This window comes from Rosa chinensis, chromosome 5, assembly GCF_002994745.2.
Source record: "Rosa chinensis cultivar Old Blush chromosome 5, RchiOBHm-V2, whole genome shotgun sequence".
Lineage (NCBI taxonomy): Eukaryota > Viridiplantae > Streptophyta > Magnoliopsida > Rosales > Rosaceae > Rosa > Rosa chinensis.
Window position 1 is genome coordinate 83,259,318 of NC_037092.1, and position 64,330 is coordinate 83,323,647.

Consider the following 64,330-nt stretch of genomic DNA (forward strand, 5'->3'; position numbering starts at 1 on the left):
ACTGACATTTTGCCGAGAATGGCGTCGATCAAGAAAGGATTGTCATCGGGCAGATGTACTATGCGTTCCTCCTCCTTTGAGAAGGTAATAGGCTCCCAACCAGACTTTGGGAGTTTTACGGATCTTTCGTAGTGGATGTTACAGACTTCCTTTGGGTGGTTAGCCCGTGCATAACGCTTTCTTACTCTGTGAGACATGTTGGTGATTGGAGCACCTCCGTCGATGGTGTTGATGCGGCCCATGGGCTCAATGTCTGCGATCACAGGTGGCGGTTGGCGCACCTTGAATTGCGCCAGCTTGCCATCACGGTACAAGGTCTCAATGGCCGTTTTGAGAGCATTGCAGCTGTTGGTATTGTGACCGCTGTCCTCGTGGTATTTGCACTACTTGCCGATGTTTCTTGGCTTTCCTGTTTTTGGGTATCTTCCCGGGGGCGGCGGTGGAATCTGATCTTTGCACTGATTGTATATTTCCTCATATGAGGCTGTGAGGACCGTAAATACTGCATACCACTGAGAGGACTCCGTATGTTTGTTGCGGTTGTCCCCGTGGGATGGGTGGTTTCCCTTGTAGTGTTGGTCCTTCTGTCGTTTGTTTTGGTACTGGCCTTGTTGCCACTCCCTCTTTTTATCAGTTGGCGGTGAATTGGATGTTTTGTTAGTGGTCGCCTGCTGACTGGAGGAGGGTTGTGCTGACTTTGCTAGTGCTGCTGGTGGCGGTGGGGTTTCTCTATATGTGATGAATTCTGCTTGGGCATGAATGACCGCCTCACTCATGAGGTGGTCGTATACCGCATTTGGATGATTGTAGTTGAGGTGATAGAGGAATGGCCCTTTGAGGAGTCCCTGCTTAAAAGTCGCCGAAGCCATTGTTTTATCAAGATCACCGCACTGAGATGCTGCCGCCCGCCACCTTGTGACGAATGCCTTCAGTGTTTCCTCCGTACCCTGCTTGACGTTGAACAGTTGGCTTGTATTGTGGTGCCCGGCTGATAGTAGGATGAACCGAGAAAGGAAAGCGTGTGACAATGCCTGGAATGAGTCAATGGATCCCGGCGGGCATTCGAAGAACCAATTCATTGCCTCATTGTCCAGCGTTTCGCTGAACAAGTGGCACAGGGTGGCGTCATCGAATCCCTTGTTGTTGGTGACCTTCCTGAAGGTATCCATATGTACGAAGGGGTCAGTCTTACCGCTGTAATGTGACATTTTTGGAGTCTTTGCGTACGCCGGTCTGACAGCCAGCAAAATTGCAGCCGTAAATGGTCCTGGCCTGGACGCGAAAAGTGGATTTAAAATTGGCGCTGGAGTGCCTGATTCTGCCCGGCTTAACCTTTGTTCCAACTGCTGCATCCTTTCCAGTATTTGAGCGGTTGCATCGCCAGCGGGGCCTAGCCGGGTACCCCGCTGCACCGATCCTCGCCTGGAAGCGGGTGGGTTTCCCTCGGTTCTTGCCCTAGGTCTCGAGCGGTGGGTGTGCAGTGATGACTCTGCCTCCTGTTCCAACATTAGCTGGGGCACAGGGGGCTGCCCCATTCCTGCTAGCTCTGGGGGGCGCAGCGGGACCTGCATATGCACGATTGGTGCTGGTATCAATGCTCCGGTACCAGGTCGACTGTGCCTGGTGCTCCGTGACTGCTCACTTCTTGCCGGGTTGGCGGTTGCCTCCAGCGCTCTCTTTAGTTCGTCAAAGCGTGACACAAGTGTGGCCACTTGCTTTTGGGCCTCGGCCTTTTCTTTGCGTTATTGTTCACGCTCTCTGTTTGCTTTGTGAAGATCCGCCAGTGCCAGCTACTTGGGTTTGTCTCACCGCCGGGGTTTACCAGGGTGGTGAATAACGCGTGGTTGACGCCTACAGTCGGGTTGGTGGGCTGGGGTATAGCGGATTGATCTGCCTGCTCTTCAGCGTTTCCCCCACTACCGTTAGTCATGGTGATTGTGGCGGGATGATCCTTTGTTCAAGAGTTCCCACAGACGGCGCCAATGTTAATGCTCAAAGTCTGGCGGTAGCCGGTCTTTCGTTTAATGCGGGTCCGATGGGCGGACCGCTACTCTGAGGATTTGATGGCCTCCGCTAACTGTCACACGAAAGACAGGGCATCAGAGGGAGACCGTGTTAGGCGGTCTTCACTTCTCCGATGCCTAAGTCAGTCAATGCATGTAGGCAGCATAACAATAAATGAGTAGTAAATGCGTAATTAATGAGGAGAGAGGAGAGAACCTTTTATAGGTGAGGAGAAGGTTGATCCTCTTCTTGTTTTCGATGTGGGACTGATGTGCTTCTATTCCCAGCGTCTGGAGCTTCTGCTGCTATCTTGGCGCGGCGCTTCAGCAGCGATCTGGGGGCGATCCAGGGCGCGGGCGGTAGCCCGCCTGGCCGTGTCTCCGCAGGTCACCCCTTTGGTGAGAGTTGGTACCTCTGGCGGTACAATGAGCGTGGCTCATTATACCTAATTATGCTTGTGAACGTACATGTAGGTACACTTATTAGTTTAGTAGTTTCTGAATAACTGAATCTACAGCTTACAAATGTTGTCACTACTTATCTTTATGGGGATCTAGATACAGAATATACATGAAGGTTCTTGGTGAACTGTATTCACCTCAGTCAAGTGGCTCTAGACCACAGAGTGGGTCTGCAAAGAGGTTGAAATGCTCACAAAAGTGATACTTGATTGGAAAAGGATATGCCCGCGCTTTTTCATGATAAGTTTCAGATTCTATCGCAGTTCATATTGGTGACATGATCTTCTTTGGAAGCCCTTAAAGAGTTAAGAGAAACTGCTTAACACTTGAAATCTGAGTTTGAAATGAAGGATCTTGGAAGAACACGATCATGTTACTAGCTGTACTCACCAGACAGCAACTAGAATCATGTCACCAGTAGAGCTCATCAGATTGCTACTAGGATCATGACACTAGTAGCACTCGTCAGACGATCACTAGGATCATATCACCAGTAGAACTCATCAGATTGCTACTAGGATCATGTCACCAGTAACACTCATCAGGTGATCGTTAGGATCATGTTACCGGTAGCACTCATCAAACGATAACTAGGATCATGTCACCAGTAGCACTCACTCGGCAGCTACTAAGATCAGTTCATCAGTAGTATTCACTAGCGACCACTAAAAGGAAGGTGTCGAAAGAACTAATTACATTATACAACTACTCGCATTAACTGGAATATCTATACTCTTCTCACTTTATCTTAAGTATTTGAATAATACATAAATAATCATCTCATACCATCTGGAGGGTACTACCGACTATATGACGTATCAAAGCATATTGCTGTTCGGAATATGAGAATGAGATGGCTAGAGGGTACTGCCGACTAACCATCTCATACCATTTGGAGAGTATTGTCGACCAGATGACGCATCGGAGGGTAATACCGAATAGATTACTAGGAAGCGATGGCTAGGGGATACTGCTGACTAACCATCTCATGTCATCGGAGGGTACTGCTGTCCAGAATACTCCTCTCACTCTATTTGAAGTATCTGAATAACACATGACTAATCATCTTGGGTGGACACCTTAACACATACTTTAGTTAACAGATTGCTTTGACTAATCATCGCTTACCTATGACAAATGCGTGGACACCTTAACAGATCGCTTATTCCTTGGCTTTTTAGGACCAGCTTGGGTGGACAGCTTTCGAGGCTTCAGACCCTCCACCTCAGGGTTATTCTTCCTACCAGGAGGACGACCAAGAGAAACCTCCAACACGCCATTCTTGTTCTTTATAACCAAATCAGGTTTAAAATCAAGGCACACAATGTTTGGTACTGTGGCTTTCTCCATCTTTATACGCTCACCATAGGTGATCAAGGCTACATATACCTTTCGCTTGAAGCCGGAAAGGGCCTAACGAAAGCAGCATCAGTGGATTGGACTGAACGAACCAGTGCGGTTGGAGTTACCAGCTTGGCCCAGAAGCGATGCACATGTGTAGCCAGCTTCGCCGCCGAGACTCCTTTAATGGAAAAGGTAAACGTGCTTGGCACCACCGTGAATTTTGGAGGTCGCCTAAACCTACGCCAGTAGCCCTGAAGATGTGGGACTAATTTCGACCGTCTCAACACCTAGCAGCTTACTAAAAAAGAATTAGGGTTAGGGTTAGGGTTTGGATAAGAGATTCTTCAAAAACATATACTTTTAAATAACTATGCTAATCAAATTCGTTTGAATAGACATCTGTGGAGAGGGTTCGTTCAAATGCATCAATCATCATGAGCTCCACTTTTTAATAAAACAAAAGGGGAAAAAATGTGTGGATGTTGTGAATTTCCATATAAACATGCAAAAAAAAAATGTGTGGATGTGGTGAATTTCCGTGTAAACATGCATGCTTACTCTTGACAAATTAATGTGCGAACACCATGCCGTGGACTCCCAAGTGTGCATGACTAATCTACTGATTAGAAAGTTGAAAACTAGATTGAATAACTTTCTTTTTCTTTTTCTTGATCGATTAAAGTTGGTTTTGCTTGTATACGATTATGCATCAATATAAATGAAAACAAAACTTTATGTAGCATTACACTCGTAAGAATCAGTACTCTTGTAATTATCTCTTGTAAAAAAAAAAAAAAAAATCTCTTGTTGATTTATACTTGTATGAAGTTAATCTATGATGAATGTGTAATGTCATAAGTTATTTAATATCGATTGAGAATATATAATTGCTATGCATGAATATATAGCTCAATGCGTAGATGACTGCGCGAGGAGTAGAATAAATAGTACTCAAAGTGCACTAGTGGTTCGGCACAAGTAGTTCAATGCATGAATAGTTAAACACGTGAGTAATTTACTACATGAATAGTTATAGACACAATCAATTTAATGCACACATAGTTAAAAACGCAAGTAATTTAATACACAGATAGTTGAATGCGCGATTTTCTCTATATAATAATATTCTCAAAATGCTTCATCAAAAAAAAAATCCCAAAATACATCTAAGACGTTTAAAACATACATCAATCATAATTTTCCTTCTTTCAATTTTTTTTTTTTTTTTTTTGAGAATTTCCTTCTTTCAATTAATCCGAGCTAGTAGTTGGATATGCATATCTTCCAGAAAAACTCTATCTTAAGTGATTGTGGTAACTTTTCTTAACAAAAGGGTGACAGATCCTGAGAAACATTCATACTAATGAAAATGAAATAATTGGACTATACTGATGAACTCTATTAATATTCTTACAGGACCACCCCTTGTGTGCATCACTTGCCATGCTATGCTTACGACACGTACCAATTCATATGTAGAAAAGTTCACATCATTCCAGATTATTCTGGGTTGTCCATTGAACTATATACAACATTATCTATTAATCTAATGCACGACTCCTTACACTCCACTCAACCATCTATTATATTATATATATATATATATATATATATATATATATGTTATTGTTACTTTCCGATTTCATTAATCGAACAAGATCTCAAACCTAGTTTAATTGACGGCTAGGCTCCAGTCACATTTTGAGATTCGATAGGTCACCAAGTAAAACTAAATTAAATTAATCACCGATCGATAAGCTGGCAAATGGCAATGGGATTAGCATTATTTTACGGTCTAATGACTCTAATCAAATGATAATCTAATGTGATTACACGTGCATAAAGCACTTAAGTAAAAGTTAATAGTGTATGATTTGAGATAAGGTTAAAACAAATAGTAATCCATTGTGATTCGATTGAGTAACGTTCAGGCTCAATTACTTTAACAACAAATGTTAACTAGCTAGTAGATTACCTAAACATACCTTGCAAAACACTACAAAAATGTAGGAGAGAAAATCACTTTTTTTTTTCTTTTTTTTTTTGTAATTAAATTATAAGAAATTTTCAGTGTAAAAGAATGCGTCAAATAAAATAGCGCATACTATATAATTCATTTTGCTTTTGCCCTACTTAATTGCCTTGACTTTCAAAAACTGTATTAAATATGATATTTACATCGTCTCTTATCATAACCGAGACCACAGATGGTATGCATCTGTTTGATTTTACAGTTAGGTTATATTTTGATAACAACAAAGTGTTGATGAAATCGTGAAACCCAACTACACCAACCCAACCAAAAGAAATGGTTGGCTAAATAAAGGGTTCTAGTAAGACAAATTCAAGCTTAATTAACATTGACCACATAATTGATATTTGATTTAACGTGATGCATTTGTCTTTTATAAGAAGACCTGCCCTACTCACTAAAAACCAAGGACCCCCAAGAAATAATTGAGCAAAGCTTCGCTGTATAAATGGGAGAACTCCTCGAAGCAGCACAGGTCCCCCACTAATTAGGGAGATAAACCATTTTTTAAGCACCAAAACCTTTTGTTTCGGAAACCCGAATACTTAATCAGGACAAGATAAAAGAAACCCTAATATTAAGTTATCAGCAGATTAGCGTGTCATTAATTTATTCAAGCAAAAAATAATTCGGTCTAGAACAATCCGATCAAAGATGAATTCTTTATCAGTCTCGATCTCCAAAAGTGATGGAGGATTTATTGTTTTATTAAGTTTCTGGTACTCTATGAAAGTGGACTGATATAATATAATCAGAAGTGATCTCATTGAGGGAATTGAAGGTTTGCTTTGGTCGGTAAATTTCATAGTGGCAGATTGTATTGCTCTTCCTGCATTTTGTGAAGAAGATCTTGTTTGTTGCTTAGATATGTGGGCATGTAAATAATATCTCCTTTTTTAGTGAACTAATCTGTATTTTATTTGAAGGACTAAACAGTACTGTTTAGTCCTTGAGCTTTTGATCATAAAACACCTCAGTCCATGGCCTTCTAATTTCACACGTTTAGTCCTTGTACTTCAAAATTTTAGACCAATAGGTCCTTGCCGTTTAAAACCTCAGTTAAGTCACAGCGAAATGTCTATTATGCCTTCGGTTTTTTTTTTTTTAATAAATTTATTCCTTTCTCTTTTCTTTTTTTTTATTCTTTTTTCTTTTTTTTATTCTTTTTTTCCTTTTCTTTCTTTTTATCTCTTCTCCTCCACTCCTTACGAGGAATGATGAAGAAACAAACAGAAAGAAAGAAAGGAAAAAAAAATTAAAAAAAATTCATTTTCCAATAAAATAAAATAATTAATTAATTTTAAAAAAAGAACTGAGGGCATAATAGACATTTTGCCACGACTTAACGGAGGTTTTAGACGGCAAGGACCTATTGATCTGAAATTTTGAAGTACAAGGACTAAACGTGTGAAATTAGAAGACCAAGGACTGAAGTGTTTTATGGTCAAAACCTCAATGACTAAACAGTAGTTGGTCCTTATTTGAATATATATCAATATATCATTAAATGCTCAAGCCAGAGTGAGCTATTACACATTCTCCCTCTATCGATATAGGGTAAATAATCGGTATTTTATTTGAACTATGTCAATCAAAGACATAGTAAATATACTTAAAACTAGAAAAAAAAACCCTAGGAGAGCGACTTCTCTCTCACCCTACTTCGACCGCGCCCATGCCTTTTTGCCTAGTTTCCTCTCACCGCACCCCTTAGTGTCTCCTTCCCCAGCCCTATGGCCTCCATCGACGTTGTCACGGAGCCCACTGCCTTCTCTAGGCTACTTTAAGGGAGGTCCTTATCCCCTCCACATCCTTGCTCGTCTCGACAGACATGCCATTCAGATCGCTTCCATTCTACTTGTGAGGGATGGTTGATTGCGCGTTGCTTGGCAGCCTTGGCTACGTTGGTAGGTTTGCGCAGCTTCTGACCTCGACCACGACGGGGTAGGCTTCGTGGCCAATCCTGTCTTCTGGGATGGAAATTTTGGATCAAGAAGATGGTGAGTAGGACTCCTTTGCGTCTTACTTACCCTACTATTGAAACTGGTCAAGAGCTTAGCCTTGTAGAGCAGGGCAAAGGTAAGCTCTAAGCTTCATTTCTTCGGTACCTAGCAGTTGAAGCTTCAAGTCTGTTGCTATTTAAGTTTAGTTGCTCTAATGGTACACCAATTCAGGTCTTAGGCGATTAGAGTTACTCTAGCAAGGATTTAGGTAGTGTTGGATTTGCCTTCATTGGCTAGGTCAAAAGTTGTGCTTATTTGTCAACAGTGAGGGTTACCTGTCATGTGTTTGGTAGCTTAGACCATCTAGTACTTTTGGTATGAGACAACATATGATGTATGTGCCTTCTGACCATGGATATATTAATGAAATTATCCATTTCTCTAAAAAAAAAAGACATAGTAAATAGGCAAAGTTTACAACATAAAAACTCAATTTTTCTCCTTGTCGTTCAAGCTAGGGCTAGGAGGTTTTGTCAAGTATGCCAAGCATAGCTCTTATGCCTCTACAATCTTCTTTGATTTGGAAGGGAATTTGTTCTTGGAGCCAAGGGGCCTGCCGCTCAAGTTAGGGTTAGGAGGTTTTGTCAAGTATGCCAAGCATAACTCTTGTGCCTCAACAATCTTCTTTGATTTGGAAGGGCTTTTGTTCTTAGAACCAAAGGGTCTGCCTCGTTTCTTCTTTGGTTCACCATTCTCCATGCTAAGGTTCTCCTTTGGTACTAGTATGCTACATGGTGCTTTAGTCATGCCAAGGGATTTTGCAGTGTGAACTTGGAAGGGAATTGCAGCATTTTGAGCTTTTTTTAAGGGGCCTCAGTGCTTAGTGGCTTCTCAAAAAGCTTTGGCAGACTTTAAGTTTATTTGAGGAGGAGAAAGGCGAAGTTGGTAGGGCTGACAATTTAGGCCGATTGGGCCGAACCAATTGGCTTTTGAACCATGCCTAATGAAATGGGCCAAATATTTCAGCTTATCGATTTTCAGCTCAGTTGAGCCATACTGAGTTGGGTTTTCGGTTCTACTACGGTATGAAGACTTGCATATTGTTGGTATACTGTACCTACTGTATGTAGGTATACATACCAAATAATATATAAAGTGGACAAAATTTGGCAAGAGGTAGGGTTCAAACCTCTCACCTCTTACACAAAAGCCCTACTCCCAACTACTAGAGCACGAGTTGCTCTCAGTGTATCATATACAAATTTTATATAGATTTTTTCTTATGCTATAGAATAATAACAAAACAGAATCCTCTTTTACTTTTCTACTTTTCTTTCTCTATTCTCTTCTAGCCTTCTTCTTCTTCTGCAGTTCTGCTTCATCTCTTCTTCTCATCTTTTTTACCTTTTTCTTCCTCTCCAATCCCTGATGTAGTTCTCATCTTCTTCACTTTGATAGATCTGAGGGTTTATGACTCTCAAGATCTATAGATCTCTCTCTTCGTCATCATCAATTGAAATCTCTTATACCCAAATTTCCTCCATTCAAATCTCATTTGACAGCTTCATCACCTCCCTATTATCATCATTCTCATTCAGAGCCTTCGTCCCAAACCAAATTGCCTTGATGACTCACCCAATCATAAAAGTTTTCGCATCTCTCTCGGGGTCTCATTCAATCACCTTCATCTCTGTATCAGAAATCTTCAACTTCTCTCCCTCTTCAAATGTCGGCATCATTTTCTCCATCGTTTCTATCTCTTCCTTCATCGGAGTTCTAACCAACGTCGACTGATATTGAACCTATTTCTCGGTATATACCGATTATCGGTAATAGACAAAGACTGTTCCAGTATTAGCTGAAGATTTTAGATAATGACAGAGTTCGGCTCAGTTTCGATATCAACAAAAAGTGTCGATTTCCTTATCGAATCCAGCCTTCGAAGTTGGTCTCCCTCTCTTTAATGGTCCAACTTCAATAACAGGTACAAGAGCAAGTGAGTCATCGGTACTGGGACCCGAGCATACATCTTATTGGCATAAGAGCAAAGATTTACATACATGTGCTTGTTCTCTTGGGCCAAACATAGCTCTACTTACAGGAGGGAGCACTGGGGTTTGAATGACATAAAATTTGAAAGCTCCATTCTCAAACCTACCATTAAATCCTAACAAAAGGTTGGCTATCGCCAGTCTCTTTTCCAATGTGTGTGAAGCTCTTGCACATTCCTATCAACGAAAGTATAAACTCTCCCTCATGATGGATCAAGTGGTAAGTCCTCCATTTTCCCACAAGGTTTTTGAAGAAAAAAGAGATTTTTGCTTCCATATTCGAATCTAGTTTCAAGGTATTCTTAAGAAAAAAAAAGTTAGAGAACTCATGTGGGACCTGAATAGTAATTCTTCCTATATTCTCAATAACTTTTCATTTAGTTCCAAATATTCTTAAGCAAATAGAGGCAACACTCTCAATGGTTTTTCATACCTCATAATCTAGTGATATTGCAGTGATACTAACCTAGAAGAAGAGCAAATTCATCTCCACCTTGCATGGCAGTGTGATGCCATCATAGTCTTGCAACACCACCGGTGCTTGGTTTAACCTCCAAGGCCTTTCTTTTAGAACCTTATTCTGATCTTGTTTTAGGTCATAAAAATCACTTTGTGATTCTTCGCAATGTTCTTGAATCTTGAAGTCCCTTTCAAGGACCCATACTTGCTTGTAGAAGCGCTAAAAATCATTTAATTATGCTAGTTTTCACACCAGCGACAGTCGAAGCAGGTACGATTATGATCCCTTACGCTGAGCACCTCCATCCATTTTCTAGATGTCGACAACCTCGTTACTGGCAAGAGTCAACGAAGCCACAATGGACGCAGTAACGTCATCAATTGACGCCATTGGGATTTTGTTGTGCAGAGAGATTGGACGTACGGGAAAAAAAAACTGTCAAGTTTGAGGTTTAGGGTTTGGTTTGTGTGTAGCTGCAAAGAGAAAAGTAGTGCTTTAGGGTTTTTTGTCAATATTTCTTTCTTTACATTTTTTGAAATAAAGAGTACATACCAATAGTATGCCCCTGGTTCATAGATCATAATAGTACAAAATGACTACTCTGTGATGACAATCGTAGCTCAGAGTAGTCTATGTTAACAAAAGATTCTTGCCATTGCCGATAATTTATTCTACTTAATCCCACACACCGATCACACAATTGTAGTACGGTGACACTAAGTACTTCCATAAGGGCTGATAGAGACACTCTTCCTAACATAGACCGTTATTCAACACAACTAGAAAGTGATGGAACTAAACAACTACCGGCTCCTTACCCTTATTAGGGTTTGAGCCATCTAAATTGCCAACAACAGTAAACTCTGGTGAACCATTTACTAGCTTTTCCACTTTCTTTCCTCGCTTTGCCAGTGATTTCTTCATAGCTGAAGGTTTCACACCTTTGATCTCTTTCACCTTGTTCTTTGCACCTATAGGTCTTCCCTGTTTCTTTTTCTCCATTTGCACCAACTGGGAGGAGCACATACCCATTGAAATAGCATCCAAGTTGGTACGCCCAATTGCTAAGCTTAACTACAACTTCTTTGGGGACACCCTATCATCATCCATTCTCTTCCTCCGCAGTTTAGGTGATGGAGCTGCCACAATTTCTTTATTTGCATGGCTAGCTCCATCACTAGTGCCAACATGATCAATCACACTCGAGTCCCCCAGCAGAGGCTCTTCAGCAGTCTCATTAGGACCTCATGTTAGGTTCCATCCTCAGTCGGTATAGCCACCACCGGTAAAGCTCGGATGTGTATCTCTCTTCAAGCCTTTGGTTTCGTGACTGGCAAGAAACGCTACAAGCCCCCTGAGCCAATTCCATCATCCTGTGCACCAAAAACCAAACTCTGCCCAGTCATGGGTGTTTCAGCCACCCTATTCAGTACCCGTTCCAGGTTACGTCGCACCCTGAAAAAATTCCGGTAATGGTGGGCCAAAGCAAGGGAGCCCTATATGCATCAGTAACCCACAATCCCTGCATCTACCATAGGGGTTCTCAAAGAAAAATTCCAAGTCAACAACACTGCCATCAACCACCATAAAACTATGCCGAAAAACCACAGGTTGTATCAGATCCATCTCCACCCTAATCTGGACCCCTCCAGCCTCCAACTCCACTGAGTCCTTTGGCAAAAATCTCCCCAATGCACTTACGATCCGCCGGAGACACTTATCAGAATGAAAGTCCACCAGAAGGCCACAAACTTTGATCCAAAAAGCTAGACTAGTCAGAGAAACATCCTTGATGGCTCCTACTCCATCAAACGGAGCCAACACTAGAGGAGCACGATCAAATTCCCACGGTCCACCCAAGAGGATTCGACTTCGTCAGATGGATCAGATAGTGTGAACAAGAAACGATCGTTATGCTCTTGGACCGTGTATTGTCCATTCAATCTCCAAACACATCAGAACATACCCATGAAAGACCTTTTATTGAAAGCCCGAGCGGTCAGAAGTTTTTCGACCCAATACGTCTGCGAACGACGTAGCCCTTCTCCTCTCAGTGGATGGAGATCCAAGGTTTCCGAGCATCCGCCAGTCCCAATGATGCAGCCAAGCGAACTGCCATTTCATCCACAGCCTCCATTACCTCTCTCTACCGTCAATCACCGATTTTCTCAAAGCTAGTGTTTTTTCCTCTCTCACGCTCAATATTTCTTTCATTACATTAATACAAAAAGAATTGTGAAATAATCGGTCTTATTATCACACATCACCCATCTAATGGGGCATGTTAGAAACAATTATTAGCTAAACAAATCACATATTCAACCGAAGATAGTACAAAGACAAATAATATGTACTAATTATGGAATCGATTGTAACAAAGAGTTGATTGTGATGCTTCTTTTCAAACAAATAAGAAAAAAATTCGACAAAATAAACCTGAAAGAATTCATAGGAAAATGCTCAAGAAATTCCAAAATAAGATTTGGCACCATCATGATGAGGTGACTAGGCAAGCCCAACACCAAAAATCAAACCCTAAACCAATCGTTGAGCCGCATACAACCCCCCACCACGAAAACAAACTTTAGTTCATGCCTAAAGCAGCATCTAACTGCTCTTAATAGAACGCTAGTCATCATCGCCTAAACTCTAACCTCACATATCAGCAAACCAATAAGAAGTCCCTTTGAACCATTACTATCCGGCACACCTAAGGATCTGCCACTTTGCAATAACTGAAAGATCACCTATCATCTCCAAGTCACCACCGCTACCAACAAATAGGAGTGCCACCTCCAAAATACAACAACAACACCAACATTATGTCAATAAGACTCGAATCCATAACCTCCCACAAAATATACGTTAGGTATTAGTACTGGATATTATTCTTATAGATAATTTTGTTAGAAAAAAAAAATCTATAATTGTCTTCGTGGGTCATGAACTTCAACAACTTTTTATTTGCATTAAATGTTCCTTTTCTTCTTCATTTTGTAAAGTCTTTATCATTAATTCCACGACAAAAATAGGCCCCAAAAGATTAGCCAAGATACCAAACATTTCCCCCACTTTTTGTTAAGTCTATCTTTAGAAATTCAGCGAGTCTACAAGTGAAAAGGTTGAAAAATCGCACTTGCATACACAAAATTGATTCTACAGTAATCTTCTGTTACATTCTTTACACAAAAGTATCCCCAATTCTCCAAACTCAAATAATAAAAAACACGTTTTTTATTTTATTTTATCGGGGTGAGGTACACACCCACCAAATCAGTATTGGGACTAAGGTCTACAAGAGTATCTCAGCAAAGCCAGACTAATCCCAGTCGCAGGTGCACGAACCTGAAAACCCCTCAAACCTACTGGCCACAAGCTAGTGGGAGTTGAGACTCAAATGCTGGACACAGAGGTTCCATGCTAAGCCGCTCGACCAACCTTAGCACATCATATGGTTATAAATAGGATGTTGGATATAAAAGAAGTTGAATTCTCACCCTAATAATGCTTTATTCTTGCACAACATTGTAAAATGCATGTAATCTTCATTTATACCATTATAAGGAGGAACACATTTGTCAATCACAAAGAAAAAATAAACATATTAGCTTTTAAGAAGCTGAAAAAAAAGTAATTCTCAACGCTGAAAATATTGAAGCACATGAAATGACTTGAGACCGTCCGTTTTTTGTTGACACCTAAGATATGATAATCAATGCTTATTTTAATGTTGAATGAATAAACTATAAGTCTATAGTGTATGTCATTTTTTTGTACATAATTGAGATTACATATTTTTAAAAACAATAAGTGTAATAATGAAAGATGAAGTGTATTTGTAAATTGCACAATGTAACTATCTATTATTGAAAGATAAACGTCATATTCATTTTAAGGAGAGTCTCTAGAACTATAAAATTAACAATTATTTATAACATACAAATCATCACGGTTGATTTAGAAATCTTTATAAAATTTTTATATAAAAAATTCTTGCTAGAGCCTCATCCTTTATTTGGATGATAGAAATAGAACAACGAAAAGTTGCCCAAAGAAAATAGAAAAGAGTTGCCTTTTTTTTTTGGTTAGTTCTAAAAATGGTGGCTGAGTGAGCTACCACTCCGGGGCCGGGAGCAACTTGGGTATGGTCCCTCCCTAATTGATGTTTTTTACAAGCTAGAGTTCGAACCAGAGACTTCCTATTAACCGGAGAAGCTCTGCAGCATCCGTTCTACTTACAGTCTAACATGCTTTCACTAGACCAACCCCACTAAGTTAAAAGAGTTGCCTTTTGATCAGGGGCACAAAGTTGTCTGTGTCAAAACCAGCACCCACAACCACAATGGTAGTGGTCCTAACAAGGGCATGATAGTCAAGCTCTTACCCTTGTGAGTTGTGGTCACCCTCCCCACCAAAAACCTAGCTTTACTCCTGAAAATGGGATTGCATTATGTTCTTTTAGTCCTCTGTTGGCTAACGTGTACACAATCCAGCCATTTCTGTTGCTTTAAAATCATGGTTCTGCTGCAATCAAGAATATGTGCAGCCATTTCTCTCCTTGAACGTATGGTTCTTCTGTAATAGTCCCATTCTTCAAGGGCATTATGGCAACATAAAACTACATACACTGCCAAATCTGAGGGACTAGATTTCTGGTCTCTGTGACTTGTGATTGGCTGAATCAATAGAAAAGAAGGAAATGGTTTTTATTGTTTCCTTCACTTTATTATTATCTCTGTTCACTCACTGGCATCAACGAGAATACCACCACTCCATGTCCAGCAGAAGTAGCAGAACCTGTAGAAGAGAGAAGAAGCAAATCTCTAGAGAGAGAAAGAGAGAGATTTGCTAGAAAGTTGAAGTTCAAACTAAGAGAGAAGAAACAAATAAAAAAAAAAGAGAGGTTTGTTTTCTATATGGTTCTGTTCTGGCTTTGTCTTTATCAGTTTTTTGTTTTCTGAATTTCAGTGGTTTTGGTTTGATTTCTTATGTTATCTCTTGACTTGGGTGATTGATACTCAACAATAGAAAAATGGGTAGTTAGTAGATTGAGTGAATAGTTCTTTGAGTGTGTTCATCTTAGTTTCCTCTGTTTCAGAAGCTACTTTTGTCTCAGAATTCTTGGGTTGATTGTTTTTTCACTTAAGGGTATATCTTTTTTTTTTTCTGGGAATTTTGTGCAGGGATAAAGAGACAGTGTCGTCAGGATTTGTTCACCTCCTTTTGTGGAGGTTTGGATTTGATCTGGCTAGAAATAGTGAAAAGAAGTATCAAGGAATATAGCTAAAGGAAGTTTGGAACTCTTTTCGAAAATTTCTGGTCTTTGTATGAGAATTTGGGAAGAAGGAAGCAATGGAGTCAGATCTTCAGCAGCCACATCATAAAACCCAGCAGCATATGAACTCCAGCTTGTTGCGGTATCGATCAGCACCGAGTTCTTATTTCGCAAATGTTTTGGACACAGAATTCAATGAGCCCTTCTTCAACCGAGCCACAAGCCCCGAAACTGAACGAATTTTAGCTCGATTTATGAGTAGTCAAGGTGGTGATGGTGGAGGAACAGAAGAAATTGTACCACATCAGAAAGTAGTAACAGATCAGCAACCACAATTTTTGGTGCCTAAGGTGGATAATGAAGCAGCAATGATTCAACAACAACAACAACAGCAGCAGCAGCAGCAGCAGGAGCAACAGCAACAACAGCAGCAGCAGCAGCAGCAGAGTCATATAAACAACTATACATCTCAGGGCTTTTACCAAATTCCATCTTCGAAACCGCCTTTGCCGAATCAGAATATGGCTTCATCTAATGAAGGAGCATCTGCTGCTGCTTATCCAATGGGGTCAAATCAGTTGCCTCCAATGAAAACTGGTGGTGTAACTCACTCGAATCTTATTAGGCATAGTAGCTCTCCTGCTGGACTTTTCGCCAATATCAATATTGATGGTATGTTCATTTTGGTCTCCTGTTTCAGATTGCCTTGTTCTCAGTTTGGTACTTTTAAGTATGAGTGAAGCAGATTTCATTTGTTTTTCTATGGAAAACTTATGTGTTATATGATAAATCAATTGGATCTAGAGTGACTTAGATCATAAGGGGTCTTTCTGATGTTTGCACTTCATTTTCAATAGCTGGTACTAAAAAAAAAAAAAAAAAAAAATCTATTTATGCACATTTATATAAAGGAACCATAATCATATTTAGATTGAATAAAAGAGTTCCTATCCATTTTTGAATGATCCTTAACGATTCTTAGCAATTGGCAGTGGCAGGGTATGCTGCATTGAGAGGCATGGGAAATTTCGGAGTGAGTAATAGCACCAATGAAGAAGCATCATTTTCTCCAGCAAGCAGGTTGAAGAACTTCTCATCAGGGCCACCACCATCTACGTCCGGCATAATGAGTCCAATTTCCCAAATTGGGGAGAAAAGAATGCGATCGAATAATCAAGAACCCACCGGATCCGGAGGTCGGTTTAGTGAAGGTCATAGTAACAATTATGTCTCAGGTTTCCCCATTGGTTCATGGGAAGACTCTTCTCTTTTGGGGGATGATATCATTGGTTCAACTGGCTTTAGGGATGATGATGATGATGTGAAAACAATTACTGGTCTAAGTGCTTCAGAAACTCAGGTAGCGTATTTCTGTTCTGAGTGTGCTTGGTTGTGTTTACCTATAATTTTGTTTCTCACATCATTTGTTGTCATTCAGAATATGGAAGCAAGAAGTCGCCCTCTGGCTCATCACTTAAGCTTGCCAAAAACATCAGCAGAAATGGCTGCCATTGAAAATTTCTTGCAGTTTCAAGATTCTGTGCCTTGTAAGATTCGAGCAAAGCGGGGTTGTGCCACACATCCTCGAAGCATTGCTGAGAGGGTAATGCTTATTTTGCTTTTGTAGCATTAATTTCATCTTTTGCCTCAAGTATCCTTAGTGTAGAGCTTGGAAAGGCACATTTATGATAGTAAAAATGCTCAATATGTTCATTTGCTGAAACAGGTGAGAAGAACCCGAATCAGTGAAAGAATGAGGAAACTACAAGAGCTTGTACCTAACATGGACAAGGCAAAATTTTTCACTTAATTGTCTACGTACGAGTGATATGACTCTGAGCTTGCTACAATGAACTCAAACATCTCTCATGTCTTTCTTTGCAGCAAACCAACACTGCAGACATGTTAGATTTGGCTGTTGACTACATCAAAGACCTTCAAACTGAAGTCCAGGTACATTGAGACGAGTAAAACCCTACCCAAAATTTGTACCTCCATCTTTAACTCTCATTGGTCTTTCCTTTTTTCTGATAAATGTTTCCAGACGCTGTCAGAAGCTCGTGCTAAGTGTACGTGTTCAATCAAGCAGCAGTAATAACACAAGAAGACTAGGAGGGACTCTGCCTATTTTTATGTACAGGACCATTAGGACTTGGAAAAGAAGATAGAAAGCAATGCTGACCTCTTCTGTACTAAAAAGAGCGATAGTAGGTTTTTATTTCTTATGTGGGTGGAGGAGAAAAGAAGGGAGATGATAAAAGTTGCTGTAAGATCCAAACCCATTAATGACATTACAGGAAGCAATTGCAAGCTGTACAGTATTTTTCCTGCTAGATGTGACATTTCATGTTTTTAGTTGTGTGGAGCTCAAACAATGTGTTCTCTCCCTGCAAAGAGAGAGAGCTTCAGCTCCACAGCCTCCGCCCCCACATTGAAGTAAATGGGGATATGCCATCAGTAGGCAGCTCCATTAAATCACTTGCGAAGCATGTAAAAGCATGCATGGTTCTTTTTATTTTTGTAGGCATATAATCGGGTAGGAACGAGTGGAGCAGATTAGTACTTACCGTCTTGAAAGCAAAGCTTTTTGTTTTGCTCATATTTAGTACCAAAATCTCTCTGGTTTCCCTGTTTGGATTTGACACTGAATGTCCCAAGTCTGATTTCCTTTCAAAAGACTTTTGACTTTTGTTTACTGCCACAAGAATTGAACGGTTCAGGTAGATCTAGCTAGGTTCTATATGCAATAATATAACACCCCCATTTCAAGTTTCTTAATAGTAGATGGTTTTTGTGTGGGGTTGGTATTCTGATGCAAGTAGTGTATTTACCTTTATATATAGTAAATTCTCCCTTATTGCAGTTTCCAGAAAAAGCTCTCCCATTCCCCTCTTGGGACTTTGCAATACAAAATGCGCTGAAATGTTTGTCAAAAAAAGAAAGAGGAACATGCATTATTTGTTTGCTTTTGCTTATCTCTGTAGTTTTCGACTTTGCTTTCATAAGCATGAAGTGGGAAACTTTTAAAGTTCGAAGCAAAGAGATAAGAAATCACTTCTTTGAATGAGGTGCCTTGGTGATGAAGGGATTGCTGTTGTTGAAGGCTAGCTGGATTAATGGACGAGTCACTATATATCCCTATTTGGCTCCAAAATCCAAGTGATTGCCATGTCATAACTGATGTCATGTCCATGTCCATATCCATATCCATGTCCTCCCAAAATGCCTTTCCTTACCCATGAAACAAGGATTGCTTTTTCTAGTTGTTTTATTCTTCCTTGTGGAAGAGCAGAATGCCTTTGTTGTTCTTGTTCTTGTTGGCATTTGGTGATCTTGGGGACAATGAGAGGAAGAGAGAACAAGACAGCTGTACTGTCCTGTGGGAATCATGAAGTTACCTGACTTTTGAGGTGGGGGACTTTTTTCCTTTTCTTCTAGCAACATGATGAAGCTGCTGCCTGCCTAACCGTAAGTGGTTACGACAGAAAAACAGCACTCTAATTTTTGTTTGATGAAGACCAAACAATGTTCTTAGGGTAGATCGTAGAATATCTGTTAGACTGTGCTCTAGCAGTTAGGCCCCGTTTGAGATTTCTTTGCTTTAAAAAAAAAATCAGCTTTTGTTCAAAATTTTAGATTTTCTTGTGTTTGATAAATAAATAAAAAGCAGCTTTAATTGAAAGTTGGTCACTGACAGCAGAAATTAGAAGCTGCCTAGAAGTTGCTTTTAGAAGCTGTTGTGGATCAAAACACACTCTGCAGTTGTTTTATGTACTGACAACACTTTTAAAAATATTGTTTTACCAAATATGAAATTATTTTAATTCACAGCTGATTATTCTCACAACATAACAGCAGCAGTTTTTTTAAAAAAAAATCATAGCAATCCCAAACTAGCCCTTAGTCACATTTGAAAATAAAATAAGGACAGAGTATTCAGAAACCAGAACATATAATATTAGTTGTATATTTGTCCTACAGTTTTTCCACAAGGGAACAATAAGTAAATTATTGATCTCTTAGTCACAAGATGAATGTCTCCTTGCCACTTTACATCACATGATCACAACCATATAAAAGAAAACATACCCGATGTATTTTTCTTTTAAAGGAAAGAAGAAACTTTTATTAATGGGTTATTATCACAAATGGTACCTGAACTTATCCTCTATTTTATCGATGGTACCTGAACTTCCATTTTGATCACAACCAGTACCTGAACTTTTCGATTTCATTTTAAATGGTACCTAAGGCCACCTTCGATCACTATTCCTGCCAAAAAAGCCAAATCTAAAAAAACAAAAAACAAAAAACAAGTTCAAGGCAAGTCTATTACAAAAAAATCATCATTATATATGATCACAACCCTCGAAATCATCAAAAATCATCACTATGATCGCCTCCCATGCCGTTTTTAGTCGGAATAGTGATCGGAGGTGTCTCTAGGTACCATTTAAAATGAAATCGAAAAGTTTGGGTACTGGTTGTGATCAAAATTGAAGTTCAGGTACTATCGATAAGATTGAGGTATAGTTCAGGTACCATTTGTGATAATAACCCTTTATTAATCAATCATATGAGTGCAATAGTATCGTAGGACATTCATAACAAATTCCAGAGCTCTAGTAAACCATGTCTCATGAATATCAAAATCAAAACCATAACTAGCTAATCTATGAGCAGCATGGTTAGAACTTTTACAGGTTTGTTATATTCCTAGAGAATGCAACTCATTTAGCAAGCCTTTGATGTACTCAACTAAAGTACCAAGTAGAGAAAGATCTTTGTGAAATTATGGTATATTGTTGCGTTTATTCTTCTCCAAATTGGAGGATATATAGAGAAGTACAAACTACCTGCAACTAGGTATGAAAAGTAAATACAATAGTACAGCTATGTATGAAAAGTAAATACAATAGGCCATACAATACGACTGTATTAACTACACAAGAGATTAGATTAGATTAGATTTGCAGTTGTTGGAATAGTAGTTTAGATTTGCTGCTACTCCTTACTATATGTATTTCATACAATACGACTGTATTAACTATACAAGAGACTAGATTAATTTGTGTAGTTTAGATTTGCAGTTGTTGGAATAGTAGTTTAGATTTGCTGCTACTCCTTACTGTATGTATCTCATCCTAACATAACCCACCCCCCCCCCCCCCCCCTAAGTTGGAGCATATATATATATATATATATATATATATATATTAATTAAATAAGGGATGAGGCGATATTAGCTCCTCGGAAGTAGACGATTTAGGGAGCAAATCCCACCCTCAAACCCTAAGGTGAAGGGTCTACCACACTCTGAGAGCCCACCGCCCGTCCCCTTATTATTATTTTTAATTAAAAATACAAAAAAGAGAAGGAATGACAAAAGCCAAACCCCAAAAGTATAGACTAGAGAAAGAAACAAAAGATGGAAAAGAAATAAATTTTCCATCTTTGGAACAGAGAAAAAGAAAGAAATAAACTCCAAGAAGCCCAAATTAACATCAAGAAGAAACACAAGAATAAGGGAACCCCTGGTCATCCATTCTCAAGTATGGAGAGTCTCGGGTGGAGGTGAGGCATGCCAAATCAGAGATGAAGAAGCCAAATTTGTTAACCTATCTGCCACAGAATTGCCTTCGCGAAGAACATGAGAGCAGTGAAATGTCATTGACCGAATGCAAGATAAACAATTCAACCAAGTAATGAGCAGTGGCCAAGGAGGTGCAAATGAGGTAGAGGAAATACATGCTAAAACGCTGGTCGAATCACTCTCCAACCAAATACAATGCCAATCCATTCGAAAAACAATCTCAATACCAATTATAACTCCCATTAACTCTGCAAAGAAAGCTGAGTGTTGACCTAAACCTTGACAATAACCTCCAAAATATTGACCATTCGCAACTCGAAAAACACCACCACAAGCTGCAGGACCAGGAGTACCTTTAGCTAACCCATCAGTGTTAAGCTTAATCCAAGGAAAAATAGGGGCATGCCAAAGAACCAACCGAGGAGCAACTGATTTGCGAGCAACTGGTTGGATTCCCAGGCTCATTAGAAACTGAGAGTCCAACACACCGTGGGAATAACCAGGCAAATGAGGAGCAGCAAACCGCAACCAAGATTTAATAGAGCGAAAAACATGCATAAGAGAAGGCCTCTTATTATTAAAACAAAGCTTATTACGTGTTTTCCAAGTAGCCATGAAAGCAAACAGACAACCTTCAAGCCATAAATTTTTTAGCTGAGGAGAAAACGGTTTACCAACAATTGTACTCCATAAATCACCAATTGAGCCATGAGTTGGTAACGAAGTACCAAAATAGCATGACAACCATTGCCAAACATACTGAGCGAAGGAACAAGAAACAAATAAATGAGTTGAGTTCTCCATAGTGCAAAAAGAACAAAGCTGACATACCGAAACCAATGGGATGTCTCGTCGTTGAAGTTGGTCATTTGTGGGTAACTCTGGAGGGGGCACTAAACAAGTATAGAGAACCGTGGTGGAATAAAATGCCTACAAACTTGAGCTTGAGGACCATTAGAAGCAAAGTGTGGACGTAGAAGATTACATCCCTCAGAAAAGGAGAAAAACCCATTAACCGAATCCTCCCAAATCAAAAGATCATCTTCAAGGACAATAGGGAGGGGCAAACTATGAATCTCATCTACCAGAGCTGGAAATAAAGTAGAGAAACGGTGTGGCAAACTTCATTGCTGACCAGAAATAAAAGAAGCTACAGTAGTTGTTAAAGGCTTGGGGAAACGATTGACCTGCAGCTTATCAAGAAGAGAAGTATCAAGCCACCGATCAGACCAAAAAAGAACAGACGTACCATCTCCTATGAGCCATCTGGAGTGTTGGAAAATTATTGGAAGAGTAGCTTTCAACGCCTGCCATAATGACTAACCAAAATAGCGATAATTCATATGATAGGAGATCGAGAACCTTGTACAAGCAAAAGAACTCCATAGAGATTTCAAAGTGAGAGTACTCCATCCCATGGTCAAGAGAGCAGACCTATTAAGAGTCCGAAGATCCCGCAAACCAAGCCCAGACTCAGTTTTTTTTTTTTTGAAAAGGGTTTGGAACCCAGCCTAGCTTGGCGCCAAGAGACGGTAACCATTTTCCTAACGGCAATTGTAGACACAAGAAAATTAGAAAATTCCATAAATTACACGTGAACTCTATGTCGTCGAACTAGAGTAGTCCACAAAAGTGATGTACGTCAAACAATGTAAACCTTTGGCATAAGTCCAACAAAGTGAGCATTGATCATCGTTAATTGGTTCTAATTTAAATATTAAATTAGACCAATTAAATGTGATTATAGAGCAATTCAAATTGAATTGTCATTAAGTGAATAAATTGGCTTTACTGCATAAATTAGTAAAGATTGAATTACGTGGAAACATTTGTCAATCCACTTAAAGCCAAATTAAGGCTCGAATGAATGCTCAGGAGTTACAAAATATGGTGAGTTGTTCACAAACTCTAGAAATACCCCAGTTCAAGACAAAAGAAGGGACTTTTGAACATTCCAGACAAAACGACAAAGGAAAGCTCAGAAGGCACCAAAATCCATGAAGAATCATCAAGCTATCAGAAGAGCCGATTCATTCACCACCAAAATCAAGGAACACCAATCCACGTGGCAGCCCACGTGAACACCAACCGATTCAAGATCAAGTGGTCGACACCCTTGAATCAAGAACAAGTCCAAAGAAAGAATCAGAGGATCTTCTTACAAAGATTGTAACCTCCATTTTCAATATTAATAAAAAATTATTATTATTTTGTACATGCGTCTGTTTGTCATTGGTTTACATATTTCATGTTTACAGCAATATTTCCAGACCAAATAAAATTTCGTGCACAAGCCGATAGATGTTTCAACAAAGATGGTGGCCACAAGTACACTGAAAAGCTATGAAGAAATAAACTTTGAAAAATATCATGAACCAATTGAACTAGGCCTGCCATAGATAATAATTTTCCATACCACCCAGCAAGATGCGCTTTTGCTTTGTCAGCAATTGACTGAAGATGAACACGTCGTGGCTTACCCTTGAAGATAGGAATAGCTAAATAAGTGAAAGGAGCAACCTCTGACTTGAACCCCAAAATTCTTTGAACATGCTTACGTAGAAAATGTTAACCAATTGTCCAGAAGCAGCACCATAAGAGTCCAAAAATAACTGCAAATGATTAAGGGATGAAACATCACCTCTACAAAAAATGAACAAATCATCAGCATAGAGCACATAAGTAAGCTTGCAGCCTCTTGGCAAAGATATAGACTTTACTCTTCCAGAAGAAAAAAGAGAAGAAAGTCCCCAACTAAGAGCTTCCTCAGCGAGACAAAATAGAAGTGGGGAAAGAGGATCACCTTGTCTAACCCCGCGAGCACAAGAGAAGAAACCATGGGAAGACCCGTTTACTAAAATTGATAATCTTGCTGATTGGAGAATTGTATGAACCATATCCTTGAACCATGAAGAGAAACCAAACTGCTCTAGAACTTGGAGAAGGAATTGCCAATTCAAAGTGTCAAAAGCCTTAGCAATGTCAACCTTGATGCCCACATTACCACCATAATTTTTGTGATCCAATAAATTAAAACCCTCTAACACCAACCCAATGCAATCTGCAATTCTGTGACCCTTCAAAAAAGCTCAACTTGAATTGGAGCATATATATCTTGAATGCCCAACTTGTCAAATGTAGAATGTAAGCGCCTGCTTGATACTGCCTTTGTCAAAATGTTCGCTAGTTGATCCTCCGTCTTTACAAATAGCATACTAGTAATCTCATTTGTAAACTTCTCTTTGATGAAGTGTCTATCCACATCAACATGTTTTGTACGATCATGTTGAACATGATTATTAGCAATAATAATGGCAGCCTTATTGTTTAAGTAAAGATTCATTGGTTTCTCAAGATTGAAACCCAATTTCCCAAGCAACATCTTCAACCACAACAATTCTTGTACACCATGTGCCATGGCCCTGTATTCAGCTTTCGCACTTGACCTAACCACAACAATTTTTTTCTTGCTACGCCAAGTAACAAGATTTCCACCTTCATAAGTGAAGTATCCAAAAGTTGACCTTCGATCACTTATTGATCCAACCCAATCAGAATCCGTATATCCTCCAACTTCCAGAGGACCATGCTTTGAAAACATCAATCCTCTATCAGGTTCAAACTTAAGATGTCTAAGAATTCGATGCATAACATTCATGTGGTCTTCACTTGGTCTGTGCATAAATTAGCTCATGACACTCACAACATATGCTATGTTAGGTCATGTATGAGATAAATAAATCAGCTTTCCAACTAACCTTTGATGTCTTTCTTTGTTGGTTGGAACCTGATTAGGATATTCTGCAAGCTTATGGTTATGCTAAATAGGTATATATGTAGGTTTGCAAGTTAGCAAACATGTTTCAGTTAACAAGTTCAGCACATACTTCTTTTGAGACAAGAAAATGCCATGTTGTGACCTCACAACTTCAATCCCCAAAAACTACTTTAGAGGACCAAGATCTTTCATCTCAAATTCCTTGGACAAGTAACTTTGAAGAGATTTGATTTCTTCTTCATCGTTGCATGTAACTACCGTATCATCCACATAGATGATTAAAGTAGTAATTTTACCTTTCTCATGCTTCAGAAATAGAGTATGATCAGAATTGCTTTGTTTATACCCAAATGACTTCATTGAGTGATTGAATCTTTCGAACCACGCTCAAGGAGACTACTTTAAGCCATATAGAGATTTCTTCATCTTACACACCTTTGTAGAGTTTGAGTGTGCCATAAACTTGAAGAAGATTCATATAAACTTCTTCTTCTAAGTCGTCATGCAAGAAAGCATTCTTCACATCATATTGCCGCAAAGGCCAATTCAAGTTGGTAGGCAGGGACAAGAGAACACAAATAGTATTCATTTTAGCCACCGGTGCAAAAGTCTTATGGTAGTCAACTCTATAAGTTTGAGTATATCCCTTGGCCACTAGTCTTCTTTATATCTCTCGATAGAGCTATCAGCTTTGTGCTTCACAGTAAAGACCATTTACAACCAACGGTCTTTTGACCTCTAGGTAAATTAACGAACTCCCAAGTAAGTTCTTCTGAAATGCATCCATCTCCTCAGCCATAGCATTTTTTCACCTTTTGTTACCAAGAGCATCCTGCAACTTGTTAAGAATAGACACGAAGGACGATAGGTTTGCAAAGATTGTGTAGGAATCAAACAATCTATGAGATGTCACAAATTTAGATATGGGATATTGAATTACTACAGCTGAAGAATAACCATATCGCTCAAGTGGTTGGCCACGATTTCCCCGAATAGGGTATCGTGAACTCTCAGGAGGATCCTCTAACTCATTTGAATCATCTATATTATCATTGGCTAACCTATCACAATTAGATTACGAAATATAAATAGGAGTAGAAGGAGAGTCAAAATTTACCTCAGGATGATCCATAGGAAAGACAGTGGATTGGCCACGTAGAGGATCTGTACCCATCAGCTGGTCATCATTTTATCTCTTCTTCCTTTGATACACTTTCAATATTTTTTTTCTCCTTTGATATCCACATCAACTTCATTATTATGTAATGTCACACCATTCCCAAAATCAGACAACTTCTCTTCTTCTTTGCTAGTCTCAATCTCCCCTTGAAGAGGAGTTTCTGAGACTCCCCCTCAGAAATAAGCCTCTTGTTCACAGAAGGTGACATCTATAGAAACTAGAAACTTTGTTGACTGAAAATAGCAACACTTGTACCCTTTTTTAGGGGCTAAATAACGAACAAACATGCATTTAAGGGCACGAGAGTCCAACTTATCATGATTTTGTTGGTAAATATGAACATAGCTAACACATTCACAAACCTTGGGTGGAACATGAAGAAGGGAAGGAGTAGAATGATGTTGAGATAAAGTTTGGATGTGTTCGATACTAAGAACCTGAGATGACATGCAATGTATAGGATACATAGCCATGGTGATGGCATCACCCCAAAAATGTTGATGAATACAATAGTATAACTATGTATGAAAAGTAAATACAAAGGGTCATACAATAAGACTGTATTAACTATACCAGAGATTATGTTTCTTGTTGGAATAGTAGTCTAGATTTGCTGTTACTCCTTACTGTATGTATCTCATGCTCACAATCTTCTCCATCTTCACACACCACCTTAATAGCCTCCAAGCAATCACTAATGACCACAATGTTTGAGATGCCTAGAGCTTGAATTAACTCAAGTCCATTCTTAATAGCCAACAACTCCGTATGATAAGCAGAATAACATTAGGTTTTCTATAAGAAAAACAACAAAAGTCCCTTTCTTATTACGTAGCACTCCACCAACTCTAGCATAATTCAAAGAGGGAACAAACTCTCTATCCACATTTAACAATAGCATTCCAGCTATTGGAGTCACTGTCTTGGTACCACCATAGTACCTTTGTTAGCTTGCAAGAACCCTTTGTACTATGCCATGGTACTTGCTACAATTGCAGGAGCCTGCCTAGTCATTCTATAGCTTGTGATTACAGTTCTTCCATAGACCCTAGAGCAACATCAACAATTACAAGAGATTGGAAGCTTGTTCAAGTAACCATGCATTCTTTGAAAATGAATGAATGAGTAATATGAACTTGAAGAAAGAAAGGAGAAGTAGCAATAATATCTTGTGCAGTAGAACACTCACAGAAAACATGTTCCTGTGATTCAAATTTGTGTGAGCATAAGAGACATCCCATCTATCCTCTGTATCCTATCTTACTCAAGCTCTCTCTTGAGGGTAAAACACTGTGACATGGATGCCATACACAAATAGAAAGCTTCTGCTTTCCAAAGCGTCTTCCAAAGAAGACTATAAGGGTCTCCAAGTGAATAAGATGATAGGGTATTCCCAAGCATAAGATCCCGCAATACATAATAAGCAGTTTTAGTAGAAAACCTTCCTTTCTTATCAAGCTTCCAAGTAAGTTGATCCTCTAGTTCTGCGCCTACTCAAAGAAACACTCAAAATAGTCAAAGTCATCTTCTGGGAAAATAAAGTCTGCAATAGCTCAAAATTCTAAGTTTTATCAGACTCATTAATAGGAGAAGAAATAGAAGCGAGACTGCAAGTATCCGGCCGTTGCAGACAGTGACTAGGAAAAATCTGTTAGTTACAGCTCATAACATATGTACGAACCATTTTAGCAACAACCTTGATAAAGATTTCCTTGCTTGCTGAACTCAAAATCTTGGTGCGCCAATTAATTAACCTCTTGGTTAGTCTTTCCTTCAAATAAGAAAAAATTGCCAATTTTGACTTACCAACATGAAGAAAAGCCAAGATATCTACCATGATCTTCCAGGCATTGCAACCCTAATATTGCAATCAAAACCAATTTAGTTTCAACGTGCACATTTTTGCTGAAAACAACACTGCTTTTCTCCAGCTTTATTTTTTGACTAGAAGTCTGCTTGCAAACATTTAGAATGGGTTTGTATGTTTGTACATGTGTGTGTGTGTGTGTGTTACACTCCATCACTTGATTTCCAAGTAAACAATATCCTCAATTTGCCAAGATTCTAATACCGTTAGGAGTCAAACACGGATATTTGTCATTAGGTTGTATCAAAAAAAAATTATTTAATGCAAACACTAGCTTCCTCCTGAGGAATAAAAATTATAGATTATATTTTAGACCATAAGTATTGGCCTAAATCCAATCAAAACATCAATTAGTCTTGATAAAATATCAAAGGAATTAATTAATTACCTCTATGAATAACTCAATAACCTCTGAAGGTGCATAGTATACTCACATATTTTCCATCAAGTACAATCTTTTTAAGCAAATAAACCATCTTTAACTATCAAGTCCTTGATTAGGGCTGTCAATTTCGACATGACCCGATAACACGACTCAAAAATCGCACGAAATAAAAAGGGTTGAATTCGCACAATTAAAAAGCAGGTCAGTCGCGGGTCAACTAGCCATGGTACCCATTTAATAAACTGGTCGACCGCGGGTTAAACTGCCAACACGAAGTAAACCCGTATAACCCACTTATACTATATTTCTTCTTGAAATTTTAGACGTTGAAAGTATTTGATCATAGGATTGAACAGTTTAAAATATTTTTCTTCATCATTATTAGATTTAATTATTTATGAATTATATATAATTATTTATATTCTTCATCTTGTGAAGTTTTTGGTGAATTTAATCAATTCATGCATTGTTTTAGTTAAATGAGTTATTTTGTCCAACACGATATGACCTATTTATTAAATAGGTTAAGCGGATTGAAAACGGGTAACCCGTTTAATAAATAGGTTTGAGTTTAAGTTTAAATTTTTGATATGATTATTAAATGGGTTGGGTTTGAGTTTGTTTTCCGCGACACGATAAATATCTTGACCCAACACGACACGATCCATTGACAGCCCTATCCTTGATAACTAATAGTAAATCACTAGATATCAAGATTTGCCTCAAAATTGCTTGATCTTCAAATATACTTTATTTAGTCTCTAAATCATATATTCCAAACTCGTTGATAATATATATTTTGGCCCATAGATATTGGATCAAGAAAATGTCAAATTGGGCTTAAATATCCATATATTTTATTTTTAAACACATGACGTATTTGAGTGGAACAATAGATTATGTATTGTTGACATAGATTTTCTATTATAAAATTCATGTTTGGTTGTGCTTGGCTTTGAATTCAAGCCGTCAAAATGAAAAAAAAAATCTTAAATTGTTTTAGAGAAACTGAATTTGGGAGGAATTTGCTGTGTGTTCTCATTGATAATAGGGGCCTCTTTATATAGAGGATTACAATGTATAGAATCTCAATCATACAAGGAAAGTAATTCTACATTGAATAGGATTCTAGATCCTTCTAATTAAATCCTATTACCACAAGGTCAAGTAACCTAGAGTTTGGGCTAAACACAAATTAGGTTTTCCTTGAACACTCCCCCTTGTGTTGCCCAAACTCGATGCTTCTCTCGTTGCCTCGTTAAAAACCTTGCCGAGTAACAAAAACCCAGTGGGACAAAAATAACCTCGGTCGAAGGGGAAAAAGAGCACAACACACCCTTCACGATTCGAGACGAACATGTAGACATCTCCCCCTGATATTTATTTGATATTTGATATTTTATAGGGAAACAAGTAAATGCTTAAGTTCTGTGAGGTCATCTAAATATGAATGTTTATAAGGGATGTTTATGGGTCATGTTAGGGGTGGGTTCGATTCGGTACCGGACATTCAAGACCAATACCATCTACCGTACCAGACACTCTTGGTACACAAAATAGGCTACCATTACCAGCCACAAAAGTCGGTATACCAACTTCTCGGTATCGGTTGGTTGGGCCTCCAACCGAGTTTAAGATTGGGCCAGCTTTCAGCTATGGCCCAACTGAAATTATAAAGGCTCAAACCTGTCAGCAATTTCCAAACAAAGGCCCAACCATAAGCAAAAAACTGTCATACATAACTTCAGTTCATTAGTTCAGTTCATCTCATCAATCATTCATCACTTCATAGTTCATATAAATTATAATTCAATAATTCACAGTTCATCTCATCAATTCACAGTTCAATAATTCACAGTTCATGAAACCATGAAACCCGGAATAAATTGGTAAAGAAACTAAGAAACTAAGAAAGAGTCCCAACTCACAGGTTTAGAACTCACATATACAAGTAAATAATCAAGATTCCACTTCAAAGAGACTGATTCCACTTGAGATTAAGTGATTAACTGCAGCAAGATGCAAAAAAAGTAAAACCATTACAATTTTAGAGATTACTCAGTCTAGAATCCAAAGATTAACCAAAGAGAAAACTCAAATCTACCAAAAATTGATACGAGAGAGAAAACTCACCGGCCGTAGGCCATGAATCGAACGAATTGATACGAGATTTCTGGGTTTGAAGATTTGAATCGAATCGAACTTCAAAGAAGAGGTCGAGAGGCGAAGAGTTCTGGGTTAGAATCGAATCGAACTTCGGCCGTAGGCCATGAATCTCTGATTAGATACGATATTTTCTGGGTTTGAAGCTTTGAATCGAATCGAACTTCAAGCCGTCGATGCCTCGAATCGAAGAGTTCTGGGTTTGAAGCTTTGAATCGAATCGAACTTCAAGCCTTCGAGGCCTCGAATGAAATCGAAGAGTTCTGGGTTTGAATCGATTCGAGAGGCGGAGAGGGTTTGAGTGATTGAGTCTGAGAGAAAGGGCTCGGTTCGAGCCTCAAGCCTTCGAGGCCTCGAGGGGCTGAGGGAAAGAGTGGCTGAGCAGTCTGGGACTCTGGTCTCTGGGTGGAGTGGTGGGTAGTAGTCGTATTACCCCTTCAGGGTTTGGAGAGTTTGAGTCTAATCAACGGTTATAATTTAATATGAAATAAAACTATTAATAATCAACGGTTTAGATCTATAGATATAAAATATATTTAAATATATAAATAATATATACAATATAAGGTACGGTATACCGTATTTATCTTCAAATCAGTACCAGTACCGTACCAATATGTTCCTCTCGGTTCGGCACTACCGTACCAATACTTCGGTAGCCGACATTTTCGGTAACCAACATTTTTGGTTCGGTTGGTACTCGGTTGGTTGGTTTGTCTCGGGAGGATTTGCCAGCCCTAGGTCATGTTGTGTCGGGTTCATTTCCTGTCAATGTATTAACGTGTCATGTGACAAATCCAAACTCAATCCTATTTAATTCTCGTGTTCAGAATGTAAACTCAAACCCAACCTGTTTATTAAATAAGTGACTCGAGATAACCCACTTACCTCGTTTAATAAATAAGTCATATTAGGTTTAATTTAATGATTCATTTAAACCATATAAACGGGTCACAATTTGTCCAATCTAAGACATCTAATTGAAAAAAGATGTATGAATTTTTAAAATTTGTATACTATTAATCACCATGAGATTCATTTAAAACGTTGTAGTCTTATCTATATTATTATTAAGAGAAGAGACATTTGTTTGCCAAAGTTGGTGTGAAAGACAATAAAATCCTTAGATCTTATTTTAATTTAAGATAATTTTTAATAATTGAGTGGTAGTATGGTAAATAGCAAAATTAAAAATTATATAATAAATAAAATAAATAATTTTCAGATAGTTAAGTACGTACTAGCCTCTTGGCATGCACTCCGTGCTTGCCAATTTGTATTTATAAAACAAATTTAAAAATTAAAAATTTTAAGGAAATTAAACAAAAAGAAAAAAAATTTTGAAGGCAGCAAAATACCACCGACGGTTACAAATGTGCTTGCCAATTTGCTTTTATTAAAAAAATTTAAAAGCTGAAAATTTTAAGGAAATTAAACAAAAAAAAAATTTGAAGGTAACAAATTACCACGGATAGTTACAAACGTGGGTTTTTTTTTCCTTATTTTTTGTTTGAAATTTCTTGAAAAGAAAAAACTGATTTTGTTTATTTACTATTTTGGCCTTGTAATATCATTTTCATTTTTTAAACAATTCAATCAATAAAGGACATAATAGGAGTTTAAAAAATTTAACAATCATTCCCAACAATTTACTTTATATAATAGATGGATGTCTGCAATAACCACCCATAATTTCAGATAACTTCCCACTTTTTTTTTTCAAATAACTTCTATTTTTTTCAATATAATAATTATAAAAAATTTACGGCAGAAATATATATGTAACACAACCCGATCCTTGCAATGACCTTTTGAGATGGGTTTAAGTGTTGACGGGTAGATATACAAATACATGTTTATTAAATGGGTCTTCACAGCCTTATTTATGATAGAAATCCAAGTTCATGTTACCCTTTATATCAGGATATGTCCGAAAAAACAAACATATATAAAATTCAAAATATTCATCTAATAGAGTAATAGCATTGCCAAGCATACCAAATTAAAGTACTAATTGATAGATTCTAAGGATTTGTTTCATTAAGCTAGAAATTTTGATAATCTATATATAGGAGATGGATAGAAATTAAAACATAGTAGCAAATTGATAGATTTTTTTTCCTTTCACATAAAATTTGTAAACTAACAAAAAAACAAATCCATTAACTCATATCTTAACAAAATTTCTATGGCTTGCGATAGAAAATGAAATAGTCCACTTGTACCAAAAACAAAAAAAAATCAAATAATCCATTGAAAAACCCAAGGAAAAGAAAAAAAATTAGAAATATTTGGTCAAATAAAGAAAAATTCAAATGGCTTTGTGGGACGTTGTGCCAACGGTTATTGCGGTTTCCCTCTCATTTCAAAAAAATTTGAATTAGAAAAAAAAAAACAAACAAACAAAAAAATCTCAGCAACAAAAAAAAAAAAAAAAAAAAAACAAATTCACTCGCATTCAAACCTGAAACTCTCTCTTCTCTCTCTTCTCTCTCCGCCCTTCATGCCATGGCAGACTCCCCCTACCAAGAGCTCCGATTCGGCTTCGAATCGGCTCGGCTCCGTCTAGGCTCGGCGTCTCTAAGCCCCCTCCTATCCTCCCCCTCCACGCGGCGCCTCTCCATTGGAAGCGCCGGGCGGCCGAGTCGCCGCGGGCGTGACAATGCGCCTGCGGCGGCTAGACAGCTGTCCTGGATGTCCCTCCAGGGGTGGCTGGCAGACGCGGACGAGGCCACGTCGGCTCGAGCCATTAAGGGGGGCTTGGAGCCGGAGCAAGCCGTGGCTTGGGAGCTCTTTACCCCCATCCAGAGGATTCTCTTCGTCGCCGTTATAAGCGTCGCCGCCGCGGAGTCGAAGAAGAACCGCCTCGTTTCGCAGCTGAAGAAATCTGTGGAGTTTAGGGTTCGTAAAGAATTGAGGTTTTTATAATTGGGTTTTTCTTTAATTGTGGATTTGCTTTAATTGTGAAATTTTTAACGGTTTTTGGTTTAAAGATTGATACTTTATGATTTGATCCTGTGTATATATTTCCATGGCTATGATTTACATTTGTAATTGGGTCTGTTTAGAACTGTTTCTGTGGCTTTTATGAAAGCTTGGTTTGAATTGGTATCATAAATTTCAATAAAGGTCTGCAATTTACAAGCTTGGTTTGCATAGTACGTTTCATTCTTCAGTTAAATGCTTTTGGTTCAATTGGTTGGTTAAATCTCTTTCTGATTTGATTAAATGCCGAGTGAATTCAACTAGTTCTTCTGTTTAGAAATTTGGTTTATGTATGTATGATCTGCGAGATACTTGTTTCTTTGGAACATTATTGTTTTAGTACTATGCAGATGTGTAAATGAAATTGGTACTATAATGTTGTGATTCTGTGATTCTTTGTGTGTGTGAAAGTCTATTGTCTACTTGGTTTTAATGCTTTGTTGGAACTCGATATCAGGATCAGGTGTTATCGAACATGCAGCAGAAGCTTGACAGTCTATGCGCGCAGATAAGTAACATAAAGGACCACTCTGGAACTGTGACTCCGGTCATGTCCCCAATGAAGAACATAGAATTGCAATCCAATGAAGAGTTTGGTTGTGCTAAAATCAAATTTGTTGATTGCGGTTGTTGGCTTTGTGATCAACATCGTGATCTTTCTGATGGTCTGGTGGTAAGAATTATTTCATACAAGCTAAATTGGTTTGTCTGGTTGATAAATGTGTTATCTTCTCCAATGTATCACAGTTTTGCTAGTTCTTTAAAAATCTTGAATGTTCTTGCATCTCTTCATTTTGTAACAGGGTAATAATGATATGAAAGGATCCAATGGGTATGAGATGCTACAATATAAAATGTCTCTCGATCATGTTGTAGCAGAGCAAGAGGAACGCCGCATGTCTGATTTATCAGACATGGCATCAAGTGTCACATCTGCTGCTGACTTCCAGGTATGTAACACTGTAATTTCAAAATATTGGATCTGATAAAGGCATAAAGCATTGTTGATAAACCATTGTCTTGATAATTAGTTTGTGAGTACCAATAATTAGGGAGCCCATAGTACAAGACCAAGACTGCGAAGTCTAAAGACTATATTTTCAGAAGCAGTTTCTATATTGTTCAAGTCTTAACTTCTTTTGTTGTTTAAGGATTTCCTTTCTTTTTTTTTTCAAAAGCAAAAGCTGAAGTGCTAGATAAGTTTTAAAAAACTTCCCCATTGATGCTTGGTAGGGGTTGTTCTTCATAGTTGGTTGTAATTGTAATTAAGCCCTTGAATTTGTCCTAGTTGAAATGGATTACTGATGTTGAATGTGTCCTGTAGTCTAGAAGCGGTGTTTTGGTTGCTGTTTATTTAGTTAAATAGCTCGCAACTGTGTTGCTATGGCAAGTGCAATGCATTGGTTGGAGACCATCAAAATTTTGACACTAGCCACACTAAATAAAGGAAATACAATTTATGAAAAGAATGTGCATGACATTACAGTGAGTAACTTTAGTGAATGAAATTGAAATATAAGCTCTCTCTTCTGAAGGGTTGGAAACCAGTTAGTATCTTGGGAGATCTCGGAATTGTCTGTTCATAATTTTGTATTCAACTCCTTACTTGAACATTCTCACTTTCATTATCTTGAACATGAAAATTGACTACCGATGGTGATGAATTAGGTAAAGAAGTGATAAGAATAGACAAGATTTCCAACATATTCATGTCATTGATGTGATCTGTTGTAATTTACACAGCTGAACAGCTTAGCTATTGAACAAGACATACACAATCTCAGAAGGGATTGTCAAGAGAAAGATGGGACCATAAGGGAGCTAACCTCTTTGCTCCACTCATCTGAAACTGCTGGTTCAAAGGTACCTTTAATCTCATGCTCTATCATTCTTCTTTTATTCCAAATATTTCCTTTGATTGATCAGATTTATCCTCTTTAATTTTGACAGAGGATTGCAGAGTTGGAGGACGTAATACGTAGGAAAAACTCTATAATTACAAGACTAAAGAGGGACATGGCGGTTTTAGAGCAGAAGGTAAGAAATCGCTGGGTGAGAAAAGGAGGTTTCAGAATTTTGGAAAGGAATGCTTTCTGAGTTATTATCTCTTCTGTATAAATACAGGTAGTACACCATGCAAGGCTTCGGAGATCCTCTTACTCTTCTTCCTCAGATGATGCAGACTTCGCAGACCCTCTTCCAAAAGTTCCACACATGGCAGACAATCTTCTTTATGATATGGATAGTACTACTAGCCCTTCGTCTTCCGATTCAGATAGTTCCTCTCCTGTGAACCGAGCATGTGCTCCTGTTTCTAGAACTCCAGAGATTGCTAAAACTCTAGAGACTTCTTCTCAGAGTTTTAAGTCTGCTTCAATAGGCCAGAAATCAGTGCCAGAAAAGGTCTCAATTTCTATGGTGGAACAACCATCTAGCCGGCGCACATCAGTGTCTCCTTTGAAAGAGATAACTATGAATTCAAGGCATTTACGATCAGTGAGCACAAAATCTCGACCAGTGAGTCCAAGATGGCAACCATTGAGTCCAAGGTCCCAACCGGCAAGTCCCTTATCCCCCTTTTCAAAAAGACCTCAACCAGCAAGTCCAAGTTCCCGTCCAGCAAGTCCCTTATCCCCCTTACCAAAAAAATCTCAGCCAGCCAGTTCTATAAAAAATCCAGTACATCACAAACTTCAAGGCCAAGGCAGTTATCAGCTAGTGGGGATTCAAAAATGAGTAAAAGGCGTTATCTGCCTCAACAAAAGGAATCAAAGGATGCTACTCCACATAAGAGATGGGCTTAGTAAGGTAGCATGCTTTTTCTGTGTTCAATACTAAGCTGAATCTAGGTCATTTTGGTATTCCTCTTTTCAATATTTCACAGAATATCATTGTGTTTGAACAATTAAAACTTGAAACCAAGTAAGTCTTTTGAATTTAGTACAAACTCTAGAAACAAATGTATTCAAGAAGAGGGTTCACAATTTTTAACTCTTTCAGGAACTTCAAAACCATACATGAAATGTCCCGTGTGATGCAAAGTATTGGCAAATGTAAAATGTTTGTTGTTACTGAAATCTGTTCTGATCTAGTTTTATTTGCCTTTTGTAGGTTGATGTGAGAATGATACGTGCGCAATTCGGAGATTGTTCATTCTAGTTGAACATGCTTTTTGAGTATATATATACATGGAATCAGGCTAGTATATATTATAGGTGTTGGGACTTTTGCCTTAATGTTAAGATGTTGCTGCTAAACATAGAATTGCAGAGCTGCAGCAGTAGTTAGGTGGACATCTTTTACTTGATTCATTGTGATATGACTTTCTTTGAGTTGAAGATGATCTCATTATTTAAGCCGTTTCATTATGGTTCATACAGCATTATTGTGGAAACTTGTCGTGCAAGTCAAATCTGATGCAATATGGGAACCAAAACAACCCATAGATGTTCCAGATAATACCCTATAGAGGAGAGAGAAGGGAGTAAGAATGATGGATGTAGATGATGATTTGCTTTGTATCTGAGAAAACTCTTCCATAGATGGAATCATTTAAGAGGAACAATAATGGAACAGCAGCCAAGTTTGAATTTTTTGAACACTCGAAGAGCATGTGCCAGTAACTAGAACAAAGACAATGACGCACTTTACAGTTACAAAAAATTCAAATCTCATGCTACTTCTTTCACACCTTTTTTTTTTTTTTGTTGGGTTCCCTTCTTCTAAAGAGGAAAATGCTTAGGCTACACTAAATTACAAAAGTATCAATAATGCAAGCAATATGACATCTCTTGATACTGAAGCAGTAGTGAAGCACTATACTTTAGGCCACTGTGGACTCACAACCTGCATAAGCAATTACTTCATCAGACACCAAGCAAAATGATCTATCATAGTTGATTCTAGGCAAGAGCCTAATTTAGTTTGATACCATCTATATACGGACTCACAACCAAATAAATAAACTCTATATACGGATTATACCAAATAGTTCAGCATCTTAGAGAATCTGGACCACAGCAACAGACCTCATGCTCAACCAATAATTTTCAATTAGTTTACTCGGAAAACGTAGCATGTTTACAAACCTCGAGTGTGCTAAACACTAATCGCATTCGACTTGCAACAACAGATGGTTCCTCAGCTTGTCCAACTACTGCCATTTGCTCTAGTTGAAGAGTCTTTACGGGGAGCCTTCAACAACAATAAAATAATGAGGCAAAATGGTGCACCATCACAAACTATGAATATAGAGAAAGGCTAAATGCAGTTAGGTACTCTATATATTTTAGCATGAAGTAGTTGAGGAATATGGAGAACTGCCTAAGATATATTGATACATCACACGAATGGCCAGTGGTATGCTTGAACAGGAATATCATGAATTCCCCCATAAGCAAACAAGAGCTTGGATAAAGCATTACAGGTGTTCAAAACTAGCATGATAAGCTCAAGGTAGGAAATATTATATGCTGAAAGCGTCTTACCATGCCATTCCCCTCAAGTAATAAGCATTTGCTATGACCGCACAAAAACCTTTCCACTTGAGCCTTTCTTCATCTGACACTGGAGGTGTGGATGACCATCTAACTATTGTTGGTTGTGGTGTACACAAGATGGTGATAAATATAATGCTCAACCACAGGATGCACTCATCAATCTGCACCAGATAATGTGACAATTAATCACAAAGATCTCTTTGTATCAAAAGGAACTGGCTACCAACCTCACATTTACAACCTTAGAAACATATAACTCGTAGGAAAAAGAGCACAATATTTACAAATGGTTCGAGTCCAACATGGAAGAAGAACTTGCCTCCCCTGATGCAATCTTGGATTTCAAACTGGTGCTTCCACTATAGCTCTCCATTGCTTCAATTTCAACCCCAGATTGCTTCATATCAATAAGCTCTTTTCTCAATCCCTCATCTGTGCATCCCAGTGCATACGCATTTACCCCCGCACTGATGAACTCCTGATCAACCAAACATGTTAATTACTAAACAAACTATACAAACAAACCAAACCTCACCAAAAACACCGAGTTCAAGAAAACCGCTCAATATACTTTTAGGTTGTCACCTCCTCCACGGTCAAGCACATTCCTGTACCGCCTGAACAAACTGATTGCTATGTTCCTCGATGATCGATACTCGTCATCTGATGGAATTGAATCATGCATCTGGCACTGTAATTGGCAACAGCAATATACATCACACACTTACATAAATCCAAAAATATATATATATATATATATATATATATATATATTGACTTTGAAAATGAAAAAAAAAAAAAGTAAGGAACTTGCATGAACACTTACTAGCCATTTCTTGATACTGCTCAGCTGATTTCGGCTTTTCCAATAAAACGAAGAAGCAGACAATATAGAACTACAAGGAGCTCGAATTGGGCCAAGACCGATAGAAACATTGTTTAAGGAATTCACATGTGTATTCTTACAGGGTAATAATGTCTCATTCAGTATATGAGAATCTAGACATGTAATAGCTCTTGGAGCATAAACCATCAACATGGTTGTAGTTGTACCATGACAGAGTATCAACCTTCACACCAAAACCCACAAACCCAACATCAAAACTGAGCTAATGAATACAAACCCACATCAAAGAAACAATAATTCATCCAAATAAATGAAACCCAGAAAAGAAATCTTACTTGTTCTAGCTGCTCTGTTCCTCGAGTTTTCTGGGGAATCAAACAGAGCTCGACAGAAATGAAAATCCAAGTGAGGATTAATGGATTATGTTAGTGAATATTGAGAGGATCTGAGGCCACGAAATATATGGATGGCTATGAAGATTCTATTTGATTCCAAAATTTTTGAGATTAATTCTGGCTGCTAATTGATCACTGACGTTTGAGAATCTTCTTCTATTTGGCGGATTTTTCCAGTTTGATATTCTTTGCAAGCAAACGCCGATAACGACGTCGTTGATTACTAGTTTTCAACGCTATTTACAGAAGCTACGCCGTTTTGTTCGTTCTTTTACTTATATTGGCTTTGGGCTCTATGAGGTGAGTCCATTAGTGATTGGGGACCCAACCCATATTTTATCGGTGTATTTCTGGCAATCAGTTGATTCTTACTCAGTTGTGTTTTAACTGTTTTTGGTTCCAAATTGAATGGTCGAGAATAATGAGAGGCAATTTGAATGAGTTTATTTGCATCGTTATTCTCCACCTGAATACAACTAAGTAAGAGTCAATTGACTACGTGAACAAAAATGTAAACATGTTTGTGAATCTTGTCCTTTCACCTGGTTATAACTCATAACAAAACCAAGGTTCGAAAAATCGCTAGGCACTAGGTGACTAGAGCTCAGGCACCTGGGCGGGTGATTAGGCGGATTTATATATATATATATATATATATATATATATATATATATAGAGAGAGAGAGAGAGAGAGAGAGAGAGAGAGAGAGAGAGAGAGAGAGAGAGAGAGAGAGAGAGAGAGAGAGAGAGAGAGAGAGAGAGAGAGAGAGAGAGAGAGAGAGGTTCTGAAGAGGACGTCCACAACCCAGAAAAAGTGCGGACGTCCCTCCTTTCTCTGCGATCAAACTCCGACGGCGGTGCACCTCTTATCGGACAGAGGCCAAGGGCATCTCAGACCAGTTTGCAACGAAGACGAAGGCCAAAGAGAAAGAGGTCGGAGGTCTGGGCAGCGTGGTCGACTGTAAACTGATGGTCTGATCAAGGTCGACTGGAAAGTGGTAGCAGGCGAGTCTACCTGACTGCAAACTGGTCCGGGATGTCCAGAGGGTTCGTCCGGCAACCGCAGCGCAGCCATCGCCGCCTTCTTGATGCCGGAGGAGGGACGTCAGTACTTTTTCTGGGTTGCGGACGTCCTCTTCAGAACCAGATTATATTTATATAGGGAGTGTGTTATTGTCCCCTTCCATCCACAAAAAAAGGAAAAAAAAAAAAGAAAAAAGAAAAAAGAAGAAGTGGGTACATAACTACACATGCCCTGGTATATACGTCCAAAAGCTGAACATTGTTCCCACGTGCCCTTTCTATCCACATTCCCATGAGATAAAGTTTCTTGACTTTTTCCCTTACGATTTATCTCCCTCCACCCACTCAAAGCTTTGCTTTGATTTTTCATTCTTATATGCAACTAGCCAACAACAATGGTGAGTCTGTCCAAAACTCACCCCACAATGACGCCATCCACATATGCAAATTCCTCAAAAGGGCTTCGGCTGCAACATCTCCACCGTCATCAATATACTCCGAGGACCTCACCAAGCACCTCTCATCCGAGCTGAGCAGAAATACTAAGAAAGCCCTTCGGCCTCCTCTGGATCCCGACTCGGCTACTAGCGACGCACCATCTTCTGTCAATCCCTCACCGCCGCCGATCTCCACGGAGCCACCGAAGTCATCTTCTCCCAAACCCCTTCCCAGATCGCCAAATTCAAATGACTCGACCGCCTAGCGCCTAATCGTCTACCCACCCAGGCGCCTAGTCAGCTGCCCAGGCCGCCTAGGAGGCCGCCCAAATTTGTCCTGCCCAATCCCACCAATTTGTCATTAATCGAGTCGGAGAGATGCCGCCCAGTGCCTAAGCGGCCTGGGCGGCCGAGTTTTAGAACATTGAAAAAAACAACACCTAATTCCTTTGGTGTGGTGGCTGCTACTGTATTTTGTAGTATATACCAAAGCATTAACACCAAGGTTGGCAAAGGTACTTCTCAAAACCCATTAGGCAACATTAAATGGCAAGCTCCCACTTGATACAGTCAAAATCAATTTTGATGGTTCTGTTACTCAAAGTAACTCCGCTGCATTTGGCTTCATCATCAGAGACAACAATGGCGTGCCTATTTCAGCGGGATCTGTTAATGTTTTTGTAGTTATGGGTTATGGCTAATGAAGGAAAATGCTTCAAAGGCACGTAAAGATTTACCTTTTTTTTTTAGACTTTGTTTAGCCCACAACAAGTGTGCAAAGGGGTTTGATCAAATAAGCCTTTAGGATACAATGAAGCCTAGCAATCCTACTATTATTGATCGGCGTCTTGCACTTACGAAGATCAACCCAACACTCACTTAAAATTTTTCAAGAGGCTCAAGGTTGCTAGAAACTATATCTTCAGTTTTATAGTTTCTAGATTTTATCTGTGTAAGAGAGAGGAAGATTGATTGAATGGCTTGAAAGAAACAAGTAGAGAAGAGAGAAAACAAGATTGCTTGATATGTAAATCTGCAGAGAACTATCCCCTATATATAGGAGTAGTCATGCCTTTTGAAATGATATCATACCTCTTCATCATGAATTATGTATATTTGCCAACATATATATTTTGAATTGAGTTCAAAATCAGCATATACAATAATTAATCTGAAACACATTTTCAATATATACACACCTCTTGGTTATATATATATTGTTAGGAATTTGACCTAAAATTCCTCTTGCGGAAGCAGACAAGTGCAAAACAATATAGATAAACGATCGAGAAAACAAACACGAACTTGTTAACGAGGTTCAGCAAAGAACTTTGCCTACGTCCCCGGGCTGCTTGGGTTTCACTATAGAAGAAGAAGAAGAATACACGAACAAGAATACAAGAATCTCTCACAAGAAGTTATCACCAACTCTCAAGACCTCACTCGCTCTCTTTGTTTAATGCTTCAAAGACTTGATCTACTACTACAACCTATGCCCTTATTTATAGATATCTAACTAGAGCCTATAAGACATTGGAAACCTATTCCCAATAGACATAGAAACCATTAGCAAGTAGGATTATGTAAGCAGGTAGGAAACAATCAAAACTCCTCTTTGATCAAGGATTAACAAATCCTTATCCTATGTGGAATTGGATCCACACACCTAACAATCTTCCACTTGGAGCCGATTATGCTAGTAGCTAACATTCTTCAATACTCTTCAATCATAGCCAACACAAAACCCATTATCACAGCCAACATCTCCTTCTTCAAACTTGGAGACCAACTGAAGCCAAGCACAACTTCAGTTTACTTATTGACACAGACTTAGTCAACATATCAGCAGGATTCTCACTTCCTTGAATCTTCAACAATTGCAGCACTTCAGTCTCCACGAGTTCTCGTATGTAGTGATTCTTCATAGGAATGTGTTTAGTCCTTGAATGAAAAGCAGGATTCTTTGCCAAGTGAATTGCACTTTGACTATCACTGTGCAATGCACAATTCTCTTGCTTTTTACCCAATTCCTCCAATAGACCCTTTAGCCACACCATCTCCTTACCAGCCTTTGAGACTGCTACATACTCGGACTCCGTTGTAGACAGGGCCACTTGCCCTTGCAAATTTGAGACCCAAGATACAGCAGCACCACCCACAGTATACACATAACCAGTAGTACTCCGACAAGTATCATGATCTCCTGCCAAGTCTGCATCAACATATCCTTGTAGTTCAGCACTACCTCTCTTGAAACAAAGAGACATATCAGTAGTACCCCGAAGATACCTCATGATCCACTTCACAGCCTCCCAATGTTGCTTTCCTGGATTACTCGTGTACCTACTCACAACTCCAACTGCATGAGCAATATCGGGTCTAGTACACACTATAGCATACATTAAGCATCCAACTGCCGATGCATAAGGTACATTCTTCATATATTCTTTCTCTTTTTCTCTCTTGGGTGATTGTTCCTTGGACAATTTAAAGTGAGCCGCCAACGGTGTTCCTACAGCCTTCGATTCATCCATATTGAATCGCTTAAGCACCTTCTCAACATACTCCGCTTGTGAAAGCTTCAGAGTACCAACCACTTTATCACGGATAATCTTTATACCTAAGATTTTCTTCGCCTCACCCAAATCCTTCATCGTGAACTGGTTTGACATCTCTCTCTTCAACTTCTCAATCTCATTGAAGTCTTCCCCAGCTATCAACATATCATCCACATACAGTAAAAGAATGATATAAGATTTGTCAAACCTCTTGAAGTAACAACAGTGATCGAATTGACATCTTGTGTAGCCACTCCCACACATGAAAGCATCAAACTTCTTATACCACTGTCTTGGGGCTTGTTTCAAGCCATAAAGGCTCTTTTGCAGTTTGCATACCAAGTCCTCCTTACCAGGTGCTATAAAACCTTGTGGTTGCTTCATGTATATGACCTCCTTCAAATCACCATGAAGAAAAGCAGTCTTGACGTCTAGCTGCTCCAAATACAGACCTTTAGCTTCCACTAAACCAAGCACCACCCGAATTGTGGTATGTTTCACAACCGGCGAAAAGATCTCATCAAAATCAATTCCCTCCCTTTGCTGAAAACCTTTCACAACCAACCTTGCCTTGTAACGTTTGCTCCCATCAACTTCTTGCTTAATTTTGTAAATCCACTTGTTATGCAATGCTTTCTTACCTGTTGGTAACTTAGCTAACTCCCAAGTATTGTTGGACATGAGAGAGTCCATCTCATCTTGCATGGCACCCTTCCACTTAGCAGAATCTTTATGTTGCATTGCCTCATCATAACTCACGGGTTCACCACAGTCAGTTAACAGCAAATAGTTAGCACAAGGCGAGTATCTATCAGCTGGTATTCCTTTAGTACTTCTTGATGATACTCTTGGCACAAAAGGAGGTGTCACTGGCTCATCACTAGGAACTTGTTCTTCAGGTTGTGCGACCTCAGGAGCTTCTTGTTGTTGTCGTTCCTCCCCATGATTTCCCTTAGACTCATCTTCATTGGACAATTCTTCCAACCTTGCAAACTGCCGATCTTTTCTTACAGGACTTTTAGGCTCTGCTGCTTGCCTATTCTTGTACATCACCTCTTCATTAAAGATGACATTCCTACTCCTTACAACTTTCTTATTCTGGATATCCCAAAACCTATAGCCAAGCTCGTCACCACCATAGCCTATGAATATGCACTTTCGAGACTTGGGATCCAACTTGCTTCTTGCACCGGACTCAATGTGAACATATGCCACGCAACCAAACACTCTTAAATGCGATAGGCCTATCTCTTTTCCACTCTATTTTTCCTTAGGTAGGAGATGATTCAATGGTACTGATGGTCCACGGTTAATTAAATAAGTAGCAGTATTAACCGCATCAACCCAAAACATGTCTAGAAATCCTGCGTGTATCCTCATACTCCTTGCGCGCTCATTCAAAGTCCTATTCATGCGTTCAGCCACTCCATTCTGCTGTGGAGTTCCGGGAATTGTCTTCTCTATCCTAATCTCATTCTCTGCACAATACTCTTTGAAATCATTACCACAGTATTCACCTCCATTATCTGACCTCAGACATTTGATTTTCGACCCGGTCTCATTCTCTACGATCGCCTTCCACTTCCTGAAAGTATCAAATACTTCCCATTTATTTTTCAAGAAATAAACCCATACTTTCCTTGTGGAGTCATCAATATAAGTCACATAGTACTTTGAGCCACCTAACGAAAGCTCTGGTGCAGGTCCCCACACGTCAGTATGAACCAACTCTAGTTTTGTATCTTTTGGTGACTTGCCACCCTTTGAGAAACTAACAACCTTTTGCTTCCCAAATATGCAGTCTTCACAAAGCCCAATCTTCACTGAGTCCACACCATGTAGTTTACCCTTCGACTGAAGTACACCCATATCTTTCTCACTGATGTGCCCAAGTCTACGATGCCATAAGTATGCATCTTCATTTTTCTCAACGATCGTAGTACCTTCATTGTTCTCAACAATAGCAACAATATTCAAGGTCGTATAAAGTGTTCCTGTCTTGATTCCACGAGCTAACACCATAGCTCCTTTACACACCTTCCACGTACCTTTGTCAAAGGTAGTGCGACATCCTTCATCATCCAACTGACCCACAGAGATCAAATTCCTCTTCAACCGCGGTATGTGTCTAACATTAGTCAAGGTCCAGGTTCCACCATTTGTCAGCGAAATCTTCACATCACCCCTTCCCACAATCTCCAAGGCTCCAACATCAGCAAGAAACACTTTGCCAAAATTACCACGTCGGTAATTCACCATGAGCTCTTGTTGTGAAGTTGAGTGAAATGACGCTCCAGAGTCTACGATCCATGACTCCAATGGTGCTTCAGTAACGCTTAGTACAAGTGCATCCGAATCACACTCAGTTGTGTTTACCATCTTCATTGTCTCCTTCCACTGGTTACAGTCTCTCTTGACATGTCCAGATTTCCCACAATGCCAACACCTATCGGACCACTTTCCTGACTTGGACACGCTTCGGCCTTTTCCAGGTGCCCTAGACTTGGACCTTCCACGATTGTTGTTTGAGTTCTTGTTGAACGTTCTACCTCTATTTTCTATAGAGAGCGCAGAACTTGAAGGATCTTCAAGGTTATTTTGTCTTCGCGTCTCTTCATTCAGAAGAATGTCACGCACATCATTAAACTTTAGCTTCTTCGTAGTCCCAGCTCCACTACAAATTGAGTTCACAGTCACATCCCAATCCGAAGGCATGGAAGTTAACAACACCAAAGCTTTGATGTGTTCGTCGAATTTAACATCCACCGATGCTAGTTGCTCGATAATATCACCAACTATCCCAACTTGCTGGCGAACAGATATACCCTTACCCATCTTCAAAGTGAACAGCCGCCTCATCAAGTACAACTGTTGAACGGCATTTGGCTTCTCATACATGTTGGACAAACTATCCATCATCCCCTTCAACGTAGTCTCCTTGATAACAAATCGCCGTACATCATTCGAAATCGATAGTCGAACGGCTCCAAGGGCCATCCTATCCATCTCGACAAATTCTTCCTCCTTCATATGTTTTTGGAGCTTGCCTTCTAAAGTCTTAGCAAGTTTCTTCATATTCAAGTAGTCCTCAATTTGTTACCTCTATAGGCTAAAGTCATTACCGTCGAACTTATCAACCCTCTTCTTAACGTCTTCTATATATGCTCATTGTTTCCACTCTAGAGCCTAAGCTCTGATACCACTTTGTTAGGAATTTGACCTAAAATTCCTCTTGCGGAAGCAGACAAGTGCAAAACAATATAGATAAACGATCGAGGAAACAAACACGAACTTGTTAACGAGGTTCAGCAAAGAACTTTGCCTACGTCCCCGGGCTGCTTGGGTTTCACTATAGAAGAAGAAGAATATACGAACAAGAATACAAGAATCTCTCACAAGAAGTTATCACCAACTCTTAAGACCTCACTTGCTCTCTTTGTTTAATGCTTCAAAGACTTGATCTACTACTACAACCTATGCCCTTATTTATAGATATCTAACTAGAGCCTATAAGACATTGGAAACCTATTCCCAATAGACATAGAAACCATTAGCAAGTAGGATTATGTAAGCAGGTAGGAAACAATCAAAACTCCTCTTTGATCAAGGATTAACAAATCCTTATCCTATGTGGAATCAGATCCACACACCCAACATATATATATATATATATTTATATATATCATACCACTTTTTTGCTTTTTTTTATAATTTGAAAATCTTTATCTAGATTGGAAGAGCAAGTGTTCCAACAGCTGAAGCAGTGGCCTTAAGAGAATGACTACTTAGAGCAAAGGAGAAGGGAATAAAGAAAATCATTGTCATTGATTGTGTTCTAGGTGCTTGTGGAGTTCCTTGTCGACTAAAAACTATTGTTCAAGACATAAGACAAATTGCTGGATATTTGACTCCATTTCCATTGGCCATATTTTTAGAGAAGTTAACTTCATGGTGGATGCTTTAGTGAATATTGGACATACTTCTGATGGCTCCATTTAGGATTCTTCTGTGCCGCTTTTAGTTAGAAATGCGGTTTTGTTCGACAAGTTAAGATCAACTTCTACTAGAGATTTTTGTTTGTAACATTTCATTTCATTTAACAAGTCATTGAAGTTTTTCAATCAACAATTTTCGTTGTAGTTATTGTGGATGACTTGTTCATTATACAAATTGACATACTTGATTGAGCAAACGAGAACCCATGAACAAGCCAAGGCTCAAAGAAAAGTTAGGTGAATCGACCATCTCAAAGCCTCCGTTTTGAAGTCCAGCAAATGGCTATAACCTATAACTGTCAAGCACTGTCTTAACTCTTTTTTAATAAAACTGTCTCAACTCAATTCAACAAATATGCCAAAAATTTGGATCCAACCAAGGTTGACCTGATTTTAACCACTGCAAGTGGCCTAGTGGTTCTTGCCTAGTTGGTTGTGCTCCCCAATCTAGGTTCGAACCCTGAAGTTGTCAAAGTGGCCAGGCACTGTGCTGCAATGCACAGTTGGAGCATTTCACATGCGCAAAAGGGGGTTTATCTTGGGCTTAGGAAGTCTTTAAGTTCCCCTTGACAAAGTTTTTTTTTCAAAAAGTTGACCTGATTTTTAATCACTGACGTGCGCTTGCACCGACATAAATGGATGGTTAGATTATATTAAATACATTCTTAGGTTATTAATAAAAATATTAATTATAAATATCAAGAGTTGAGATCATCTTATAAGTGTTTGGTCATTCTATGCTTTTATTTATTAGTTCTACGCCAAGATAATAAATTTTAAATTGAAATGAAAACCATGAGAACTACAATATCTGTTATACAATTACCTATGATAACTAATCGATCTATACAAGTGGATGTTTCTTACTTGTATAAATTGTGTTAAGAATGTAGTTGGTACCAGTGGCGGAGCAAGAATTTTAAGCTTACTAGAGCACAAATAGAAAATATAAAACATACAAAATTTCTAAATAAAATTTCTATCAATCAAAATGGTTATTGTCATCGACGTAATTTCATGTTTTAAAATCATTTTAACACAGTCTCATTCTCTATATTAGTAAAATATTTTTTCACAATAAATGAAATCAAACAATCGTTTGTTAGATCACAACAATATTTAATTTTCTTTTAAATGAATATATTAAGCAAGAAAAAGAGTACAAGTAGAATTGAAAATAGCATAAAAAGATCACAACAATATTTGATTTTTTTTAAATGAATATATTAAGCAAGGAAAACAGTATTAGTAGAATTAAAAATAGCATAAAAGCAAGAAAAACAGTATAAGTAGAATTAAAAATAGCATAAAAGGTACTGCTGCAAAGGAGAATTGAACTGGGGATATTAATGGTAGCAGAGCCAAGCCTAACCACTGCACCTACCTCATAGTACATGATTGTACGTAACTAAATTTTATTTTTATGTAGAAAAGTTGAGTGGGACACGGGAACTGGGTCCCCACGTGGCTCTGCCTCTGATTGGTACAATATTGTTTTCAGTTTCTTTGGAAATTATTCTATGCACCGACGGTGTAAATGACCCAACACTTATAAGATGATCTTAACCCTTGATATTTATAATTAATATTTTTATTAATAACCTAAGAATGTATTTAATATAATCTAACCATCCATTTATGTTGGTGCAACTTATAAGATGATCTCAACCCTTGATATTTATAATTAATATTTTTATTAATAACCTAAGAATGTATTTAATATAATCTAACCATCCATTTATGTTAGTGCAAGTGCACGTCGGTGCACTGAATCATCCCCCAGTTTCTTATGATTCAAGAACTTTTAAATGTTATCGTCATCCCATTCATCATCAAGCTTTCCTTTGCCAACGTCTTTGTCCCCCCGAAACGTAGCTCATTGCTAATTAAATTCAAACAATGGATAAGCATTAGATCCATTCTCAACTTTATACTCCAAATCCAATCACTCACACAGTGGTTAATATGCAAAATGGGGTTGGATCAATGAAAAAGAAAGATGCACTGAATCAAATTATATATTAGTCAAGCAGGAAGCTTCCATAGGCACTTTAATTAAAATGTTGCTATTCTCGGGTGAGTCGGGTCCACTAATATATTGTTAATTGATTGTATATATATTTCCAGAGCACTACCCTGTACCTTAACCCTTTTCAAATAATGATGCTGATTTGAGTGAAAAATACAAGATGTATTAATTAGCCTATTAGGCTATTAATATACTAGGCCTAGATTTAGCAGTGGGATTGGATATACAATCCAAGTTGATTAATAATGTTATTAATTAAGCCAAGTTGATATGATATATAATCCGACAGAATAGTAGCATTTGGGTTTGGTTTATTTGAGAATCAGGTAAAGAAGTATCTAATTTGAATAATCAATTGAAAAAGTCTTGGACTCGTGGTTGATCGTGTCTGAATAGTCGAGTACAATAGCTCAAGCAGCCTAAGTGATCAACACCCGTAATTCCCCTCAAGTAGACTCGTCAAACATCAGCTGTTGGGGGTAGGTTTAGAACCAAAACAAAAAGGAAATGGTTGAGAGGGAGAAAGATTTCCATTAGGGTTTACGATTTTGTTAATTGCCATCGTAAATGATGACCTAATCGAGTATTGATCGCTAAATAATTTTCCCTCTTTTTTCGCACGAATGATCTTTTAGAGGAGACCTAACAAATAAATTATTAAAAACTTACATCATTTTTTTTTTCCGAGTAGGATCGGACTTACATCACATTTTAGCAATCCAGCAAAACACATCAAATAGTGAGTTGTTATCCTTACTTGTTGATCACACTGTTAGTTTGAATTTACCGTCAACATGTGGATCATCGAGGGAGGGAAAAAAGAAAAAAGAAAAAAAAAAGACCTCACTAATTTTAGTTTCACACATTGTATTATGCCTTTGGAAAATTGTAAAATATCTCATTTTGAGTTCAACGTCTAAACTGCCACGGCCGCAACAAGAACAACAACCACCATTATCTTTAGCTGATAGGAATAGAACTTATAGCTAAAGAATTATTAAGAAAATGAACAGTACGTACAACCTTTCTCTTCAAATAAGAGAGACAGTGAGTGCACGCCGAAGAAATATAGCACGCAGTTTCAACAAAAGCATCATTAAGCTAGAAGTAGTTGAATACTCATAATTAAGATGTAGTCACATAATGCCATCATCTAATTCTATAAGTCTATAACCATATATACCTATATATTATATCATATACCATATGATCAATCTATAAATATGTATAATAATATAACTAGAGGAAGAAAATTCGTAGAAACTAAGCGTGTCTGATGTGAACCAAACTCCAAAACCCGCCCTTCGATTTCATTGACTTTTTTTTGCTTCGCCTATCAAACCAAACCAAACCAAACCATCCCCCTCGCCTTTTATCTCTCTTTCTCTGTGTCCATTTCATGTTCCATATATAACAACACGAGACTGGAACGCAGCCTAGTTCAAATGACCATGGACCGAGCACAACCGAGCTCCGACTCACCGACGCGAGAGCCGAAATCCCCTGTGGTTCTCTCCATCGACTGCCTCAAGGGAACCAATAAAGCCGACGAGTGGACCGACGACATGCTCCAGACCGGAGACATAGTCGAGGAGCTCCGTATCGGCACCTCCGTCACCGTCAAGGCGCCGTTCAAGAACGGCAGGAGCGGCGTCCAGAAGATTCTGCACGCTTCCTTCAAGGCCAAGGACACGTCGATCCAGGTCAGAGTACGGCGCGGCCGGGACGACTTCACCGAGTTGCAGGCTTGTATTGTCCCCAATGACTCCGCCGGAAAAAAGGTGTACATGCTTCGGTCCATCACGGACCCGAACTACGCCGTCGGGTTCTGCGACCATACGGAAGCCGACTGCTTTGAACTACAAGGTAAGAGACGAACACGACTCGATCATTAAATTGATGGCATTGACTTTAACGTTGACTGGTTTGTATGCATTCTCTACTGTTTCTTCTGCGTCTATGGTCAGGTCATAATCTTTACAGGTGTCCCGATTAAGAAATGCCAGTAGCATGTCAATTATGAGTTGGTTGAACCGTAGCTTGGTACTATGTGAGAGTACTTTTTTTGTTTCTGGCCAATATTTCCAAGCAATGTGTTTGTTGTATGAAAGCAACGACACCTTTTAAGCTGCCCGTCGGCAGCCCCCACGTGACATTCATGACTTCCTGCTTAATTTGCTGAAAATGGAAATTGACCTAATTGGTGCTAGCCAGCTTCATTGGAAGTCTTCAACCTTTAATTCTTGCATATATAATTTTATTTGGTTTGGAGAATTGGAGTAATTTTTGCATGATTTTGTTATATTGGAGGAGATGAAGATCTAATCTTAGATCTATCTTATCTTTAAATTCAAGTCTTCATCCATTTTCACACTAATTTCAAGGTCTTGAGTGTATTATTAGTTTTAGTTGTAGGAGAAGTTGGTGGAATAGAATGGGAATGGTTATCAATGAAAATAGTAGTGGAATCCATTTCTATACTGTGGTTGAAAAAGAGTAGAGAGAAATTGGAGAAAAAAAAATGTTAGAGGTCTAGAGTTTGATTCCATGTTTGGAGTTATAGGGTTAGTGACTTTAATTAGGATTAAAGTCCGAGAATCATCGGATACTAGTGCATGTCATGTGAAGATGTGGTTGGAGTGTGACATTATTAATTTATTTAATTTTCTTTATGGGATCCAAAACCTATGTGTCCGACTTCTATGGAGCAGCCCCACTATGTACATGGCATGGCTGCTCTTAACAAATTAATTGATGACTAAATGTTGGGATGGATATATAATATTTTTGTGGTCGTGCCTCGGGTGTGTCAATTGTGTTTTGTTTACTGTAAATTGCTTTGCTGGTACACTTCAGATTGCTCTACAAATAAGGTGATCATAACACTTCACATTGCATGCGTGAACTCAACAAATAATTTGCAGCTTCAAGGAACGCCCGGATGGTTAGTGCACTAACCAGGACTAAACTTCAAGATGGATATGTTGCATATCCTTGGGAAAGGAAGATGCAGGAGTTGCTACCAATCCCCTATTCTAGTAGCTTTCTATCAGTACTCTTTCTTCCAAAGGCTTCAGATCGCGCAGCTTCTCGCTACAATGACTTGGATGACACCCTTGCTAGGGCAAATGTCTGGCTTAATGCCTCCCAGGCCTCTGGTGTCCCCGTTGTTTTCATGAACATCCAGACCGAGTCCCTTCTTACCAAGGTACATATATTAATGGTAAATTGATGTAAGCATAATATACTTAGTTGACTCATTACCTAATTTATACGTTTGTGGTTTCGTTGTATACCAGATCTCCGGTGAGACAGCTTCTTCAACTGTAAACGCAGGGTCGTTATCCGATTTGGCTAATCTTGCAAGTGCAAGCTTGTACGGTTTTGAAGATTACCATGGGGTTGACATTGGTGTAGTCCGAGCTGTTCGCCTATGGTATGCTCCTCTTGGTCCAGAAATTCCAGTTGAGATCAAATTGCAAGAAGGAGACGTGAAACTTGGTTTTGCCATTAGCCGCACAGAAGAGGTACCATATACATTATGTGACCCTTGTTGTCCCTAATTATGTGGTCAGAAAATGCGATCCCTTTAGCATTACTAGTTGGATAGCTTTTCTTATTAATTCCTGAGTTCCTTGTGATTGGCAGGGGTTTATATACGTTTCATCAGTGGCTGGTGGCGATGAAAATGCACCTTCAAGTCGATCGGGGCTGAGCAATTTGTACAAGGAAGCAATGAATGCATCAAGGCTGCTGGTGGTGTCAAGGGTCTCTAACCAAAAGGTGCTTCCTTGGATGGTTTCCTCAACAGGAGCAGTTCGATGCTACGATACCGTTTCACTCAGCCAGAAGCTCTCACTGCACCGTCACGCCAAGATTCCGGTGTCCATTCACGTTTTTCTCTGGGATAGAACAGTGGTTCCTTCAAATACAAACCAAACAAGAAGGGGCGCCTCCCCACCAACTATGCCATTACCTTTACCGCCTGAGGTTCAATTGTCTCGTCAGCCGAATGAGAACCAAATACAACCTTTACCATTAGAACTTGCTGATGAAAGTGGAAGTGTCATGAGTGAACGGTTATCAGAGAGGCTTGAGAGAGATACAGCTGGGGAGTCCTCATTTAGATTCCATGATTTTTCACTTTCTAGCAATTGGGTATGAATATTATATATTTTGGTTCTTAATTTTGTGAAATATCATGGGTTCTTTCTCTGATTGTTATGCATATTAGACTTGCAGATAGGCATTGTTTACCTCGAATTGATCAGAAATATAGATTGTAGAATAAGAGAGTGCTAGAATGATATATTGACAAAACAGGACTTCAATCAAGCATAGAAGTGAGTGATCAGTCAATAATCCTATTGTGTAAGAACTTTGTGAAAGCATGTGTACATCATGTTCTCTCTCTCTCTCTCTCTTCCTTGTATGTCTTTATTTCAAACAAATAGTTACAAAGTCTTTATTTCAAACAAATAGTTACAAAGAGAACAATAAGAGTCCATTTGCTAGTAGTGTACCTGATAAACATTATAGCTTTCAAAAACAACAATGTTCATAATGATTAATCTATGACTGGTAATTGAAAAACAACAACTATCCAACTCCAAAGGGGGCGATAAAGAGTCTCAATCACATTTTCTAACACAGCTAGAAAAGCACTTATAGATTCCGAAAGATGCATCATAAGAGTCGAAGCTAAAATGCTAATCTAGCTACGAGGTATCTATATTCTATAACCATAGAAAGATCCCTCAACTAAATGCCGAGATTAGCAACTAAACAAAATGAGATACGCACAAATTACCAAGACAACCATATTCCACCCGGAGAAGACTCCACTCACCTAACGAAATGCTTAAATATAAGCCTTGTGGCTCTGCTTATGTGGTCAACTGGTCATCATAACGTTGAGTACAGTGTGTGGCATAAAGTTCACTCTTTGAATCTTTGATATACAGAGAGAACCTTTTGTTCCATATGTTATTATGTTTACAAATCATTTTCAAACAATAATGCTAATAAATTTTTAGAGGATTTGACATACACAAAATGTGAATTGTGGAATGCTCAAAGCTTAAAAAGCTCAATTAGACTTGATTTAATTATAAGGTAGAATTGAACGTAGAGTAACCAATATTGATCAAATTGATCATCGCTTGCCTAGAAATTCTTTAATTAAATTAAGGAAACGGTTGTAATTAACGAACTGTTAATCAATATTATGATTAATCAACAGTACATCAATTACATATGTGGCGGCTCATGTTCTTTTTATTCCACTTAGTCGATGTTATGGCAGTGATAGGCCACATCAAAAGGCCCGCCTATCAAGTGGGCCAATGGAGGCCCGCCGGCCCACAGGGGCAAAAGCCCAGCCCGGCCCGTTAAAAAGCCCGCAAAAGCCGCCTTGGTGGGTAGAGGGCCGGCCTGTCAAAAAGCCCGCAAAAATCCTGCCCGGCCCATAGACCCTCCCCCCAAAAGCTTGCTAGGCCAGACCCGTAAAAGCCCGTAAACTATTATATATGTATGTGTTATATATATATATATATATATATATATATATATATATATATATATATACAGATCCGATCCAGAGCGGAGCTCCGCTTTGAAATTAACGTGTGAAGTTAGAGTTTTGGGTCACTTTTCGGTCGCATATCCACATCTCGACCGTTCAGTTTTTAGGTACTAGTGTATAGATCATCTCTGCAAATTTTCAACCAAATTGATGATCGTTAAGATATCTAACTCGCTTAAACCAATGGACGGACTGAATCTGTCAACCTGAACCGTACTAGCTTTAAGGCAGTTATTAATGCCTTAACGATCATCATTTTGGCTGAAAATTTGCAGAGACGATCTATACACTGGTACCTAAAAACTGAACGGTCGAGATGTGAATATGCAACCGAAAAGTGACCCAAAACTTGAACTTCACACGTTAATTTTCAAAGCGGAGCTCCGCTCTGGATAAGATCTATATATATATATATATATATATATATATATATATATAAACACACATATCTGTATAAGTATATATCTATTCTATTATTAACAGAAGCGAGCTTGCTCTCCAAAACATAATTTTTTTACCAATTTAATCTTTTTATATTAAAAATTATGAAATATAAATAACCAATAGGGATAATATAGTAAATTGTAATATAGAAAATAAAATAATAAAAATAAAAAAATTGCAGAAAATGTGGTAGTTGTACGAAAAATTTTCCCACTACTTTTAACTTCTCTTCACACACATAGTGGGTGGGTCCAGCTAGTATTTATAAACACACACACACACACACACACACATATATATATATAAACACATATTCTATATAAAAGTATGAGAACTTCCACACATATATAAACACACACACACACACATATTCTCTTATATATATATATATATATATATATATATATATATACATGCCTGATCAAGGGCGGACGTCCGCACTGTCGCTAAAGTGCGGACGTCGACGCAGCAGGCAGCTTCCAGGCTGTGCGGGGCTTGCAGAAGGGAGGCCAGAGGTGTCCCGGACGTTTCTGGGCACCGTTTGAGGTCGGGCTTGCCGATTTATGGGCAGCCACATCACCTGCAACTGCAGGTTCTGTGCAGCACAGCAAAACCCGTCGCCAGCGACTCCACCCGACCGCAAACCCCAGGCCTCCCTCCGGCAAGCCCCGCCGCTCCGTCGCAGCTGGATCGAGGCCGGAGCAGCGACGTCGGCACTTTTTCTGGGTTGCGGACGTCTGCTCTCGAACGGCTCCGTATATATATATATATATATATATATATATATATGTGTGTGTGTGTGTGTGTGTGTGTGTGTTTATATATGTTTGTGGAAGTTCTCATACTTTTATATAGAATATGTGCATATATATTCTACATATCATGACGACGGTTGACCAATTTGATTGGATTCGAAAATATGGTGAAATTGGCTAAATTTTTTATCACACTCATAATTTATTGTAATAATCTCATCCAACGGTCGGTTTTTCTATTTTTATTGAATTGATAGGGCTTGCTCTTTGGAGTGTATGATATATAAATATAGGTTTATAAGAGTAACTAAGTTTGACCTCGTTGATTGGATTCTAAACGAGAACCAAATTGGCTAAATTTTTTACAACCACCATAAAACATTACAATCTCTCCATTGAACGGTTGGTTTCTCTAAATTCATTTACTACTTCATGGTTGCTTTTGAATGAATCTCAACAATTTAAATGCAATGTACAAAACATACAACTTTAGGAGGCAAATTGATATAGGGCAATGTCTTTGTAATTAAAATTAAAATTTTTTATTTTATGTATACATACATCCGTCGATAGGATATTGACAGACGTAATGTGAAAAAATAAGCACGTTTCGCGGTCGTCAAGCCATCGGTCAACCAAGAAAACATACAAGTGACGACGGTTGACCAATTCGATCGGATTCGAAAATATGGTGAAATTGGCTAAATTTTTTACCACACTCATAATTTATTGTAATAATCTCATCCAACGGTCGGTTTTTCCATTTTGTTTGAATTGATAGGGGTTGCTCTTTGGAGTGCATGATATATAAATATAGGTTTATAAGAGTAACTAAGTTTGACCTAGTTGATTGAATTCGAAACGAGAACCAAATAGGCTGGAATTTTTACAACCACCATAAAACATTACAATATCTCCATCGAGCGGTTGGTTTCTCTAAATTCATTTTCCACTTCATGGTTGTTTTAGAGTGAATCTCAACAATTTAAATGCAACATATAAGTCATACAACTTTAGGAGGCAAATTGGTATACGCCAACGTCTTTATAATTAAAATTGAAAATTTTATTTTATGTCCACACACATCCATCGATAGGATATTTATAGACGTGATGTGAAAAAATAAGCACGTTTAGCAGTCGTCAAGCCATCGGTCAATCAAGAAAACATACAAGTGATGACGGTTGACCAATTCGATCGGATTCGAAAGTATGGTGAAATTGGCTAAATTTTTTCCCACACTCATAATTTATTAAAATAATCTCATCTAACGGTTTCCATTTTCTTTGAATTGATAGGGGTTGCTCTTTGGAGTGCATGATATATAAATATAGGTTTATAAGAGTAACTAAGTTTGACCTAGTTGATTGAATTCGAAACGAGAACCAAATAGGCTGGATTTTTTATAACCACCATAAAACATTACAATCTCTCCATCGAGCGGTTGGTTTCTCTAAATTCATTTTCCACTTCATGGTTGCTTTAGAGTGAACCTCAACAATTTAAATGCAACATATAAGTCATACAACTTTAGAAGGCAAATTGGTATACGTCAACGTCTTTATAATTAAAATATTTTTATCTTATGTCCACTCATATCCATCGATGGAATATTTATAGACGTGATGTAGAAAAATAAGCACGTTTCGCGGTTGTTATGCCATCGGTTAACCAAGAAAACATAGAAGTGAAGATGGTTGACCAATTCGATCGGATTCGAAAATATGGTGAAATTGGTTAAATTTTTTACCACACTCAAAATTTATTATAATGATCACATCCAACGGTTAGTTTTTGTTTTTCTTTGAATTGATAGACGTTGCTTTTTAGAGTGTATGATATATAAATATAAGTTTATAAAAAAAAAAAAGTTTCTTTAAAGATTTATTTGTAAATAAAGCCCGCAAGGCCCGGCCCAAAAAAGCTCACAGGGCCCGGCCCACAAAAGCCCGAAAAAGCCCTCTTTATATGGACGGGCTTGAATGTTTCGATTTATAATAAAGCCTGGCCCGACCCACTACTATTTAAAAATATAGTAAGGCCCGGCCCGGCCCGTTGATGAGGCCTAGGCAGTGATCGAGTTGCATGGAAGCTTCAAAAAAAGTGCCACTTCTCAGTGAAATCAGCATACACAGTAGCACGTGATTTTTCTATGAGTAACTTGTTTGCTCCTACATCTACTGGTGATCAGTATGGACCTATTTGGAAAGCCTTGTGGAAGGCCAAAATACCCAATAAAGTGGCCATTTTGGGTGGAGAGTAGTGCATAATCTCCTCCCTACTCGTGCTGCCTTGACTACAAAAGGATACTCAGGTGAGTTGCAATGTGTTATTTATTCTAGAGATGTGGAAACTGTACGTGGAACATTTGTTCTGTCAGTGCAATCAGACTATAGCTATTATTGGGGCTCCTCCGTTCTCTATTCCCTCCTCTTCTTTATCCTGGAAAGATTGGTTCTTGGAATGAGCCATTTCTTTAGGATCTGATTGTTTTGATAAATTGCTTGTGTTACTTTGGAGTATTTGGAGAAACAGGAATGATAAGTTGTGGAGAGATCGCTGTCAAACAAGTTCAAATATAGTGGCTACTGCTATATATGGCATGGCACGAGGAATTTTTACAAGCCAATCAGGCTCTTGAGACTACTGCTCGAGGATGCCACAGAGTCCGGAAGCAGTGGTATGCTCCTGTGGACGACGTCCTCAAGATTAATGTGGACGGGGCGTTTCCTCATTCTATTCAGTACGGGGGTACATGAGGGGTTATAAGAAATGCTCAAGGTCACTTCATTGCTGGATTCTCTCATAGAATGACCTTCGTCAGTTCTCCCATGCACATTGAACTCCTAACACTGAAGAATGGATTGGATCTTCTACAGGCTATGTGTTGTGCGGAAGTATAACAAACAAGGTATTAATATGAATTCTAGAGTAACAAAAAAGTAATAGAAAGCAACCAATAAACAAACCACAAAAAACACCAAGATTTATAGTGGTTCACTCAATCAGTGTGATTGAGCTACATCCAATTTTGGAGCCGGCAAGATATTCCACTATGATCAATTTGGAGAGACATACAACTAGAGTTTATGAATAACTCTCTCTACCCAAATCCCCAATACACCCAAACTTATTAACTCTCTTGTTGATTCAAATAGAGAAGAAGAAGAATTCTTAATTCTCATATACAATACATAGCAACACCAATACTTAAATTTAAGAAGCTTCAATTATGAAGTTGCTAAGTCACCAACAAAGAGAGAAAAAAGGCTCTAAAAGCAAGTTCACCCGTTGGGTGACCTACTATTCATTGCTTTTTAGCATATGTTTTCATTCTCTGGGTCACGAAATACACTGTACCCGTGACCTAGGGCACAAAATACACTGTGCAGGTCACCATGGTGACCTAGAAAGTGATCCAGGATGACACAGGGCACAAAATACACTGTGCTCGTGACCCAGAGGGTGAAATAACACATAAAAAGCAGTGAATAGTGGGTGACCTGATGACCCAACGGGTAAACTTGCTCTAAGTATTCAAGGATAGCTTTCATATGCCTTGTAGGAGGGAATAGAAAAACTGTCGTGGGTATGTTTTTTTTTTTTTGAGTCTTTTCAAGTGCCACCTTTTTCTCTACCTTTTTGTTTCTCTTTGCGTCTGATTTTCAACTCTTTCGGCTACCATTTTTAAAGGAATATATGCATGTCTACAGTTGTGCTATTAGCCTAGCACATGCTCACATGGGTCATCCAACTTTGGCTATCAACTCTATTAGCGTAGCACATGTAGCTATCAAGTGAAAGTCAATCACCAACAATCTCCACCTTGGCTTCACTTGATACAATAATATCATAAGTAGAATATCATATACTAATTTGCCGCTCCGACATCCCCGTAGGGAGAATCAAATGTTACGAACACCAATCAAGTTCAAGCAATGGAACTGGCCGGCTTAGTCAACATATCAGCAGGGTTGTCTTCAATTCCAACTTTCAGGAGCTCTATATCACCATCCTCCACCAGTTAATGAATCTTGTGAAATTTGACATTGATATGTTTAGTGGGACCATGAGTAACCTAGTTCTTTGCTAAATGGATAGCACTTTGACTATCATAATGGAGATCCACATAATCTTGAATTATTCCCAAGTCCTCAAGCAAACCATGAAGCCAAACTGCTTCTTTTGCACCCTTTGTTACAACCATGTATTCAGCTTTTGTTGTCGACAAAGCAATAGTACATTGCAAGTTCGACTTCCAACTTACCGCTCCACTAGCAAGAGTAAACAAATAAGCTATAGTGGATCGACACTTATCCAAATCACCTGCGAAATCAGAGTCCACATATCCAACAACATACTGACTGTCTTCTCCTATTGAAACACAATTCCAATCCACAGTTCCAAGAATAAACCGTAGAATCCATTTCACTGCTTGCTAATGGCTTTGACCTGAGTTATGCATATATCTGCTCACCACACTTAAAGCCTATAAAATGTCAGGTCTAGTACACACCATAGAGTACATCAAGCTACCGACAACACTAGCATAAGGAACTTTAGCCATATATTGCATATCATCATTAGTGCTAGGAGATATAGTAGATTTAAGCTTGAAATGAGAAGTAAGAGGTGTACTTACATGTTTAGATTTATCAACCATGCCAAACCACTGTAGTATCTTCTTTAAATATTGTTTTTGTGACAAACAAACCTTGCCTCTCGATCTATCTCTTTCAATTTTCATGCCTAAAATCTTCTTAGCTTCTCCTAAGTCCTTCATTTCAAACTCACCACTCTATTGTGATATTAATTTTTCAATCTCCACCTTGCTCTTAGATGCAATTAACATATCATCAACATATAAGAACAAATATATGAAGGTCCCCATCATGTAGCTTGCGAAAGTAAACACATGGATCATAAAGACTCCTAGTGTACTTCTGACTAAACATAAATTTATCAAATCGCTTGTACCATTGTCTTGGAGACTGTTTCAAACCATACAATGATTTATGCAGTTTGCAAACCAATTTTTCCTTACCAGCAACTTTGAAACCATCTGGCTGAGTCATATAGATCTCTTCTTTTAGTTCACCATGTAAAAATACAGTTTTGGACATCAAGTTGTGCTAACTCAAGATCAAACTGTGCAACCAAGGCTAATAGAATACGAATAGAAGAATGCTTCACAACTGGAGAAAATACCTCATTGTAGTCTATTCCTTCCTTTTGTGCATAGCCTTTAGTTACCAATCTAGCCTTGTACCGATGTCCTTCCTTTTTAGCAAAAACCCATTTGCAGCCAATTGCTCTCTTCCCATGTGGTAACTAACTGAACCAACTCCCAAGTCTTGTTCTTGTAAAGAGACTTCATCTCCTTATCCATTGCTTTTTCCCACTCTACACTATCTGTATGTATCACAGCTTCTTCATAGGTAGAAGAATTTCTTCTTCAGTAATTGGAAGTGCATAAGTTACCATCTCATTTAGCCAAGCTGGCTTTGGAGCATTTCTTTTTCCTTTTCAAAGTGCGATTGGTCCATATCATATTTGTATATGCTTTAGGGAAAACAATCGATAAATGAATGCTCTAAAACCATAACCCAAGCCAATTTGATCTTACATAGATTTCAATCTCATTCGATTTTTACCACTCAAATGTTGAGAACCATGAGAGTGTAGTCAGCTGGGTTTGTTTAGGAGCTTGGGAACCACCGTACGGTGGATAGTTAGGGTCTCAAGTATTTTTGTTTTAATACCGTGAATTATTTATATTTATCGTCCATTTCAAAGTTGGAAGATTGAGAAAATCATAATTGAATTTTTATACAATATATTTGATTGCCATCACGTGGAACAAGTCTTACAAATTATGTTAAACTAATGGTGAAATTATGGCAGGAGAGTTTGAATAAAATGTGATCTTAACGTTATTTGATACTTTTGAACATATTGTGGCATGCAAAAAATTTTCAAACCTTGTCAACACCATCATTTTTATTATAATTCTCACCATTAGTAAACCATAATTTTTAAACTGTGATAAAATCTCAAAAGAAAGAAGAGTATTTGAATCCGGATCCCCTATGATACTTGGCACGAAGTCATGGATCCTAAGGTAGCCAAGTAGGACCGGAGATGCTCTTGGAGCCATGTAACACATAAAAAATGGAAACAAAGAAGTAAAAATCAATCCCATGAGTCAAGATTCTTCATCCTGTCAAGACTCAAGAGCTTCAACACTGTATATTATTTGCCCAAATAGGACATCACTTGAACAAGTAGATAAAAGGAGACGGAAGTTCTTACTAAATTAACAGACGTCCAAGGGGGTTATGCAAGGCAAAACTTTGAATTTTCATTATTCTTTACTTCGACATCCGACTCCGGTGTCTGCATGATATACTGTCTCAAAGCTTCCGATGATAAGAACAAGGAAAACAAACTCATCCCCACCAAGTTTTGAATCTCAACTCTCAAGGTGTCAGTGACCAATTGTGCATGAAAAATAGAAACAGAGAAGCAAGAAAAAATTTCATGGGTCAAGATTTTTCTTCCAGTTAAGAGCTTCGACACGTATATTACAGGCCCAAAAAAGACATTGGAGCAAGTAGATACAGAGAATAAAAGTTCTTAAAGAAACTTTATTGGGAGATGTGATTTGATAGAGAAAAGTAGTTGTGTATTATATTGAATTGCCTCAATTTACATTGAACAGTGATACATATATTTATACAAGCCTATACAGGATTCTAGACTAGTCTAGACCCTATGAGACATTTTGAATTATTGTACTATTACATGTACAGGGTTGTGGTTGTCTTTGTATGTGAAGGATTTGCAGACTGTGCAGTGCATGCCTTATCTTTGTTGCATGCCATTCTTGGCTGTAAGCTTGGGATTGCTCTCCCTGTGTGCATCTTCATCACTAGTCATGTGGTCTTGCTGATGTGGCTTGATCATGGTTTCATTATGCCCCTGCAAGCTATTAAACGGTATCCGGGCAACTAACTTGGAAATGAGAAGATGGAAGCTCGGCTTCGGCATGCCTTTGGTGAACACATCAGCGAGATTAAAAGTAGAGGAAACATGTGAGAGGCGAATAGCCTTGTTGGCCACAGGTTCTCGAATGAAATGAAAATCAATGTCTATGTCTTTTGTGTGATGATGAAGAATAGGGTTGGTAGCAAGGGCTAAAGCTGAGTTTAGCCGAGATGTTAGCTGAGATGTTGTCATAGTAGAAAGTTGGTGGTTGTGGTAGAAAAATGTGAAGATCCCGAAATAAATAGCATAACCAGAGAACTTCTGCAACTGCATTGGCAATAAGGGCAAGCTATGCTGCTTCAGTGGAGGATCAGGAGATAGATGATTATTTCTTTGATAGCCAAGAGATGAGATTATTGCCTAGAAATACACAGTGACCAGAGGTGGAACGACGATCTATATGGCAACTAGCCCAATCAACATCTGTGAAAATTGTAAGTCAGGATGGACGTTTGGTGAATTTGATACCCAAATCTGGTGTCCCTTTTAGGTAGTGAAAGTTTCTTTTGACAGCTACTAGGTGAGGAGAACGAGGAGAGTGCATATGCTGACATACACTACTACAAAAACTGCATCACACAACGGTGGAAATCTGTTGTGTGATGTGCACCATGTCTGTCGTCTATCTCGATGTTGTGTGATGAGCACACTCACACAACGGTGAAACACCGTTATCTGAATATCATAGACACAACGCATTGCTTATAACCGTTGCACCAGTTCTGCGCATGCCAATGCCAGAAATTGGATGCGGCGCATTCAATTGTTGTGTCGATGTGGTCAGACAACAGAAGTAAGTAGGGACCGTTGTTGGTTAACTTCTCACACAACAGAAAAATAACACTCAGACAACGAAAGTAATATCATACTGTTGTTGGTTAACTTATCATACAACAGAAAAATATGAACATGTTGTGTGAGTACTAATGAGACAACAAAATTTTATAGGGACCGTTGTGTGATTTAACATTGGACAACAGATATCTATTTGTTCTGTTGTGTGAGTATTAATGAGACGACAAAATTTTACTGGTACCGTTGTGTGATTAAAATTGATTTGTTGTGTGATACGATGTATGCGTATTCATACTACGTAATATAATTGATTGTTATTTGATTATTTTTTGTTCTTTACCTGAAATATTTGCTCAAAAATAATGCACAATATAAGATTTAGGCATTGAAATACTCTAATT

General features: G+C 38.5%; 4 protein-coding genes across 5 annotated transcripts; 3 read left to right on the plus strand and 1 right to left on the minus strand.

The window, feature by feature from the left end:
- Positions 1 to 14,712: 14,712 nt before the first annotated feature.
- On the plus strand, positions 14,713 to 17,954 carry LOC112165529 (transcription factor bHLH122). Its single transcript, XM_024302075.2, has 7 exons — positions 14,713 to 15,198; positions 15,479 to 16,242; positions 16,563 to 16,930; positions 17,009 to 17,173; positions 17,297 to 17,362; positions 17,455 to 17,523; positions 17,615 to 17,954. The coding sequence occupies exons 2-7, from the start codon at positions 15,648 to 15,650 to the stop codon at positions 17,663 to 17,665; spliced, it is 1,314 nt and encodes a 437-aa protein (XP_024157843.1). The 5' UTR covers positions 14,713 to 15,198; positions 15,479 to 15,647; the 3' UTR covers positions 17,666 to 17,954.
- A 15,024-nt stretch (positions 17,955 to 32,978) lies between these two features.
- Positions 32,979 to 37,120, plus strand: LOC112167859. 2 transcript variants are annotated; one of them, XM_040519422.1, is made up of 8 exons: positions 32,979 to 33,437; positions 33,979 to 34,194; positions 34,325 to 34,471; positions 35,265 to 35,384; positions 35,472 to 35,558; positions 35,646 to 36,329; positions 36,633 to 36,809; positions 36,902 to 37,120. In XM_040519422.1, the coding sequence occupies exons 1-6, from the start codon at positions 33,045 to 33,047 to the stop codon at positions 36,255 to 36,257; spliced, it is 1,575 nt and encodes a 524-aa protein (XP_040375356.1). In that variant the 5' UTR covers positions 32,979 to 33,044; the 3' UTR covers positions 36,258 to 36,329; positions 36,633 to 36,809; positions 36,902 to 37,120. The 2 variants fall into 2 exon arrangements, with proteins under 2 accessions (XP_040375356.1, XP_024160722.1); XM_024304954.2 differs by having other exon boundaries at positions 36,633 to 37,120.
- On the minus strand, positions 37,087 to 39,464 carry LOC112167860. The gene is made up of 7 exons (XM_024304955.2): positions 39,203 to 39,464; positions 38,847 to 39,090; positions 38,592 to 38,711; positions 38,340 to 38,498; positions 38,009 to 38,181; positions 37,610 to 37,715; positions 37,087 to 37,367 (listed from the first exon to the last, which is right to left on the minus strand). The coding sequence occupies exons 2-7, from the start codon at positions 39,057 to 39,059 to the stop codon at positions 37,338 to 37,340; spliced, it is 801 nt and encodes a 266-aa protein (XP_024160723.1). The 5' UTR covers positions 39,060 to 39,090; positions 39,203 to 39,464; the 3' UTR covers positions 37,087 to 37,337.
- An 11,114-nt stretch (positions 39,465 to 50,578) lies between these two features.
- On the plus strand, positions 50,579 to 53,522 carry LOC112165834. The gene is made up of 4 exons (XM_024302518.2): positions 50,579 to 51,170; positions 52,229 to 52,512; positions 52,604 to 52,831; positions 52,953 to 53,522. The coding sequence occupies exons 1-4, from the start codon at positions 50,750 to 50,752 to the stop codon at positions 53,466 to 53,468; spliced, it is 1,449 nt and encodes a 482-aa protein (XP_024158286.1). The 5' UTR covers positions 50,579 to 50,749; the 3' UTR covers positions 53,469 to 53,522.
- Positions 53,523 to 64,330: the final 10,808 nt, after the last annotated feature.

Excerpts from the sequence above, each read along its gene's own strand:
- LOC112167859 (XM_024304954.2), top strand. The coding sequence starts at position 33,045 with ATGGCAGACTCCCCCTACCAAGAGCTCCGATTCGGCTTCGAATCGGCT. Across the intron at positions 34,195-34,324 it reads ATCTTTCTGATGGTCTGGTG|GGTAATAATGATATGAAAGG; the intron begins GTAAGAATTATT and ends ATTTTGTAACAG. Across the intron at positions 34,472-35,264 it reads CATCTGCTGCTGACTTCCAG|CTGAACAGCTTAGCTATTGA; the intron begins GTATGTAACACT and ends TAATTTACACAG.
- LOC112167860 (XM_024304955.2), bottom strand. The coding sequence starts at position 39,059 with ATGTTGATGGTTTATGCTCCAAGAGCTATTACATGTCTAGATTCTCAT. Across the intron at positions 38,182-38,339 it reads CCAAGATTGCATCAGGGGAG|ATTGATGAGTGCATCCTGTG; the intron begins GCAAGTTCTTCT and ends TATCTGGTGCAG. Across the intron at positions 37,368-37,609 it reads TAGTGTTTAGCACACTCGAG|GTTGTGAGTCCACAGTGGCC; the intron begins GTTTGTAAACAT and ends TTGCTTATGCAG.
- LOC112165529 (XM_024302075.2), top strand. The coding sequence starts at position 15,648 with ATGGAGTCAGATCTTCAGCAGCCACATCATAAAACCCAGCAGCATATG. Across the intron at positions 16,243-16,562 it reads CGCCAATATCAATATTGATG|TGGCAGGGTATGCTGCATTG; the intron begins GTATGTTCATTT and ends AGCAATTGGCAG. Across the intron at positions 17,174-17,296 it reads CTCGAAGCATTGCTGAGAGG|GTGAGAAGAACCCGAATCAG; the intron begins GTAATGCTTATT and ends TTGCTGAAACAG.
- LOC112165834 (XM_024302518.2), top strand. The coding sequence starts at position 50,750 with ATGACCATGGACCGAGCACAACCGAGCTCCGACTCACCGACGCGAGAG. Across the intron at positions 51,171-52,228 it reads CGACTGCTTTGAACTACAAG|CTTCAAGGAACGCCCGGATG; the intron begins GTAAGAGACGAA and ends AATAATTTGCAG. Across the intron at positions 52,832-52,952 it reads CCATTAGCCGCACAGAAGAG|GGGTTTATATACGTTTCATC; the intron begins GTACCATATACA and ends TGTGATTGGCAG.